General features: G+C 47.5%; 1 protein-coding gene across 3 annotated transcripts; it reads right to left on the reverse strand.

Annotated features, from left to right (window-relative positions):
* Positions 1-26,907: 26,907 nt before the first annotated feature.
* LOC125523688 (uncharacterized) lies at positions 26,908-38,469 on the reverse strand. Of its 3 annotated transcripts, XM_087535527.1 has the most exons (4): positions 37,652-38,469; positions 28,732-29,228; positions 27,670-27,937; positions 26,908-27,557 (listed from the first exon to the last, which is right to left on the reverse strand). In XM_087535527.1, the coding sequence occupies exons 1-4, from the start codon at positions 37,929-37,931 to the stop codon at positions 27,358-27,360; spliced, it is 1,245 nt and encodes a 414-aa protein (XP_087391653.1). In that variant the 5' UTR covers positions 37,932-38,469; the 3' UTR covers positions 26,908-27,357. The 3 variants fall into 3 exon arrangements, with proteins under 3 accessions (XP_087391653.1, XP_087391654.1, XP_087391655.1); XM_087535528.1 differs by lacking the exon at positions 26,908-27,557 and having other exon boundaries at positions 27,603-27,937; XM_087535529.1 differs by lacking the exon at positions 26,908-27,557 and having other exon boundaries at positions 27,603-27,937; positions 28,956-29,228; positions 37,652-38,455.
* Positions 38,470-72,089: the final 33,620 nt, after the last annotated feature.

Genomic DNA, 72,089 nt, shown 5'->3' on the forward strand with positions numbered 1-72,089 from the left:
TCCTCCCACGAAACCCTAAAATCCCTCTCCGCCGCCGCCGGACGTGTCCGGACGAGCCGGACAACATCCGGATCTCACCGCCGCCACCCAGCGCCCGCCACGTGTCCGCCTCCCACTGGCCGCCGCCGCCGCCCCACATCGTCACGCCGCCAGCCCGCGAAGCCCGGGGCGGGCCCTCCCCGGCTCGCATCGCCCCGCCGCCGCCTACCGCCAGCCGCCGCCCTCCTCTTCGCGCCTGGCCGCCCGAGGCGCCGGAGCCGCCGCGCGCCGCTTGCCCCGGCTAGCCGCCGCCCGAGCCGCCGCAGGAGGCCGCCACCCGAGCCGCCGCAGGAGCCCGCCGCCTCGCTCCTAGCTACGGCCGCCGCGGGGCCCTGCGCCGGCCGCCGCCGACCCCGCCGTCCGGCAGCCCCTCGCCGGCGCCGACGTCCTCCTCGCTGGAGCCCTGCAACCTCGCCGGAGAGCTTTGGTGAACAGTGCCGCCACCGCCTCGGTTTCCGTGCAACCCTAGATCTGGGGTTGTTTTTTCTCCAAGTCATTAAATTTTCAGCCCAAGTTGCTCTGTTCGAGGCTCCGTAACTTTGCATCCGTAGCTCCAATTTGGGCATATAGCCTATCAAAATGTTCTCTTCGACGAGTACATCATTTCATTCCATTGCATCATTTTCATTCGAGTGCATCTTGATGCCCAAAATGCTGCTAGAAGGAGGCTTCGTGAGTTAATTGTCAGATCTGCTAGTTCATCTTAGACTTTTGTCATTTTTGCCCTGATTATTGTGTGCATGCTATGCCTGTGAGTCCTGCATATGTTTTGTTAAGGATTTTATCTTCTTTCCAGAGGTGCAACCCATGCATTTTTAGGATGTGCGTGGTGACTTGTGCAAGCTTGCAAAGTGAGGCACCCGGTAAATCAGTTTTCAGGGACTTAGTAGTTTTCACTAAGTCTGGGATTATTTAGTTCATGATGCCATATGTTCAGCTTGTTTCCTAGTGATCCGTGCCTCTTTTGAGGATGTTCAGTAAAGGAGTTTTGTTAATCATGTTATGATCTATCCATCCATGGCTTTGTTTGCAATTATGGAGCAACCTAGCTTGACTCAATCAAGCTCTACTTTTGCTTCATGGTGAGTCTGGGCAGATCGTCAACTAGTTTGCGACTTTGCCGATGTTATTGTAATTGATCCGTGCATGCTATGCCATTGTTCTTACCATGTGTGGCTTGTATTTTGTGTCTTCTTTTTGGGTGTATGCTTGTCTTACCATGACTTGCACCGTGGTGAGTGCATCGAGCTCGTTTACATGCCTTCGTGAGTTATATTTCAGCATGTCTCAGTTTTCACTAAGTCTGAAAACTAATTGTGTTTTAGCTATGTTCGTGTGCCCGTGAGCATATTTTGTGAACCCTTTTGGCCCCAGGTCACTTTGGGTCTTTTGTTAAGCTTGTTGAGTAGCTCCATGCCATGTTCTTACTTGTCTTAATCAGGTCATGTATCATGTTGTTTTTCTGCTCTGAAGAGGGCTTCGTGATCTGAAAGTTCAAACAAGTGTTAATTTCACTAAGTCTAGAATCTGTTTTGCATTTGCGTTTTTGTCATGCTTGTTTGAACCTCATAATAGATGAATTGGCCGTGGCTCAGTGCTAGTCTTTTGTTAAGCATCTTGTGTGCATCCCTGCCATGTATTTTGTTGTCATGTATGGTGGCTGTAGGATGTTCATTTCATTGCATTTAGATGCCTACTTGCTGTAAATCGCAAACCGGTGTCATTTTTGAAACGCTTGCCATTTCCAAACCGTAACTCCGATTCCGGCGTTCTTTATACCGTTTTCAAGCGATTTCATCTCATATTTCTAGTGGCACCCTTGGAATTCCATGTTGAGGCCAGGTTCATACTTTTTCTATCATATCTTGCATTTTGCATCCCGCATCGCATCCCGCATAGCATATCATCATTTCATCATATTGCTTGGTCCTGCACGTGGTTGATTGTATCCTTCTTGCTTGTTTGTCTTGTTGGGTAGAGCCGGGAGACGAGTTCGCTACCGAGGAGCCCGTTAAGTTTGCTTGTGAGGATCCAGTCAACTCTGACAACTGTGCAGGCAAGATGATCATACCCTCGAAATCACTACTATCTTTGCTATGCTAGTTTGCTCGCTCTTTGCTATGCCAATGCTATGATGCCTACCTTTTGCTTGTCAGCCTCCCAATTGCCATGTCAAACCTCTAACCCACCTTGTCCTAGCAAACCGTTGATTGGCTATGTTACCGCTTTGCTGAGCCCCTCTTATAGCGTTGCTAGTTGCAGGTGAAGATTGGAGGTTGTTCCTTGTTGGAACACCTTTCATTTACTTGTTGGGATATCATTATATTGCTATTTTATCTTAATGCATCTATATACTTGGTAAAGGGTGGAAGGCTCGGTCTCTCGCCTAGTGTTTTGTTCCACTCTTGCCGCCCTAGTTTCCGTCATATCGGTGTTATGTTCCCGGATTTTGCGTTCCTTACGTGGTTGGGTTATAATGGGAACCCCTTGATATTTCGCCTTGATTAAAGCTTTTCCAGCAATGCCCAACATTGGTTTTACCGTTCGCCACCTAGCCCTTTTCTTTCCATTGGGTTCTGCAGACTCAAGGGTCATCTTATTTTTAACCCCCCCCCCGGGCCAGTGCTCCTCTGAGTGTTGGTCCAACCGAGCGATGTCCGGGGCTACCAGGGGCAACTGTGGGCTGGCCTACCCGACGTCTTGCTCATCTGAGTGTGCCCTGAGAAAGAGATATGTGCAGCTCCTATCGGGATTTGTCGGCACATTCGGGCGGTGTTGCTGGTCTTGTTTTAACCTGTCGAAGTGTCTTGAGTTACCGAGATACCGAGTCTAACCGGAACGTCTTGGGAGGAGGTCTATTCCTTCGTTGACCGTGAGAGCTTGCCATGGGCTAAGTTGGGACTCCCCTGCAGGGATTGAACTTTCGAAAGCCGTGCCCGCGGTTATGGCCGGATGGGAATTTGTTAATGTCCGGTTGTAGATAACTTGAACCTTAATTAACTAAACTGAACCAATTGAGTGTGTTGCCGTGATGGCCTCTTCTCGGAGGGGTCCGGGAAGGGGACACGGTGTTGGAGTAATGTTTGCGCAGGTTGTTCCTCTAGTTTCTCGCTCGCGCTTTGCCTCCTCTTCTCGCCCTCTTTGGCGAATAAGTTAGCCACCATATATGCTAGTCGCTTGCTGCAGCTCCACATATATTTGCCGTACCCTTCCTATAAGCTTAAATAGTCTTGATCGCGAGGGTGCGAGATTGCTGAGTCCCTGTGGCTCACAGATTACTATTACACCAGATGCAGGTCTAGGTGATTCTGCTCCAGGTGACGAGTACGAGCTCAAGTGGGAGTTCGACGAAGACTCTCAACGATACTACGTTTCCTTTCCCGATGATCAGTAGTGGTGCCCAGTTGGGGGTGATTGGGACCGTGTCGCATGTTGGGTTTTCTTCTATTTTGGCGCCGTAGTCGGGCCATGAGTGTTTTGGATGATGTAATGTTATTTATGTTCTTGATTGACGTGGCGAGTGTAAGCCGACTATGTTCTCCCCTTTATTATTCATATTACATGGGATGTTGTGAAAATTGCCTAACTTGCGACATATGCCTTCAATGCGATTATGTCTCTAAGTCGTGCCTCGACACGTGGTAGCTATAGTCGCATCGAGGGTGTTACAGCAGCGCCTTGCCTTCCTCCTTGCGCTCCACTACAATGATTGTGCTGACTACCCGGCTGGTGGCGGCGATGTACAGGAGCATAGGTTCCTTGGGAGTCGGAGCCTCCACGACAGGCGGAGTAGTCAACATCTTCTTCAACTGGTGAAAAGCTTCATCTGTCTTATGGTTCCACTCGAAAAAAGTGGTCTTGTTCATGTGTTGGTATAAAGGGAGAGCTTTCTCGCCCAGCCGACTGATGAATCGGCTGATGGACGCTAAGTAGCCGGCGAATTCTGCACATCCAGCAGTCGGCTGGGTACCTCCATTCTCTCGATAGCCTTGATTTTTATTGGGTTGCATTCTATGCCGCATTCAGAGACCAGGAAACCTAGCAGCTGGCCGCCTAGTACTCCGAAGACACACTTCTCGGGGTAGAGCTTGATCTGGAACCGGTGCAGGTTCTCAAAGGTCTCCTTGAGGTCTTCCAGCAGTGTTCCACGCTTTTCCGTTTTCACCACTACGTCGTCCACGTAGACGTGGGCGTTCCTGCCGAGCTGCTTGAGGAGACACTTCTGCATGCAACGCTGAAAGGTGGCACCGGCATTCCTCAAGCCGAACGTCATGGTGAGGTAGCAGAATGCTCCAAACGGCGTGATGAAGGCGGTCTTCAATCTGTCAGCCAGGTTCAGCTTGATCTGGTGATACCCTGAGTATGTATCCAAGAAACTCAACAGCTCGCATCTGGCTGTGGAGCCTATCACCTGATCGATTCTTGGTAGAGCAAATGGGTCCTTGGGGCAGGCCTTGTTGAGGCTCGTGTAGTCAATACACATTCGCCACTGCTTGTTCTTCTTTAGTACCAGGACCGGATTTGCCAGCCAGTCCGGAAAGAAAACTTCCATAATGAAGTCGGCTGCTAGGAGTCGGGCTATCTCTTCTCCGACAACTCTTCTCTTCTCTTCTGATAAGCGGCCCAGGGGCGGCCTAACCGGCTTTGCATCAGATCGGACATGTAACTTGTGCTCGGCGAAATCCGTCGGTACACCTGGCATGTCTTTGGGGGACCATGCGAAGATGTCCCGATTCTCACGGAGGAAACCGACGAGCTCACCTTCCTATTTGCTGTCGAGGTTTGCACCTACGACGGCGTACCTCTCTGGGTGCTGCGGATCCAAGGGTATCTACTTTGTCTCTTTTGCCGGCTTGAACGAACCCTCAGCCTCCGACTCTTTTGGGCTGGGCGATACCTCAGGCTGCTTGCCGGCCATCGCCACAACTCGCTCAAGGAGCCGCTTCTCAGCCGTGATTACCAGGGACTCGGCCAGCCGACTACTCTCAGCTACGCAAGCAGACGACTTCCGGTAGTCGCCTGCCATAGTCAGAATTCCCCTGGAACTGGGCATCTTCATCTTGAGGTAAGCGTAGTGGGGGACCACCATGAACTTGGCCAAGGCGGGTCGGCCAAGTAGCGCATAGTATGGGCTCTCAAGGTCCACCACCTCAAACCAAACAGACTCTCTTCAGAAGTGATCTTTGTCCCCAAAGAGGACGTCCATCAGGATCTTGCCGATCGGCGAGCAGGAAAGCCCAGGTACAATGCCGTGGAACACTGTCCGGCTGCTCTGAAGCTGTCTTTGCTTGATTCCTAACTTCTCCATGGTATCCTTGTACAGGATATTGATGCTGCTGCCCCCGTCTATCAGAACTCGCGAGAAACGCGCGGCCCGTTTGTCCGTAGCAAAGGTGGCATCCAGGACCAAGGCGTAGGAGCCCGGACTCGGCATCACTTCTGGGTGGTCAGCCCTGCTCCAGCTGATGGGCTTCTCAGACCAGTGAATGAACTCTGGCGTCTCTGACGCTACTGCGTTCACCTCTTGTCGCTGCAGCAACCTGCTGCGTCGATCGTCAGCCATACTGGTGAACACCACGTAGGCTCCGTGTTCTTCAGGGTATTCGTCTTGTACTGCGCCGACTGGCCTAACTGCCGGCTGCTGGGGCGGAGGCGGCTGCCCAGCAGGCGGGGGTAGTAGGAGGTCGTCTACCTTGGCGATCCTAGTGAGCCAGTGGCACTTCCGGGTGGTGTGATTCAACGGCTTTGCGCCGCTGTGGAACTTGGAAGGTCCATCCAAGGTCTGCTCATAGGAGAAGGCTGGAAACCAGTTAGGCTTGCCACCTTTCAGTCGCCTGGGCAGAGGCTGCTCTTCTGGCTACTGGGCTTCAACGGTCGCGACCTGCCGGCTGCTGGAAGCCGGCTGCGGGGCCTTGCGCTTGTTGTCGCCCTGCTCTTGTCGCCGGCCGGCGTCTGCCGCCGGAGTTCTTGGAGCTTGAGGAGCCACTTTTCCAGTTGTGCTGATTTGAATTTCTGCCTTCATGGAAGACTCGGCCGTGGTGTACTTGTCCACTATGGTCAGCAGCTCGTCGAGGGTTTCTGGCTCATCGCAGAGGAGCTTGTGCTTGAGGAGGGTGCCTTCTCGGCACCCGGCTGTGAACTACTCGATGGCTTGCACCTCGTGCACGCCCTCGCAGGAGTTCCGGAGCTCAGCCAAACGCATGAGGTAGTCGCGAGTCGACTCTTCAGGACCTTGCACGCACAAGGAGAGCTGACGAGGCTTGGGAGGATGCTTGTATGTGCTGGTGAAGTTGCGGATGAACGCTTCGGTGAAGTCGACCCAGCTGTTGATGCTGCGGGGCTTTAGGCTGTTCAGCCATGTCCGGGTCGTGCCCTGGAGCATGAGCGGAACATACTTTACGGCGACACGCTTGTTGCCGTTTGCTATGCTGACAGCCGTGGAGTAGTCGACTAGCCAGTCTTCCGGCTTCACGGAGCCGGTATACTTGGGCGTGTCTCTTGGGAGCGTGAACCCTCTGGGAAAGGGCTCGTCCCGAATGCGGGGCCCGAAACAAGGCGGACCCAGCTCGTCTTCTTCTTCCAGCACTAGGGACTAGTGAAGTCGGCCGATCCGGTGGCGGGCGTCATTCTCTCCAACTCCCTCTCGGCGGCTAAGGCGGTCACCGAGAGTCGGATGGTCAACAGGCGGCGGGGAGACTCGCCTCTCCTTACAGGGAGGGGGAGGCGGACAGGCGTCCCGTCGTTCCACTGCTCTCGGGCGGCCATCTCGGTCGCACTCTATGGTAATGCGAGTCCGACTGTGGCTGACAGCCGGCTCCTTGTCCTTTCTTCCTCGGGCGCCGCCAGTTGGCGTCCAAGACATCGCGCCTTGATCTCGGTGCGGGTCGTCGTTTGGCCGCTGCGGCGCCTCCGTGCGGCAGCCGGCCTCGTTCTGCGCGGCGACCGCACCGAGGAGCCGCTGGACTCGCTCCATCATGAGGCGGCGTTCTTCGCCCTCGAAATTTTCCAGCTCATCCGCCGCTGCCTGGGCAGCTCGGATGTTCTCCGCTGGTGTAGTGTACACGGGGCGGCTAGCCCCAAACAGGCTGGCGATGGCTACGCCGCGCTGCTGGACCGCGCCAAGGCGGTTGGGCCCTGCCGGGGCCGGCGAGCCGCCAACGGCGCGATCCATCTCCCGCTGGTAAGCTTCTGACAAGCGTCTCATGCTAGCCAGCTTCTTCGCGCCTTCAAGGGGCTGAAGGCGGCGCGCTTCTAACGTCTCTGCGTCAGCATCTTCCGGAATGGGCGCAGTTAGGTCTTGCAGCGCCGTGCCGAGAGAGTCGGGCGCTCCTCCTCCAGGGAACTCGTCATGACTGATGACTAGCACCTCAGTGACGGTGCTTCTGTCGCTCTCTGCGTGGGGAAGAGGTTCGTCGTAGACCACCACGTTGGTGGGGAATGCGTCGAGCGACACGGTGTCGGAGTCGACCAGCATCGGGTCGGTGGAGCCTACAGACTCCAAGTCTATGGCAGGCCTGCCGGAAATGTGGAGTTGATCGAGGAGGCCCGCGAGGAGGTTCTCGGGGCCGCCCGTGCCTGCGTCGGACGCAGGTTCATCAGAGAGGCAGACCTCGCCGACAAGTTCGGCCAAGGAGCTAGCTGCGCAGGTGATCTCAACGCTGCGTAGCACGTCGATGCAAACTTCGTCTGGCGTGCCTGGCTGGCTGCGCTCGCCAGGGAGGAAAAGGGTTCCCGTCTAGAACAGATCTCCGGACGGCGGTGCACCAGGCCCCACGGTGGGCGCCAAATGTCGGGGGTTTGGTGCGACATATCCCAACGGATGGCTTATCATGGTGGGGGCGAGTAGAACGTCGCCGGTGCCTGGAAACGGGATGAGGCGAAGACATGCACGCCGGCGAATCTTACCCAGCTTCAGGGCTCTCCGGGGAGATAATACCCCTACTGCTGCTCTGCGGGGTCTCCACATGATCACTATGGCCAAGTGTTTACACGGTTGCTCCTTGAGCTGTTTCGTAGAGGTAGGAGAGGGCAAGGCTAGCTCTCTCCTTCTATCTGGTATGGTCTAGAGCTACCGGGTTCCAACCCTTTGCATGGGTGCCCTGGGGGGTTTATATAGGATTACCCCCAGGGGTACGATGGTAATTCGACTAGGCGCGGGCCCAGCAGTCAGTGCCTCTGGCCTCCGACTTCTCCGCCGACTGTTGGGGCCCGCCGACTGGTGGGCCCCGCCGACTGGTCTGGTACGGAGCCGACAGGCCGCGTCCGCCGCGGGCAGGTGTTGCCGGCCGCTGATTACTGTAGCCGTGCTTCTGATGATGCGGGCGTGGTCATGGGGTCATGGCAACAGTCCCGCCGCCTGGCGGGCGATCACTATTGCCACTCCCCATCACATCTTGATTAATGGTGCATGGGGCCCAGGGGAGGGCTCGGCCGACTCCTGACGGATCCGACTGGCGGTCCTCTCGCCGTCTCCTAGGGTCTCACTGACTGGTGAGACCTGCTGCCCCTGGGCTGTACAGACAAGTTGTCGTGGGCGCAGGACTCGGTACTGTGGTGCTGATGTCAAGGCCGGCTGGGAACAGTGCCACGCCGCACAGAGATATTCCCAGGTACGGCGTGCTGTGGCCATGCCTGCCCTTGGTAAGGGGCGGGAGTGGGCTTCACTGTAGCCACGCCCCTGCCCCGTCCCATTCGATGAGGTCATGGGTTTGTTGGAGTCGCCGGCCGACTCCCCAAAGCCGGCTTCTCTGGAAGTCGTCCCTGGGACTCGGCCGTGAGCGGGCAGTCGGCCGCCCTGCCGTCGACTCCTCAGGAGGCGGCTCTTCGCCCTGGGGTCTTGAGGGGCGTAGCCTGCCCCAATGTCTTGAAAGGTTATGGGACTCGGGTTGGCCTACCCATGGCCCATTACTCCGACAAGCTTCTTGGCGGCGAAGTACACACCATAGCACATCTTCTGGTAGTGTGGGTAGTTCTGCTTCGAGGCGGATAATACTTCGCTTAAATAATACACCGGCCTCTAGACTAGCTGAGCTCGGCCTTCTTCTGGGCGCTGGACCACGATAACTGTGCTGACCACCCGGCTAGTGGCGGCAATGTAAAGGAGCATGGGCTCTTTCTCAGTCAGTGCCGCCAAGACAGGCGGCGTGGCAACATCTTCTTTAGCTCGTGGAAAGCTTGGTCTGCTTGGTCGTTCCACTCGAAGTGAGTGGACGTCTTCATTAGTCGGTAGAGGGGGAGAGGTTTCTCTCCGAGCCGGCTGATGAAGCGGTTCAGTGAAGCCAAGCATCCGGTGAACTTCTGGACATCTCGTAGCTTGGTGGGAATCTCCATTCTCTCTATGGTCTTGATCTTCACTGGGTTGCATTCGATGCCGCGTTCGGAGACCAGGAAGCCTAGAAGCTGGCCGGCTGGTACTCCGAACACGCATTTCTCGGGGTTGAGCTTGATCTGAAACCGGCGCAAGTTTTCAAATATCTCTCTGAGGTCTTCCAGCAAGGTGCCGCGCTTCTCCGTCTTCACCACAATATCGTCTACATAGACGTGGGCATTTCTGCCGAGCTGCTTGAGGAGGCATTTCTGCATGCAACGCTGAAAAGTGGCACCGGCATTTCTCAAGCCGAATGTCATAGTCAGGTAGCAGAAAGCTCCGAATGGTGTGATGAAGGCGGTCTTCAGGCGGTCAGCTGGATCCAACTTTATATGGTGGTAGCCTGAGTAAGCATCCAAGAAGCTCAACAGCTCGCATCCGGCTGTGGAGTCTATTACTTGATCAATCCTTGGCAGGGCGAAGGGATCTTTGGGGCAGGCCTTGTTGAGGCTAGTGTAGTCTATACACATGCGCCACTTGTTATTTTTCTTCAGCATGAGGACCGGGTTGGCGAGCCACTCTGGAAAGAAAACCTCCATAATGAAGCCAACTGCCAGAAGTCGGGCTATCTCTTCTCCTACAATCCTTCTCTTCTCTTCCGATAGTCGGCGGAGGGGCTGTTTGACTGGTTTTGCACCTTCTCGGACGTGTAGCTTGTGCTCGGCGAATTCCTTCGGAAAACCCGACATGTCCTTGGGGGACCATGCGAAGATGTCCCGATTCTCAGGAGGAAATCGACGAGCTCGCCTTCCTATTTGCTGTCCAGGTTTGCCCCGATGGTGGCAAACCTTTCTGGGTGCTCCAGGTCCAGAGGTATCTTCTTTGTTTCTTTGGCCGGTTGGAAAGAACCTTGGGCATCACACTCCTTGGGGTCCGGGGACAGGGCCGGCTGCTTGCTGGCCATGGCCACAGCTCGATCCAACATCTTCTTCTCTTCAGCAATCACGAGGGACTCGGCCAGCCGGCTACTAGCTGCCGCACACTCGGAGGATTTCTTGTAGTCTCCGGCTATGGTGATGATGCCCTTGGAACTCGGTATCTTCATCTTGAGGTAGGCATAGTGGGGTACGGCCACGAACTTGGCCAGAGCAGGCCGGCCAAGAAACGCGTGGTAAGCGCTCTCCAGATCCACTACCTCAAAACATACTGCCTCTCGGTGGAAATGATCCTTGTCCCCAAAGAGGACATCTATCTTGATCTTGCCGATTGGGGAGCAGGATAGGCCGGGTACGATGCCATGGAACACAGTCCGACTGGGCATGAGCTGCTTCGTCTTGATGCTCAGCTTCTCCATGGTGTCACGGTACAGTATGTTGATGCTGCTCCCGCCATCTATCAGCACGCGGGAGAAACGGGCAGCTCGCCTTTATGTTGCGAGGGTGGCGTCCAAGACCAATGCCTAAGAGCCGGGAGACGGCATCACCTCTGGATGATCGGCCCGGCTCCAGCTGATAGGCCTTTCTAACTAGTGAATGAACTCGGGGTTGTTGGAGGCAACTGCGTTGACTTCTTGGTGCTGTCGGCACCGGCTACGCTGATCTTCTGGTTGGCTCATAAAGATGACGTAGGCGGCATGTTCGTCGGGGAACTCGTCTTGAACAGCCCCGACTACTGGTCGAGCGGCTGACTGCTGAGGGGCCGGATGCAGCTGACCAGCCGGCGGAGGCGGCACTATCCCCTCGCCTTTGGAGATTCACGTGAGCCAGTGGCATTTCCGGGTCGTGTGGTTTGAAGGCTTCGCGCCGCTGTGGAACTTGCAGGGGGCATCAAGTGCTTGCTCGTAGGAGAAAGCCGGCTGCCAAGCCGGCCTGCTGCCTTTCTACTTCTTGGGCGTGGGCCGCCCTTCGGGTTGTTCGTCTTCGACTGTGGCCACCTGCCGACTGGCGGAAGGCGGAATGGGTGCCTTGCGCTTGTGGTCGTTCTGGTACGGGCGTCGGCTGGAGTCTCCTGCCAGCGTCTTGGGACTCGGAGCGAGCACCTTCCCGAAGGCGTCTACTCGGAGCTCGGTCTTCATTGAGGAATCGGCCGTGGCGTATTTATCATCTATGACCAGCAGCTCGTCGAGGGTAGTCGGCTCGTCGCAGAGGAGTCGGTGCTTGAGGAGGGTGCCTTCTCGGCACCCGGCGGTGAAGTACTCTATAGCTTGAACCTCGTGCACCCCTTCGCAGGAATTGCGGAGCTCGGCCCAACGCCTGAGGTAGTCGCGAGTTGATTCGTTGGGCCCTTGGACACACAAGGAGAGCTGCCGGGGCTTGGGTGCCTGCTTGTAGGTGCTGGTGAAGTTACGGATGAAGACTTCTGTGAAGTCTAGCCAGCTGTTGACGCTGTAAGGCTTGAGGCTATTGAGCCAGGTGCGTGTCGTGCCTTGAAGCATGAGGGGGACATACTTCACGGCAACACGCCTGTTACCGTTCGCTATGCGAACCGCTGTGGAGTAGTCGATCAACCAATCTTCCGGCTTCACGGAGCCGTTGTACTTGGGCGTGTCTCTTGGGAACGAGAACCCTTTGGGGAAGGGCTCATCGCGGATGTGGGGGCCGAAGCAAGGCGGGCCGACATCATTTTCTTATTCCAGAACCAGGGATCGCGCTAGGCGGTCGATCACATGGCGGGCGTCATTCTCACCGTCTCCTTCGCAGCGGCCCAGTCGGCCGCTGAGAGTCGGATGCATGATAGGCAGCGGAGTAGGATATCTCTCTCCACGAGGCGGAGGAGGAGGCGGGTCGCCTCGCCGCTCCACAGCTCGAGGGCGGCCTTCTGCGTCACACTCGATGGAGATTCGAGTCCGGCTGCGGCTGGCAGCCGGCTCCTTTTCTTTCCTTGCGCGGGTGTTGCCCGCAGTCGGCATTCGGGACATCGCACCGTGCTCTCGGCGTGGGGGAGGACTTTCGGCGCGGACACCGGCTTCATGCCGCTGTGTGGCCGCGTCGATAAGCTGCTGGATGCATCTGGTCATGTAGGGGAGCTCGTCGGGCCCCAGTCCATTCAGCTCGTCTGCGGCCGCCTGGGCGGCGCGTAAGTTCTCGAGAGGCGTGGCATAGACTGGGCGGTCTGCTACCAGCATGTCGGCGATAGCCGCGCCACGTTTCTTGATGACGCTGACGCGGCTCGGCCCGTCGAGAAGCGGCGTGCCGAAAGCGGCATGGTCGACTTCGCGCTGGTGAGCCTCGGCGAGGCGTCTCATGGAAGCTAGCTTCTGGCCCTCCGCAACGAGGGCGAGGCGACGCGCCTCCAGTGTCTTGGCGTCGGCGTCGGCCAGGATGGGGGTGGACAAGTCGTGCAGTGCCGTCTGCAGGGCTCGTTGGCGTTTTCGCCAGAGGCGGCGCCGTGGCTGATGACCAGTACCTCGGTGATGGCGCTGCCGCTGCTGTCGGCTCAAGGAAGAGGGTCGTTGATGATTACTACGTTGGTGGGGAAGGCGTCAAGCGACGCCGTGTCAGAGTTGACAAGCATCGGGTCGGTGGAGCCAACCGACTCCAAGTCCGCGGCAAGCTCACCGGAGACGTGGAGTTGGTCGAGGAGACTGACGAGGTGGCTCTCGGGGCAGCCTGTGCCTGGGTCGGACGCGGGCTCGGCGGAGATGCGAGCCTCTCCAAGAAGATCAGCGAGGCAGCTCGCCGCGTAGGCGTCGGCGACGCCTTGCAGCACGTCGGGGCAAGCGCCGTTGGGCGAGCCGGGCTGGCTACGCTCGCTGGGAAGGAAGAGGGTTCCCGTCCAGAAAAGGTCTCCGGACGATGGTGCACCTGGCCCCATGGTGGGCGCCAAATGTCGGGTGGTTGGTGCTACATATGCCAATGGGTGGCTTATCATTGTGGGAGCCAACAAAACGTCGCCGGTGCCTGGAAACGGGATAAGGCGAAGACATGCACGCCGGCGGATCTTACCCAGCTTCGGGGCTCTCCGTGGAGATAACACCCCTACTGCTGCTCTGCGGGGTCTCCGCATGGTCACTAGATCGACAAGTAGCTACAAGAGGCTCCTTGAGCTGTTCGGTGAGAGGGAGAAGAAGGGCAAGGCTAGCTTACTTCTCCTCTCGATGTGGTGTCTAAAACTCCTCAAAAAGATCTCCCCTTGCATGGGCGCCCTGGGGGTTTATATAGGCCTACCCCCTAGGCGTACAATGGTAATCCAGCTGGGCGTGGGCCCTAGTTGTCTGCGTCTACGCCCGCTGGCTTCTTCGCCGGCCGATGGGGCCCACCGCTTGAGGGTCTTGTCGGGGGCTAGTTACTGTTGCCTCGCCTCTGGTGACGAGGGCTCTGTCGTGGTCAGCATGGCTACGGTGCCGCCACCGGGCGGCTTTATCGCTGTAGCCTTACATTGTCTTGTCTTCTTAATGAGGCGCCTCCCTCGAGGGAGGGAACTAGCCGGCTATTGGGAGTCGGCCACACCCCAGGCCGACTGTGGGAGGCCTGGCCGCCTTTGGGTGTCTCCTTGACGGATGGGGCCCGCCACCCACGGGTCGTACTGACAGCTCGTCGTGGGTGACATCATGGTCAATATGCCAACAGTGCCGTGCCGGATGGGTGATGGCCGCCCCGTACGACGCACTGTGTCCATGCGCGTCCCGTATTTCGAGGGTGGCAGGCTTCACTGTAGCCACGCCCCGTCTCATCGCCGTTATGTGGGTGCGGACTCTGAGGGCACGATCTTGGCCGCCTACTGGGGGGCCGGCTTCTTGGAGTCGGCCTTCTCGTGGCCGGCTTCTTGGAGCCGGCCCTCTCGTGGTTTTCTTCATGAGGATTTTAGTGCTGGGCCGCCTTCGCGCAGCCGGCCTGAGAGGTAGCCAGCTGGGGGAAGGCGGCCCCATGCCTTGGATGCTTGGAGGCTTGTTCCGCCTATAATTTTTCTAGAGAGCCAAGGGGAGCTGGCTAGGCTACCCGTGGTCATTTACTCCGACAAGATGTGTCTTTTTTGTAGTGAAATCCTAGTATGCACCGCGGTAGATGATGCAGTCATTAGGGCATGCATGTATCTTCTGCACCTCCAATCCTAGAGGGCATACGACCTTCTTTGCTGCGTACGTACTGTCAGGCAAGTCTTTATCCTTTGGAACCTTCTTCTTCAATATTTTCAGTAGCTTCTCAAATCCTTTGTCAAGCACAACATTCTCTGCCTTCCACTGCAGCAATTCTAGTACGGTACCGAGCTTTATGTTGCCATCTTCGCAATTGGGGTACAACCCTTTTTTGTGATCCTCTAACATGCGATCGAACTCTAGCTTCTCCTTTTGACTTTCGCACTGTGTCCTTGCATCAACAATGACCCGGCGGAGATCATCATCATCAGGCACATCGTCTGGTTCCTCTTGATCTTCAGCAACTTCCGTCGTTGCAGCATCACGGTATTCAGGGGGCACATAGTTGTCATCATCCTCTTCTTCTTCGCTGTCTTCCATCATAACCCCTATTTCGCCGTGCTTCGTCCAAACATTATAGTGTGGCATGAAACCCTTATAAAGCAGGTGGGTGTGAAGGATTTTCCGGTTCGAGTAAGACTTCGTATTCCCACATATAGGGCATGGACAACACATAAAACCATTCTGCTTGTTTGCCTCAGCCACTTCGAGAAAATTATGCAGGCCCTTAATGTACTCGGTGGTGTGTCTGTCATCGTACATCCATTGCCGGTTCATCTGCGTGCATTCTATATAATTATGTGTGTCAAAAGTAAGAAAATTAGACAAGTATCTATCTAAAGTAAGAATTGTTTTTCTTTCAGAAAGAAGATAAGAACAAGAGGCTCACCACAGTGGTGTCAGCGACGAGATCAACGCGGACGATCGACGACAGTGAATACGGGGACGAGACGTGACGGACCGCTAAACCTATGCAAATCTCAGGGAAAATGGAGCTTGGAGGCTGAGCTTCGAGAGGAGAAAACTTAACTAGCGTTTCTCGGGCATTTCATCGAACATCTCATGTGCATAGGAGGTGAGCTAGAGCACCCAAATGCCCTCCCCTCGCTGGAAAAACAACATAGCAGTGTGGAGTGCTCTGCTCGCCGGTGAGGGGGTATATATAGGCAACTCATTTGTCCCGGTTCGTGGCTGGAACTGGGATTAAAGGCCCCCTTCTGTCCCGGTTCTAGGCACGAACCGGGACCAATGGCTGTGGGCCAGGAGCGAGGCCCATTGGCCCCGGTTCGTGCCTAAAACCGGGACAAATGGGTCCACATAAACCGGGACAAATGCCTCCCGAGGCCCGGCCGGGCCCCTGGGCGCACGAACCGGGACATATGCCCCCCATGGGTCCCGGTTCTTGACTGAACCAAGACTAATGGGCTTGGCAGGCTCCAACCAAAGCCCTGTTTTCTACTAGTGTTAATTGGAGGAGACGTTCCCGTCGACTACGAGGCATGCGTGCGATCATAGGCGGTGAGTGTACGTGGGCATCTCAGATTGTACATGCTCACAAAAAAAGGAGTTGTTGACTCGTTAAAGTGACATACACTTTGAGAAACAAACGGTGTAGAAAGTAAAAGAAGAATCAAAACTGATGTTAGTTATTTTCGCGAGATTTATACACCTCTCCCTCTCTCATTTTGGTGCTCGCAGTCACCATCGTCCTATCTCTTCGAGATCGCCATACTCTCTTCTCGGTCATGTGCGGGGTGGACTCGAGTTGCACGCTGGCAACATCAACTGAGGACCGAGGTGATGTCCGGTTTGATCTCCGCCGAGCAGGGTCCATGACTACAACCACGACACAAGCAGGACCTCGCCGTTGATTGCACCAATCAATGTTGACGAGGATATGAAGGATGGAGCTGGAAATGGACTCCAGACGGAAGGATCTCTGGGGTGGATGAGCCGAGAATTGACAAAAGAGCAAACCAAAAGGACTGCCTACTCAGGGTTGAACCTCTCGGGTCTGATAGGATATGGATGGGAGTCACCACTCAATGTAACCAGGGAATCTGTCATATATAAGGAAGACCTAGGGATATCCAAAACCCTAAGGCAACCAAATGAGAAGACCCACCATCTTCCACATGCCTCCACGAGATAAGGAGAAACATCACCAGAATGAGGGCCGGGCGGGGAGACCTTATCCCATGTCAATGGCGACACCATCATCTCGCCACCACCAAACATAGACCTACCTAATGCCCCAAGAGACAGAAAGTACGACTCCCATTGATAGGTCGAGGCTCACCGCAGACTCCCACAGGCAGAGCCGACGGAGAAGGAGGAGGCCAACGATATACCACTGGAGGAGGATGACAACGATGGAGAAACCCTAGATCACCTTTGGAGCTGGGGCTGCATCCCATGGAAACTATTGCCCTAACTTGCATTGCTAAGGGTTAAGGTACCCCCTAAGTTACCCCTTTTTGCAAATGGAATCAGAGAATTCTAGTATGTCGGTTGCTTCAAATGTGCGAGGAGTTAGCAATATCAGTCTAAATAGACAATATACACATCACTCGTTGAACATCAATTTCTCTCTCGGAAAGTGTGGGAAGGAGAAAAGGAAGCTAATTCTAATTGGTCCAAGGTTTAGAACGCAACATCACTTCAATGGGGAGAGAAATACTTCCAAGGTTTGGCATACTTCTCTCGCATTCCTCGCATCTGATGCTTCCCTTCATCTTGGGCATTTCTTGACTCAGACATTGTTAGTTTCAATCTGGAAGTGCCCTGCAGGGGTGATGCCACCGTGCATGACATTCTGCTGCACTGGGTCAGGCTGCGCATCCCCATCATTTTGGCTACCCTCACGCACACCTTGGAAATTATCTTCTCCGGCTTCGTGGAGGAGTTGTTGGCTAGGGCTAGGGTTGTCCTCCAAGCCGTTCTGCATCGAACGGGGATCCTCTTCGACACTATTATCCATGGCGCTTTCCATGTCGGTATTTCTCGGCCTGGTGCATTTGGCATAAACCAACTATTGACACCAGATTTTGGCATGGTCACGAATCAGGGTTCGTATGCAAAAGTTAGAGGCAACACTTCGCGGGCCGGCCCTGAGTGAGAAAGTATTCGGCCTTTTCCGGCTGAATGAAACCTTGTCGGGGTAAAACCTTGCCGATGTGAGGGCTTACCGATGTGGAAAGCTTGCCGGCGTGGAAAGCTTGCCGGCGAAGAAGCTTGCCGGTGTGAAATCTTGCCAAGGGAGAAACCTTGCCGAAGAGGAACTCTTGCCGGGGTAGAAACCTTGCCGAGGAGGAACTCTTGCCGGGGTAGAAACCTTGCCGAGCTAGGGAGAACCCTTGCCGGTGTAAAAACCTTGCCGGGGTCAAACCTTGTCGGTGCGGAAAGCTTACCCGGGTGGAAGGCCTGCCGGGGTGGAGGTTGTGATAGTCAATCCGACCAGAAGCTGAAGATGGGCTCAAATGCTTATCTAGATGGACTCAAATGGAGAAGTGATCTACATGAAAGAGTTCCGTATTATTGATATGTACATCTTTGAAATTTGGGTCATCGCCGTCCGATTTCATCTCGAAGGCCGAAACTATGCTCGAAGTACCAAGATCTTATATTCAAAGTACAGTTTAGCCGATTAAGCCCCCAAGACGACATCAAATGAAAAAATGATCTACACGGGTTGTCTTCGTCTCGTCGAAACGATTGATTTTGATATAAAAATCGTTCAAATCCGAGTTCGTATGCAAAAGTTAGAGCAATCGGAGTGCAGCCCTGTCACGAGGCGAGATGTGGCGCGCCCCACCAGACACATGTCTGACGGGTAGCGTGAGGAGATAGCCTGTGTTGCAAGACCGATCTGACCCTCAAGATGATGTGTGATCAAAAAACCTTCAACATGAAAGTTGTTCGTCTCGTCGAAACGGTCAAGATTGCTTTTGGGCTTGTTTTCATCCGAGATCGTTTACCACCGCAAAAAGGACCCGCAAGGTGCAGCCAGTTTAAACCGAACAGTTTTGGAAAGTTCGGATAAACCCAGTCTGAATTTGACTAGGGTTTTGGACGTGAATTGATGTAATTTTCTTGTAAGGAAAGCCTAGATAAATTCTTTGCTTGTACGGGAAGTCCAGCCGCCTCTTATATATGTTGGGGGTGACGGCCGATTGAAACAACACACAATCGAACAAACACATCTACTACTTTTTCGTGTTCATCTACTTTTTATCTCTCCTTTGTATCTTTCTTCTTGTTCTTCGCTAGTTCTTCATGCTGGAGGGCTGCGGATCCACGAGGCTCTAGGGGCGAGCAAATCGACCTGGAGCAGCCCATAGCCGCCGCGAGCGCTGACGGGGTCCCTCCCGGGCAAACGGGGCTTCGGGTCTACAAAAGCATCTGTCGGCTGTCCTGCGTATCGCACTGCCGGTCAGATCTCCTTCGACGCGAGCTGCGGTGTATCATCCCCGGCGTCGAGGGTACACGGTGACGTGTTCGTGTGCGAACACACTTTTTGGCGACTCCGCTGGGGATGAAGCTTTGAACAGTCTCCAGCTTGTTCTTGCTACGAAGGGGCGTCATCAAGCGGCTGCAATCTACAACGGTAACATGTATCATCAATCTCCTTACATAGATGCAAATAGCCATTATGTTGATGTTGCTCGATCTTTCAATGGACAAGTCATGTCGGCTAGCCCTAATGAGCAAAGGCCGACTAGTTATTCCGTTGGAGAAACTTGGAATTTACAGAATCGTGACATCCAACTTATGAATATGAACATTCATGCATCAGCAACATCTTTCAATATGCCGGTGAACAACACGGTTTGTTCGAGTGATCAATGTATGACACCTCATGTACAGGAGGGCGTCTTACAGTTTTATCCATCGGCAGCCAACTCGCGATATGCGGGTTTATCCCCAAACATGCCGATGAATGAGGCAATCGGCCATGCTTCCATTAGCTATTTGGCCGGTTATCCTCAGTCATCATATAATACACCTCATGATATTAATTGTTCAACATCATATGCAACTAAAAGTATTCATGACTCGGCTCACTTGTATGGCCGAGTGAATGGAGATTCTAAAGAAGTGTATGTGTCTAATATTGCAGGAGATGAGGTGACTTTGGCTGCGTTAAAAAGCTTAGCGCAAAATAAGAAGATTACCGCTCTTTGCCTTGAGCAACATGATAAAGGTTTGGTTCCTGATTATGAGACAATAAAAGCTAGAGTTTTGCAAGAAGATGAATCTTTGCCAATTGATAAAATTGGCGAGCAAAAATATGGTTTTACAACAATGCATATGCCTTCACCTAGTACTACATCATATTATACACCCCCTACACTATTGCAAAATTTCGGCAACACCCGTGTGTCATTGCCGAAAGAATCTAAAAACATTGGGGGGCAATCATATCCAGAGTGGGCTGAAATTGAGAAAAAACTTAAAGCCAACTTTGCCGTTCGCCGCCAGAAACAAATAGAAAAAGAATTGGCTTAGATAAAAGAAGCATTGCCAATTGGTAGTATCAATGAAAAGAAGGATGATTCGGAACTTGAAAGTGCTTTGGTTGAAAAAGCCAAATCAAGTAGTATATATTACGAATCCATCAAATCCAAAGAGGCAAGCATTATTGAGAAAGGGCATGGCAAGCATAGCAAAACAACCATGTTTGATTTTTCTGAAGTTAATGGAACCTACTTCCTGCCCTATGAGTTTCGTGCCATAGAAATTGACAAGCTTCAAGGACAAGAGCAAGTAGCCGAACAAAGATCGATTGACGGAGATCTTCAAATTGTATCATCAATCTCCTTACGTAGATGCAAATAGCCATTATGTTGATGTTGCTAGATCTTTCAATGGACAAGTCATGTCGGCTAGCCCTAATGAGCTATATGCGGGTTTATCCCCAAACATGACACCTCATGTACAGGAGGGCGTCTTGCAGTTTTATCCATCGGCAGCCAACTCGCAATATGCGGGTTTATCCCCAAACATGCCGATGAATGAGGCAATCGGCCATGCTTCCATTAGCTATTTGGCCGGTTATCCTCAGTCAACATATAATACACCTCATGATATTAATTGTTCAGCATCATATGCAACTAAAAGTATTCATGACTCGGCTGACTTGTATGGCCGAGTGAATGGAGATTCTAAAGGAGTGTATGTGTCTAATATTGCAGGAGATGAGGTGACTTTGGCTGCGTTAAAAAGCTTAGCGCAAAATAAGAAGATTACCGCTCTTTGCCTTGAGCAACATGATAAAGGTTTGGTTCCTGATTATGAGGCAATAAAAGCTAGAGTTTTGCAAGAAGATGAATCTTTGCCAATTGATAAAATTGGCGAGCAAAAATATGGTTTTACAACAATGCATACGCCTTCACCTAGTACTACAACATATTATACACCCCCTACACTATTGCAAAATTTCGGCAACACCCGTGTGTCATTGCCGAAAGAATCTAAAAACATTGGGGGGCAATCATATCCAGAGTGGGCTGAAATTGAGAAAAAACTTAAAGCCAACTTTGCCGTTCGCCGCCAGAAACAAATAGAAAAAGAATTGGCTTAGATAAAAGAAGCATTGCCAATTGGTAGTACCAATGAAAAGAAGGATGATTCGGAACTTGAAAGTGCTTCGGTTGAAAAAGCCGAATCAAGTAGTATATATTACGAATCCATCAAATCCAAAGAGGCAAGCATTATTGAGAAAGGGCATGGCAAGCATAGCAAAACAACCATGTTTGATTTTTCTGAAGTTAATGGAACCTACTTCCTGCCCTATGAGTTTCGTGCCATAGAAATTGACAAGCTTCAAGGACAAGAGCAAGTAGCCGAACAAAGTTCGATTGACGGAGATCTTCAAATTGTATCATCAATCTCCTTACGTAGATGCAAATAGCCATTATGTTGATGTTGCTAGATCTTTCAATGGACAAGTCATGTCGGCTAGCCCTAATGAGCTATATGTGGGTTTATCCCCAAACATGACACCTCATGTACAGGAGGGCGTCTTGCAGTTTTATCCATCGGCAGCCAACTCGCAATATGCGGGTTTATCCCCAGACATGCCGATGAATGAGGCAATCGGCCATGCTTCCATTAGCTATTTGGCCGGTTATCCTCAGTCATCATATAATACACCTCATGATATTAATTGTTCAGCATCATATGCAACTAAAAGTATTCATGACTTGGCTGACTTGTATGGCCGAGTGAATGGAGATTCTATAGGAGTGTATGTGTCTAATATTGTAGGAGATGAGGTGACTTTGGCTGCGTTAAAAAGCTTAGCGAAAAATAAGAAGATTGCCGCTCTTTGCCTTGAGCAACATGATAAAGGTTTGGTTCCTGATTATGAGGCAATAAAAGCTAGGGTTTTGAAAAAAGATGAAGTGTTACCGATTGATCAAATTGGCACGAGAAAATATTCAACAACACTGCACATGCCTTCACCTATCATTGCAGCATGTTATACACCCCCTATACAAGCGCAAAATTTCGGCAACATCAATTCATTGCCGAAAGATCCTAAAAGTATTGGGGGGCAAGCCGATCCAAGTAGGGTTGAGTTTAAAGAAAAATATCTGGCCCAAGTGCACAAGATCAAGCCAAAGCTCACAGGGAATAGAGTCAATGAATTTACTACACCTACCCTTGAGGAATTACCAGCAGAATATCGACAGGCCTACGAAGCACTCAAGAAGAAGCGTGGAGAGGGATATTTGCAAGAATACGTCAAGTGCCTTCCTCCATGTAGCAACCATGTTCGCCCTTCTACACTGTTGAGGCAAGATAAAAAAGAAGCTTTGCAAGCAAACCAGCAAAAAAGATTCACTCGGCTAATACGTTGGATTCGGTTGAAACCGGATTGAGCAACGGGATGTTTAAGGCCGAGTACGTTGCATTGTGCCAGCCGAGTGCATCGTTCCAGATGAGTGCATCACCAGCTAAAGCCAAGTGCATCAAGCCAACTATTGCCTCGTGTACCAAAATAGAAGATGCAAGCTTGGCTGAGCAAAGGAATGACAAACGCAACAAATTGGTTGTGCTCGATTTTTCTGGATGTAAGGGAGCTTACATGCTACCTTATGAGTTTCGTGCTAAAGATATTGATGAGCATCAAGAACACAGTAATATGGCTGAACACAGTTCGGTTAACGATGAACATCAAGACCAAGAAAATGCGGCCGAGCAAAGTTCAGCTGACAAAGAGCGTCCGAGTGAAATCCACTCGGGCAATCCGACTGAAATATACTCGGGCAATTCGAGTGAAATATACTCGGGCAATCTGAGTGATGATGCACCAGATCCATAAAAAGAGGAAGAGGCATTGGAGAATTATTCAGAAGTGGAGCAATGTATTGTTCCAGTGGTGAAACCATCTTCTCCTTCCAACGTCTTCACAAAGGTACACCTAGCAGATAGTTTACTCAATTTTCGATTCGGTCAAAATCATATTGTTGATGCACCTATTAGTAAGATTCTAATTAATTTTGAAAGACCAATTGAAATGAGTAATCTATTTGTTAGGAAGGATCTTGTCACTAATCATGATAGTCAACACATGGTATCATTCATAGAGGCTAATAGTGACAACTTATCAAAACCAAAGTTGTTCTTGTCATGCCAACTGAACTTTGTATTCATATGGACAACTTTGTTTGTTTCATGCCTGGCTAACATTTGGACTCGTATGAGACGTATATTCTGTAATTATTTTGGTTGCAGAAACATAAAGCCAGGTCCAAAGTCCTTCAAAGCCGATTCAAAAGAATCAGGAAAAGAGGATGAAAATCAATGCATAGCCGAGTCGGATGACGCTAAGCCAGCACTGTCGGTTGTTTTGTTTCAGAGCTAGTATCACAATATCAGTTAATGGATGAGAAGTGTACCTTCAGTCGGGGCATAGTTGATCACATCGTTGGTGCATCGTCAACTAATCCTATTATAATTGATCATGATGTCGAGCCATCACGACAAGAAAAAATGCAATGTTTGTTTGAAGAGAATATCGAAGACAACAACGTGATTCATCAAGCCGCACAATCGAGACAAATTGAAGTTTGTTGAGGCACGATCATATGAACAATCGGATCAGATTGGTTTTGATGGCGATCAAATGTGGACTCGGCTATCGCAAGCTGATTCACCTAAAGGTCAACAGGTACACACCAATGATGATGGGGTCAAGACTTCGAGCAAGGATATGGTTAAAAAGTGCATCAACAGCAATCTTGAAGATGGGAATTACACCAAAGCTACAATGGTGACCTCTAGCACTGGGGGGCAACAAGAAAATTCAAAGACCGATGCACGCACAGTTAAAGAAAGCAAAGGCAATGGTAAGCACAAAGGTAAAAGGCCGAAAGTCACTTTCACGCAGTTATTAGAAAAATATCAGAAGATAAGTGAGGCAAAGAGTGCTTATCAGCCGAGTGGAGCAAAAGCATCGAAGTCACCCCCGAGGCATAAATCTGAAGACTTGGATTGGCAAAGGAAGATGTTAAGCAAGCAGACTTCATATCCTGCTTTTGGGCCGCTAATGCCAATGTCGTGGATGCCTCCCTATACTCATGTAAATCCATATCCATCATGGGACACGTATGATACAAGGGCAAATTATCCATCTTATTTTAGACCATCTCACCAATATTATGCAGCTCCGAGAAGATCAGTATCTGAACAATCACATGTTAAAGACCATTTCAATCATAAGGAATCGGTCCAGAGTTCAAGGATGAAGAAAGAGGTGGTCAAGCAAGTTTACCGTGTTAAAAGAGATGGCCGTAAGAGTGCAACTTCATATTTGATCTCAAATAAAAAAGAGTCAATTAAAGTGTTAACATTGGCTACTAAAGGCAATAAGACAAAGCAACCAATTATTGAGAGTCAAAGTGCCAAATCTGAAGAAAAGAAGTTGAGAGTGCATAAGGCCAAAAAGGAACTGCCATTGGTCAAAACAGAATTACAGCCGAGATGCCCACTCAGCTTAACGTATTGGCAAAAGAAGGAATTACAAAATCTTAGTGCACAAGAGCTGAGACAGAAGAACATGGCATGGGTTCCCAAGAGGATCATTCATAACAAAAATGATGTGCATGCTTCTATTGCAACAAGTACAATACAAGTGAAGAAAGAGAAGAATGGAAGCAACAAACAATTAAGCCAAAGAGGTGGATCACAACATCAAAATCTTCGGTTAGCACATCATCCATTTTCTTCAACAATGCCATTGATGCCTTTGCCATGGAATTCATCCACCGGTATGATCAGTTACCCTCCATGGACTTATTTTGATCCATGGACGCAACATAATTTTCTATATCATGACAGAGTATTACCAAATCACTATACATTTGGTTAGTTACATTTTTGTTGCTAATACAAAGGGGCCGAAATATCTTATTGCTATTTCATTTGTTTATTTCGGCTATACATACCTTGGTGGGTGAATACTACATGGACCTCATTGTAATGGCCGATATTTATCCATCGCCCTAATAATATATTTAAGAATGGCCGGTGTGGTATTCTAACATCGTCCTTAGTTTGAGATAAGTGCTTGCAAAGGAATTTGTCAAATTGATGCCATTGAAGATATTATGCATAGACCAATTCACCAAAATTGCAAAGTGAACTTATGTTTTGATTGGGTGTGCTTTGGCTTATTAGTATTTAGAATTTATGTAAGGCCAAATCATGGTTGATTTTATTATTGAGCATCATATTGACATCATGCATAATATTGATTTCATCTTGATCTCCCTAGAACCATGGAGATTATATATTAATGGTTAAATTTGTAGCAATGGCCAAGGTGTTGGTTTTGTTTATATATATATCCTTATGGTGCTATTTTGTGAAGCCTCATGCCGCTTAAAATATTTTTGCACAATGATCAAAACCGAATATGCATTGTCATTCGGATTGGAGCTTTGCCTTGCTATAGGTGCTATACATATTGAGGCTTCCGGTGATTCGTTACTAGTAGTGCAAAAAATATCCAATGGTTATCAATGTTTTGACGAATCATTTTTAGTTTATCTTGAGGTATGTCTAGATGTAAAATTTACCATGGGTTGTTTTAAGATTCTTCATATATCTGGACATGATAATTGGAGAGAGTTGTCATAGCAAGCATTTTGCTACCATGTTGGTCATGGTGTATTGCACATCTATCAATAGACGATGCTTATTCTTGCCAACATAGGTAAGGCCGAATTGGAGTCCACAGCTTCAGCCACTAATGAAATTTTTATGCAGGCGAAAGTAAGGATTGGAGAAAGTTTATTGTTGATTGTCTACAAAATCCTAGCAAAAGGGTGAACAATATGGTTCGGAGGATGACATTGAGATACATATCTATGGAACTTTATCACCGGATTGTTAATGAAGCTGAGAAGGTTTCACCCAAGTTTGCATCAGAAAGTTCACACAAGACATGGCCGATATATGATTATCGCCCTTAGCACAAACATGGTCGATACCTGATTATCGTCCTGAGGAAAATAAATGGCCGATGGAGTGTTGACATCGTCCTTAGAACAAACACAATACAAGTTATTTTTCGGCACACAAGCTTTGCCGAAAAACAGGGGGGCATGTGTTGACACCAGATTTTGGCATGGTCACGAATCAGGGTTCGTATGCAAAAGTTAGAGGCAACACTTCGCGGGCCGGCCCTAAGTGAGAAAGTATTCGGCCTTTGCCGGCTGAATGAAACCTTGCCGGGGTAAAACCTTGCCGATGTGAGGGCTTACCGATATGGAAAGCTTGTCGGTGGAGAAACTTGCCGGCGTGGAAAGCTTGCCGGCGAAGAAGCTTGCCGGTGTGAAATCTTGCCGAGGGAGAAACCTTGCCGAAGAGCAACTCTTGCTGGGGTAGAAACCTTGCCGAGGAGGAACTCTTGCCGGGGTAGAAACCTTGCCGAGCTAGGGAGAACCCTTGCCGGTGTAAAAACCTTGCCGGGGTGAAACCTTGTCGGTGCGGAAAGCTTACCCGGGTGGAAGGCCTGCCGGGGTGGAGGTTGTGATAGTCAATCCGACCAGAAGCTGAAGATGGGCTCAAATGCTTATCTAGATGGACTCAAATGGAGAAGTGATCTACATGAAAGAGTTCCGTATTATTGATATAAACATCTTTGAAATATGGGTCATCGCCGTCTCATTTCATCTCGAAGGCCGAAACTATGCTCGAAGTACCAAGATCTTATATTCAAAGTACAGTTTAGCCGATTAAGCCCCCAAGACGACCTCAAATGAAAAAATGATCTACACGGGTTGTCTTCGTCTCGTCGAAACGATCGATTTTGATATAAAAATCGTTCAAATCCGAGTTCGTATGCAAAAGTTAGAGCAATCGGAGTGCAGCCCTGTCACGAAGCGAGATGTGGCGCGCCCCACCAGACACATGTCTGACGGGTAGCGCGAGGAGATAGCCTGTGTTGCGAGTCCGATCTGACCCTCAAGATGATTTCTGATCAAAAAACCTTCAACATGAAAGTTGTTCGTCTCGTCGAAGCAGTCAAGATTGCTTTTGGGCTTGTTTTCATCCGAGATCGTTTACCACCGCAAAAAGGACCCGCAAGGTGCAGCCAGTTTAAACCGAACAGTTTTGGAAAGTTCGGATAAAACCAGTCTGAATTTGACTAGGGTTTTGGACGTGAATTGATGTAATTTTCTTGTAAGGAAAGCCTAGATAAATTCTTTGCTTGTACGGGAAGTCCAGCCGCCTCTTATATATGTTGGGGGTGACGGCCGATTGAAACAACACACAATCGAACAAACACATCTACTACTTTTTCGTGTTCATCTACTTTTTATCTCTCCTTTGTATCTTTTTTCTCGTTCTTCACTAGTTCTTCATGCTGGAGGGCTGCGGATCCACGAGGCTCTAGGGGCGAGCGAATCGACCTGGAGCAGCCCATAGCCGCCGCGAGCCTTGATGGGGTCCCTCCCGGGCAAACGGGGCTTCGGGTCTACAAAAGCATCTGTCGGCTGTCCTGCGTATCGCGCTGCCGGTCAGATAGGATATACGGTGACGTGTTCGTGTGCGAACACCAACCTCACAATGGCTATCAGTATCATGATAGTTGAAATGGATCCAGTGATGACGAAGAGCCCCGAGAAGTTTTGCAAAGTGAGAGGTGCAGAACCCAAGGACGGAGCCTCTCTATGGTTAATATGGATGACAAGCTTGATGTGTCGCTCTGTATCAGAATCAGCACTACAAAGCACCATATTACCACGACAATTTTTGACAAGGGGCTTCTAATAATTTGACCTGTGCATGGAACAACCAAAAGAATATGTTATCTTACAACTATGGTAAGAAACTAATGAAAATACTGAAAATGCATCAAATATTGTAAGGAGTTACAGGTTGAAGTGCTGACCATGAGAAAACGTCAAAGTAGAGAAAACAAAGTAGAGGGCAGTGCTACATTGTCTCAAACTTGATCCTTGGTACTCCGGATTTCTGGGTAGTTCAATCATCCACACAACAATGCCAGTATAGAAGAAAAAGATAATGGTTGCAAACCAAAGATTCCTACTTAGTGGCTTTACAAATGTCCAGCTGATTGTATATGGTTCATCCTTGACGAGCACAATCATAGACGCACCAGACTGTGCGTATGGCACATCGCCCACTCCCAAATTCATCTGTTTATCCCAAAGAAATTTAGCAAAGGTTAGAAGAGTACTCTCCCCATTCCTAAATAGAAGACTTTTGATCTAGTTTGTTGTCCCAAAATTTCAGATTTTTTCGATTTTTGTTTGTACCTTTTTCAAGTGTACTGTTCATGTGGGTGTAGGTGCACCCGGAAGTAGAAAGTCCAGTCTCTTCCAATAGAGAAAGGTGTGGCTGCTCCCGGGTGCAGGTGCACCCGCTTGAACAGTACACATGAAAAAAATATAAAACATGAAAGAAAAAATCTGAATTTTTTTGACATCAAACTAGATCAACAGATTTAGCTTTCTGCAAAATTTCATGACCAAATAACATTTGAGGAGCCCTCAGCAAAAAAAAAAACAAAATCACTCCTCAAAAATGAACAAAACTTTGAACACAGATTTGTTTTTTTTGCCGAGGGCTCCTCGAATGTTATTTGGTCACGAAATTTTGCAAGCAACTAAAACTTTTGATCTAGTTTGTTGTCCCAAAATTTCAGATTTTTTCGATTTTGGTTTGTACCTTTTTCAAGTGTACTGTTCATGTGGGTGTAGGTGCACTCGGGAGTAGAAAATCCAGTCTCATTCCAATACAGACTACATACGAAGCAAAATGAGTGAATCTACACTCTAAAATGTGCCTATATACGTCCGTATGTAGTCCATATTGAAATATCTAAAAGGTTTTATATTTAGAAACTGAGGGAGTATTTAGGTACAATAGACTAAATGTTAAAAATAATACTCGTGATGATGAGATGCAAGTGTGTAGGAGTAAGCCTCACCCTGGGAGACACGCTGCATACAAGCTCATCATAGTGCTCACCACTAAGCAACGTTGTGGAAGAGGCTCGTCGTTTCCGATAGGATGGGTGAGGATCTCGGAGACGGTTATAGAGCGGACTAGAAACTGGCCTCACCATATCTTTAACAGTATTGTACATGCTGATGTTTTGTTTCTCGAGAATAGGATAAATAACATTCGCAAAATCTTTCAGCATCACCTGACCTTCGTGATCTTGTCTTGAATTTCTTGTATCCAGTTTCATGCCGTCTATTTTCTCGGTTCTTGGATGAAGAAACATCATGGTGTCATTTAATCCAAGTGTAAGGCCCGCGGAATCGTTTACAGGATCTTCTTGCCAGAAGGCATCACTGCCGTAGAAGGAGAGCGCCAGAATGTTGTTGTGGTCGGCCAGGTGTGGGATGTGATCTGCATTGTTCAGCATCTGAAGGCCCCAGATGATGGCTTGCACTTGGGCATTCTTGATCAGGTCCTCGGCTGCGAAGCTCAAATGAATCACAAAATAAGCCAAGCAAATTGCATGACCCGGAAGCAATTAGGGAATTAGCCAACAAAATCGGCCAGAGTGTTGCATTGTTCCAAGTGAGGTACAGATGCTACAGGTGTGTGGTACACTCGGTTGACGGTCTGAGACTCTTCCCAACGCAGACTGTCGGACCACGGATAAATGCTCAGATTCAGTGTGAGAGACACGATCAAGGGACATGTTCTGCATATAGTTGTTATCAGGGGGGTTTGCGAAAATGTGCATCAAGTTCCACCCGATGATTCAGGCTGACTTTTGTACACACTAACCTCCGTTTCTATACGAAAAGGCTAAAAATCTGAAGGCCATCGACATTATGAGGAATAGAGGACAGTCAGCAGATGACCGTTATCATATTGCTTGGGGTTTTACTACCTGTAGATTGGAACATTGTTATATAGAAGCAAATAAAGTTGTTTACGAACTTGCTAGGTTAGATAGTTTCCCTGCCCGGTGATTGGCTTGAGGAGCCTTTGAGTGAAATTGTATCCATCCTCATTAACGATGTAACTGCTATTTTAATGAATGTGTACATGTTTTCAGAAAACAAATCTGACGTTAGATTAGACATGGCAAATCAAACATTTTTTATGACAATTTATATTGGCGAGAGGATGGCAAATTTAGTTTGCAAGCATGGCAATTTCCTGGCGAAAAATGTACAGAGGCGGATTTCTCATACTCGCCAACTAAACTTGCCATCCTTCACGAAAAAAATTCCATAAAAAATGTTCGTTTTGTCATGTCTAAAAATCCGACATTCGCCGGATATCCTAGTCCTTTCTGGAGTATATTGCAGTATTCCCCACTGGGTGGGCATTCGGTTTTAGCCAAAAATCTGGGTCGGGTAATTCGGGTTTTCAGAACTAATACCGATTTCTTTTTCAAAAAAGAGAAACGCGAAAAATCGGGTACCTGAAATTTCTGGTTCAGGTTAGGTCCCGAATAGCCCGAATTAGCACAACAAGAGAAATGGCAGCAGCCTGTGGGATAGGAGGGTGGGTTACGGCCGGTGCAGTCCCGCCCCTTACTTCAGTGGCAGTTGCCGGCCGTGGCATGTGATGGCGGCAGCCGGTGGGAGACTGGGTGTCGGCCTCGTTGCAGGCGTTGGTGGTGAACCTTGCGCGCACCGCAGATGGTGGCGGCGGGGTACAGGGAGGCGAATGTGGTGGCCCGTCGGAGGCTCTGGTGGTGGCCGGCACCCAGGGAGGCGAAAGTGGTGGCCAGGTAAGGGGCTAGTGGTGGCCAGGTCGGGATGTGGCTTGGTGACTGGTGCTAGCCAGTGAGGCAGAGGCCAAATCCTAGAGGAAAGAGGCACTAGTGCCTGGTGGTGCGTCCGTTGGAGGGAGAGAGAGAGAGACTGGCGGCGCCATCTCAATATGTACCATGATGCGCGTAGTATGGTATGCGTACTGGTTCGAGGGAGAGAGAGAGAGAGACTGGTGCAGCGACGCCATCTCAATGTACGTGTAGTATGGTATGCTTAAATAGAGCTAATGACATCTGATCATCAAAATGTCCGGACACTTTTAGGTTTTCAACATGGATTATCACATTGGGCCGCATGTCTCAAAACCCGCATCCCGGCCCCAAACCGGCGGAGCTACGGGGGAGTCCGGTTGTTTGCCACGTCGGTCTCCGACAATTTGGACCCATCCCCAAACCTACCTCTAACCGTCCAACACTACAACCCTCCACCCATTCATACCGGACCGTGACCGGCCATCTGCCTACCCACATTCACGCGACACAGTGACCGAGAACCCTACCCTGAATGTCCGCATTTACGTCTTCGTCACTCCGCCTATCCAGACTATTTCAAGCCAACCGACCACACCCAAAACCCTACATCTAAGCCCCTTCTCCCACCGCTTGAGCCATCGTCTGCCATGCGATCAACCCTAGCTCGCATCTGCATCTGGCAATGGTTAGTTCCGCGACTTCGTGGTTCAAGCAGCTGTTCCCGGGGTATCACTCCAAAATCGTGGTGAAGGATTGTGTCGTGGACACTGACGTCATGCCCGCATTGAGATGGCCAACCTCTGAGCTCTCCATTGCCGAGTTCGAAGGAGAAGGATGTTAGAATAAATCCGAGGTATACCGTCAATCTACCGAGGACCAAGCAATCACACCAGCATGACACCGAGATTTGTTAATGAGGTTCACCATCATGGCTACGTCCCCGGGGCCTGACTACGGGCGCTCCTCCCCATGACCACTCTACAATACCGCACCCCGGCCGCCCGGGCGCCGGCACACGCCGCCGGCTCCCCCGCGTGCCCGTGCTATTATGTTGGCATAAATTACATCGTGTGTCTACCCCTGATATATATGAGAGGCCTAGGATACAAGTGTCCTATTAGGACACAACTCCTACCCTGTCTACACACAATCCAAACCAAGTCCAACTGTAACCTACCTTGTACAATAATATTCGACATAATTCTAACAAACTCCACCTTGGCGAATATTCTTCACCACCTTGATTTCGTAGGTGCGTCGAACCTCCATGTACATTGGACTTGAGATACACCATGATCACCGCTGCTACTCCCAGACTCCATGTGACTCCACGTGCAACTGTAGTCCCTTCTCGTCTTCATCACAGTCAACACTCGAGCAAAAATTAAGTTCCTTGTTACTCTACTTTGTGCTCCCAACTTCCGGAGTATCCGCTCAACGCCATCACACACTGATCATTAATCTGCGTGAAAATGAACAACTCACATATTGGGTGTCACATATAAGAGTTACCTGAACTCAACATCACCGCTCTTTCATGACCGTCTGTCTGAAACTTGAAGGAATTTCACCGTCGCCCTGTGTCACTTTGAGTCAAATTCACAGTTGTCTCATCCTTTTTTTTCCCGGATAGTCTCTGACATGTCCCATAGCTATAGCACTCCGCCTCCTTCTGCCTTGTCATCCGCACTTCGCCATGTGCATTGAAGATCACAGAATATACGGCCATGTACTCTCTCAGCTTTTGACAATTTCAAACCCTCCGCCACTTTCTCAGATTCTCCATGGTCAACTCCTGTCCATCTTCCGGCACCGATAGACCCAGTCACCAACTTGAATCCGGTACTCGTCAACACTCCTTCAGCACCCCCTGCACACTTTGTCTAACAACATATCTGACCACCGGTGCCCTGGCCTGTCGCTGTGTCCCGTGCTTACCGCACGCCTCGCCGCTATCACCGCTCGAGCCTCTGTTGTCCTGGTCGAGTCTCCCGGGCCGCGAACCCACAACACTCAAACCCCTACTGCAGAGAACCACCGATCATCACCGACCGATGCCGAGTATCACGTCTCCATCAGACCACTGATACCCAGTCCGATGCACGTGTCTCTCGCTATCCTGCCGAAATAGGCTTCGACTCTCCGAATTCTTACGCCGTAGCCCCTCCATCAGCTCAGAGTGAAGTCATCCGTCTGACTCCAGCTCCACCTTCAACATGACTCCATGGTGGTTGTACATGCCACCCTCCCGCGCCCTGTCGACTCCAAACTTTCATGTGCACCGTCTTGAGTCAACCCTACGCAATAGTCTGTCGAAGCCGCACAAGCCCTCAAGCCTGCACCATGTGTTTCCACGCCCCAGAAGTCGGCCACCATCAGCATCATGCTCCTATGTCGTCGTCGCTGAAATCACCGCCGTCTTCTGCTTTGACCGACATCCCCGTCGATCCGTCAGACAGTCCAGTCCGACCCAGCCGTGTATGTTCGACTGCAACCATGCTCCATTCTGCGTCGTCTCCACCCCGCACATCTGTGCATTGATTAACGCCCTGCGTATGCATGATCCTGCCACGACACGTTTCAGACTCCCCCAAGCCTTATACACATGTCGCCAACCTGCCAACCTTACGGTAAAATCCCGTGCGCAATTTGCAACACTTCCAAAAGAAAAACTGGACTTCATGGTAGTCTCCATGGGTACACCAAGCATATCACCATAAACTCCCAACACTCCTTTTCTTTAATCATGTTGCATCCCAAAGCCACGTACATACCTTAGTGTAGGTTCCTTTTTTCAAACAAATCTCACGTGCCTTCTTTTGGCTTTGCACGGCACCGCATGTCTCCAGACTGCTGCATCATACTGTCTCAGCCTCGCGCCTAGCTAGCTTCCGCTCGGCCTCCAGAACCTGCATCTGACCAAAGCGTCTAGCTACCTCGTCCCGTCGTCCGTGCGTTGCATGCCCTGGTGGCCGCCCCGCTGTCGAATCGATCTGGAACCTATCGATCCGCTGAGCCGCCGCCCCTGCACATATGCACATCAATTCCGGGATACATGCTCTGCGCTCAATGCCCGCGTCTGCCTGCATGCACCAGCCATCCAGCCGGCCTCGATCCGCATTGATCTGCCAGATTCCTTGCGCTCGCTACGCATGCATGCGTGACACGCCTGAACACCCACAACCCTCCAAGTCTCCAACCGCCCAGCGCCTTCCAGCCCACCAGCCAGAATTGCCGGCTTGGGCCTCGCCTTGGAGCCAGCTCTGGCTCACGCCACAGCCCACGCGCCGCACCGATTGATCCGACCCGGTGGAGTCCAGCTTCCGCACGTCATCCCGATCTCCTCGAGAACTTGCGCGATCCCGCCGTCGCCGTACGCCAGGTCGCTTGCTGCTCCTTCCGATTGCTTTTGATCCGATCTCGCCACGTCGCTCCCGTCGAATACCGCAGGAAAAATCTTCCGATCGATTAGCATAGCCTCGATATATATGATTATTCTGCACACCGTCTTCAATGCGACTTCCGAAGATCCATCCTCTAGATCAGCATCACGGCCTCTTCGAACCTTGCTCATGATACCACTTGTTAGAATAAATCCGAGGTATACCGTCAATCTACCGAGGACCAAGCAATCACACCAACATGACACCGAAATTTGTTAACGAGGTTCACTATCATGGCTATGTCCCCGGGGCCTGACTACGGGCGCTCCTTCCCATGACCACTCTACAATACCGCACCCCGGTCGCCCGGGCGCCGGCACACGCCGCCGGCTCCCCCGTGTGCCCGTGCTATTATGTTGGCATATGTTACATCGTGTGTCTACCCCTGATATATATGAGAGGCCTAGGATACAAGTGTCCTATTAGGACACAAATCCTACCCTGTCAACACACAGTCCAAACCAAGTCCAATTGTAACCTACCTTGTACAATAATATTCGACATAATTCTAACAAAGGAGAAGGAGATGGAGGAGGACGAGAGCTACCCCATGGCCATGGTGGAGGTCGCAGAGGAGGAGGTTCCCGTAGAGGAGGAGGTGATCGCCGCACTACTCGCGATGGGGTTCACACTATTGTAGGCGGATAAACAATACAACCTGGTCCGCTTGGTGGAGTACCGCGTGACACTGATTCAAATCGAGGAGAAGCACACCCTTGCAACCCTCACATAGGAGCTCCTCGCGAGCGGGGCCTCAATGACAACCAGGCAGTGCTCGTGTCCGAGCCACCGAACCATCGAGTGCGAGCACTGCCAAGTCCGCATCAACGACCTTCGACAGGAATGGCTTTTCGAGGACCAGGAGGCTGAGGAGGAGGAGGAGTAGGAGGAGGAGGAGGAGGAGGTGTCGGAGCAGCACGATGACGATGGCAATAAGAGCACATGTCGTCAGCTCCGAATCGGTCACGTCAGCCACCAACGACGATGATGACAGAGCGCCCGACACGAGGCTCATTGGTCTCACCTTCGGCAGGACGGAACATTTCATTTTACTCGTTTTATTAGTTATTAGGGATTTGTTAGGGAACGTAGTAATTTCAAAAAATTCCTACGCACATGCAAGATCATGGTGATGCACAACAACGAGAGGGGAGAGTGTGTCCATGTACCCTCATAGACCGAAAGCGAAAGCGTTAGCAGAACGCGGTTGATGTAGTCGTACGTCTTCACGATCCGACTGATCAAGTACCGAATGCACGACACCTCCGAGTTCTGCACACGTTCAACTCGATGACGTCCCTTGAACTCCGATCTAGCCGAGTGTTGAGGGAGAGTTTCGTCAGCACGACGGGGTGGTGACGATGATGATGTTCTACCGACGCAGGGCTTCGCCTAAGGACCGCTACGATATGATCGAGGTGGATTATGGTGGAGGGAGGCACCGCACACGGCTAAGAGATCAATGATCAATTGTTGTGTCTATGGGGTGCCCCCTGGCCACGTATATAAAGGAGTGGAGGAGGGGAGGGGCCGGCCCTCTCTATGGCGCACCCTAGGGGAGTCCTACTCCCACCGGGACTAGGATTCCCTCTTTCCTAGTAGAACTAGGATCCCTTCCAAGTAGTAGGAGTAGGAGAGAAGTTAAGGGAAGGGAAAAGGAGAAGGAAGGAAGGGGGTGCCCCCCTCCCTAGTCCAATTCGGACCAGCCCATGGGGAGGGGTGCGGCCATCCTTTGAGGCCTTTCTCTCCTTTCCCGTATGGCCCATTAAGGCCCAATACGAATTCCCATAACTCCCAGGTACTCCCGAAAAATATCCAAATCACTCGGAACCTTTCCGATGTCCGAATATAGTCGTCCAATATATCGATCTTTACGTCTCGATCATTTCGAGACTCCTCGTCATGTCCCCGATCTCATCCGGGACTCCGAACTCCTTCGGTACATCAAAACACATAAACTCATAATATAACCGTCATCGTAGCGTTAAGCGTGCGGACCCTACGGGTTCGAGAACTATGTAGACATGACCGAGACACATCTCCGGTCAATAACCAATAGCGGAACCTGGATGCTCATATTGGCTCCTACATATTCTACGAAGATCTTTATCGGTCAGACCGCATAACAACATACGTTGTTCCCTTTGTCATCGGTATGTTACTTGCCCGAGATTCGATCGTAGGGATCTCAATACCTAGTTCAATCTCGTTACCGGCAAGTCTCTTTACTCGTTCCGTAATACATCATCTCGCAACTAACTCATTAGTTCAATGCTTGCAAGGCTTAGGTGATGTGCATTACCGAGAGGGCCCAGAGATACCTCTCCGACAATCGGAGTGACAAATCCTAATCTCGAAATACGCCAACCCAACAAGTACCTTCGGAGACACCTGTAGAGCACCTTTATAATCACCCAGTTACGTTGTGATGTTTGGTAGCACACAAAGTGTTCCTCCAGTAAACGGGAGTTGCGTAATCTCATAGTCATAGGAACATGTATAAGTCATGAAGAAAGCAATAGCAACAAACTAAATGATCAAGTGCTAAGGTAACGGAATGGGTCAAGTCAATCACATCATTCTCCTAATGATGTGATCCCGTTAATCAAATGACAACTCATGTCTATGGTTAGGAAACATAACCATCTTTGATCAACGAGCTAGTCAAGTAGAGGCATACTAGTGACACTCTGTTTGTCTATGTATTCACACATGTATTATGTTTCCGGTCAATACAATTCTAGCATGAATAATAAACATTTATCATGATATAAGGAAATAAATAATAACTTTATTATTGCCTCTAGGGCAAATTTCTTTTAGGATTTTCTATGTAATAAGTAATTCGAAAATCAATAAAATCGATGTTCTCTTAAATTTGATGACTCCGAATTGATGGCCTTTGCCTGGCCGGCTGTCCACAGACACATATGGACGTGTTCGCGAATATTTACAACCAAAATTTTGATGATCCGTGTTGGAGATGCCCTTAACCAAACCCTTGTATCTTCGGGTGAACAAACTGGACAGTGCCCGGACAAGAGAAAGAGAAAAAGAGAGCACACCCAATTGGATCTCTCACTTTATCCATATATGTTTGGCTTGTACGCAAACCCTCCAACCCAGTCCATATGCGAGGAGAATATTGGGGCGTGCGGGCAGCCCACCACATCGGATGTGGCTCACCCAGACCACTTTAAATCTTTCTTTTCTCTCACTCCCTTCAACCCCACTAAATTATATGTATGTGATCGAACAATTGGGAAAGATGGCTGTGCACATGGACTAAGCAGACACGCCCCGAACATTATCGCGTGGATTTATGAGGGGTCAGATTAGTCTAGTCCGGTTGGAGATGCTCGAAACTGGTTAAGGTCTCCTTATGGTCCATATGAATTGAAATATAGTAAGAAGTGAGATGACATATATCTCAATTATTATAGAAAAAAAATGTCATTTGATGTATAGGATAAGAATTTCTTCATTGAGTGTAGGCTAATGTCTTTTTTCTTTTAAAATGTGAAGAATTGATTCTTGTTATTCCATGTAAAATATAACTTCATTCCTACAAACCAAACGATTTTAAAGGAATTTTTTCTTTGAAATGCTATCCTACAGAATTCCTGCAAAACCAAAAGAGGCCTAAGGGGTGTTGTAGAGTAATAAAAAGCTGCTTCACCGTTAATTACCAGCGTGTGCTGCGGCGACGGCCTCTCCGCGGGAATCCTTCGCTCGCAGGTCCGCCCAGTTGGCGCAGCTTGGTTGCTTCAGGTAGAACGCATCCAGGACCTCCACGGAATTGCAGGTCAGGCTCCTGCTCCCCACGCCGAACCGCACCGGCGCAGGCGCCGTCGCCTCCCGCGCCACCGCGGCGGCAGCTGGCGGCGCACTGTCGACGGCGATGCTCCAAAGCGTGAGCAAAGAGAGGAACACGAGCAGGCGGCTTGTCGCCGGCGACTCCATGGCCATGCGCGAGGCTAAGAACTCATTGGTGCTGCTTAGCAGGGTGTACTAAATAACTTGTTCATCAGTTGGTTTATGTAGGTCGATACGTGACAAATATATACACTGACCCGTCTGCTCGTGGTCTCCATGCCCATACGCCGGATGGCCACACGGCCTGGTGTGGCCAAATTTCCCGGAAACTTCGGAGAGTAAGCACGATGACTTTCGAGTCTTCGCTTGGTACGTGCTCTTGGAAATTCCGCTTGGTGGCTGTGCGCATCAGGGCACGCACAATCACTCTTCTAGTCTTGGATGGCTGGAGGCTGTCAATTTCGCTTGGTGGCCGTCGCGTCGGATGAGGCGATAAGGAGGCGGTGGGTGGGACGACGGCGAGGTAGACTTGGAAGGTGAGGTGGACGGAGCTGTGGGGTTGGTCAATGACTAAAAGCGAATTCAGATTCTCTTCTCGCCCCTTTTCTTCGTGCAACCCCTCCTTCTTTCTCTCTCTACTTTCTTTCTCTGCAACAGTACAAGTGTAGAACACTACAGCAAGAACTCAAGAGCTGGCTGGCACTCGAGGGGGGAGAGAGAGAGGGACGGAGATCAAGAGCTATGCAAGCTGAAAGAAGGCGGCCACCATGAGAGAGAAAAAGGGAGAGGGACGGGAGAAGAAGGCTGAGGAAATGACCAAACCAAACCGCTCCTCTCCCTGCGTTATCTGCTTCCTTGCGTTAGGGCCCAAAACGAAGAAAAATCCTGACCAAATGAGGAGTTGAGCCTTCTTCCTTTCTGTCCTTCTTGTAACTATTTTAGATGATAATTAAGTATAACAAATTGCAACACGGCCTTACTAAGTTGGCTAAATGATGTTTTTCTTAAGTTGATCTAATTTTGCTAGTCATATTTTTGCTTGGCATCCACACAATAGTTGTAATTGCACACATAATTTTTTATTTGAATTTTCAACGGCGGGAGAGGTTCCCCACCGGAATCTTGTATTCAAAGGTCCAAAGACCAGAGAAAATGTTACAACCGAGCAGCAAAGCACACCCACAGAGAGAGAGACACACATGGGGCCCACTACCGGAATAACTGCCTATGCCGACGGCCTAGGGGAAGCCGTAGGCATAGAAAAGCCGTCGGCATATCTCCGTCTATGCCGATGGCAGCTGTAGGCATATCACCGTCAACGCTGATGGCAGCCGTCGGTATATATAGGCCGTCGGCACATATGTGGGCCTGCCGACCCGGCTCAGACGGCAGGCCAATGCCGTCAGATCTATGCCGATGGCCCTGACGGCAGGCAGTCGACATAGATATTATATGTTTTCTTTCTACAGTGGGTGCCATGTGGCACACTATGCCGATGGCCTTGCCGTAAGCATATATATTATCTGTTTCAAAGTTTTTATTTGAATTTTTGTGAAGTTAAAATTTGATTAATTTGAATCCGATTTATCTCTACTTAACATAAATAAATTATATATCGTTTTGGAATAGAATTTTCATAGATTATGAATATCCAATATGTTTTTGTTTTTCCAGTATATTAGAAATGTGACCTCGTGTACTTTTGCATATAGGTCCTTATACTTTGTTAAAAGCATAGCTAATTGATACTTGCATTGATTTTGACAAATTTTAAATCGTTTTTATCAGAATCTTAAAATGATTCAGTTGCTATACTATATTTCAAATTTGAATAAACTAAAAATGCGTTTGCTTCATATTTGCATAAAGCACCCTTTCGTTTTCACTTTTTGTATAATTTTCTTTCCTTGGCCATCTGAAGCGTTCCCACGGCGGCGTCGACCGAGGATCAAGGTGATGGCCGGTTTATCTCCGCCGAGCAGGGTCCACGACTACAACCACGGCACAAGCAGGACCTCGCCACTGATTGCACGAATCAATGTTGACAAGGACATGAATGATGGAGCTGGAAATGGACTCCAGAGGGAAGGATCTCTGGGATGGACCAGCTGAGAATCGGCAAAAGAGCAAACCAAAAGGACCGACTACTCAAGGGCTGAACCTCTCGGGTCTGAGACGATAGGGATATGAGTCACCACTCAATGTAACCAGGGAATCTATTGTATATAAGGAAGACCCAGGGACATCCAAAACCCTAAGGCAACCAAAGGTGAAGACACAGCATCTTCCACACGCCTCCATGAGATACGGAGAAACGTCACCGAACACTACTAGAGAAAAGGCTATAGGTAGACGGTTAGCAGTAGCGCTGGGTGGGAGCCCCATGCTACTGTTAACTAGCAGCAGTGTGGGCCCGCAACTGGCGCTACATGTAATACTTAGTAGTAGCACGGGCCCAAGGCACGAGCGCTGCTACTAAGTGGGCCACAAGGCTACCCCCGGTTCTATCCTTAGTAGCAGTGTGGGCTAGGTAACCTGCGCTACAACTAACACTGGTACGCGTTGGTCCTAAACAAACGGTTTTTAACCCCTTTCCGCGACGGCATTTGAAACCGTCGCCAAGTGAGTGTGGGCGATAGGGGGGTCCTTCCCACACGATCCAAAAACCATCGGGGATATGCCCTCCTGGCACACACGCTTGGCAAAATGAGGTCGTGTGCGACCGGCGAGCGCTTAAATACGGAAATACGTACAGTGGAGTTAAAAATATACAATTATACGGCAAAATTGTTTCCGGTTGCAAGTACATCCCACACAGTCAGTCACCGCTAAACATTTTCGTTCGTATGTACATCCCACACAGTCGCTCCATGGAAAATGTTTCCGTTCACAGGTACATCACACACAATTTTTCCCATTAAATCATTTGCGTTATTGAATGTATCACACACGGTCCGTAGAAGAAACTATGTGGCAAATGCTTTTCATCACACACAGTTTTTATGTGGTAAACGTTTGCGCTAGGTGACCTAACGCAAACAGTTTTCAAGAGAAAGTCGTGTGTGATTGTTCATTGATCCAACACGGTTTATTCCTAGAAACTATGTGTGTTGCCTGAGGTCATCGCCCACGGTATTTTTTCGACAACTGTTTGCAATAGCAAAACCCAATTAGCAGGCTAATTCGCCATTAGTAGGCTAATTTCCCTATTATTAATAATCCATTTATTAATCTAATTGACATTCATATTAAGCACATAATATATTTCATTTCCATATTAAGGAAGGAGAATTTCATAATTGATAATACATCAGAGTACAACATGATATAACTTCAGCACTCAGCTACTCCATTACACAACTGCATCAGCATCAAGTTTCACATGCAACATGTAGAACCTTTCAAAATTAGCATCATAGACGATGTATAGACATATGCATCTCATCTGGAAAACTGCTGAAGCGGAAGGCGAATATTGAGCCTTCATTCATGTTGAAGGTCTTTGCAACTTTAGGCCAGTGCTTGTGGATGATTAACCGTCCGTCCTTCGTCCTCTTCAGGAACACTTCAATATTAAACCGTGGGTGTTGTATGAAAACCTTCCTCGCCTCCTAACCATAGAGGTGGGTTGAGATGTAATCATCAGTGAACTGCTTTGGAAGGGCCTGAAAACAAGGATGTGCATAAATATCTTCTCTATATTAGAAATGGGGCAAATGAATAAAAAAAGGCAAGGTATAATAGTTAGTACCATCTTGTAATGAACTGATGTCTTCTTCACTGCGCAGACAAAGATCTTGTTGTTTTTTGTCGCTAATTTATTTATCCTAACAATCTTTCTGAGTTTCTTGATTTGATTGATATTCATGGACAACTCATTTCCCCATATACAAAAAGGGTCGAACAGTGGGTCAAAACCTCTGACAGCAGGACCTACATGTGCAAGACCAAATTGTTAAAAACCAAAATATTAGAATGGTTGCTGCAATTGCACAATAATGTGCTATTAGACAAAGGACCATGCATGTGCTAACCTCGATTGTAAACCTCAGTGTTTCCCATTGTTTCCCTGCAACACATATAAGGTAGTTATTCATCAGGTTAAGTATTTACTACAACCAAATTTAATTTATTCCTCACATGATATACAATAACAGAATGCACCCACCACTATTGAACACCGCATTGCAGAATTGAACCAAATAGTTAACTAAACACCACAACACAAATGAACTAAACGTTAACTGAGCACCACATTGCATAATGTATAACCAAACCAAGCATGCTTGACAACTTGGAAATATAGCAATTGTATTCGTTTGTCATGTATTTTTTAAAGATAAATTCGATTTATTTCTCACATGGAAGACAATACAAAATTGTAGCCTGAAGAATTGAACATCACATTTGCAGAATTGAACCAAATAGTTAACTGAAGACGACAACTAATTAACAAGACAGTTAATAAGTGAGCACCACACTGCACGACATATAAAACATATACACTAGAGCAACAAATTGTATGGTAAAATTAGATAGGACAATTCACTAGAATTTGTGAAGGAAATGCAAGAGCAGCACACGCGACGGGTAAACCGAGCATGCTTAACCGGCGTAGCTAGCAAATGTCAAGGTGCTCCTCCAAGATCTGGGGGTCGGCATGAATGACCGCCATCGCGACCTCATCCGTGCGTGCGGCCGCGATTTGCTTCTCCGCTGCCAAATGCTCCTTGAGATCCTGGCTATACTACGTGCACCATGCCTTAGGGCTGCACTTATTTGGTGGAGGGCTCGGTGATTTGGGTGGAAGGTATCGCGCTCGCGCTGGCGGTTGGGGCATGTGGGATGTGGAAGGAGCAGAAGGATGGGGGTCGGGTGTGGATTACCTGCCTGGATAGACGAGGCCCAGCGGCGTGAAGGAGGGTCGCCGACGAGGAGGCGGCGCTGCAAGCAAGGACTGAAGGTTCCAACTTGGAAAGGAAGGAAGAAACGGGGGAAATGTGGCTTTTGGTAAGGGGGAGGGGACGGGGATGTAGATATTTATGCAGAAGCCGAAAATTTGGAATCACTTCAGCCAAAAAACTGGCGCGCAAAGTGTCATCAGACACGGTCCCTTATTCAGAACTGTGTACGATATGTGAACATCACAAACGATTCAAATAGCTTAACCCGTGTGTGATGAGTTTGAACGTCAAAAATTTTGGTTCGAATTTCCATGGTTATAGTGGTCATCCACGTCATTGCATAATTTGGGTACACAAAGGAGAGTAACTTCTTAATCGAGCAAGTTCAGCAATTAAACAGAGCTAGCTGACCTAAACATTACTCTAACAAATTAAAGACCGACGCCCTTAATTAAAAAAAACAAAAATTACTACTACAGCTGGTGCTCATCGATCTCCGCCGCCGCCTCCATGTCCAGCTCGCGCCCGACAATCTCCTGGGGAAGGGGCTCCATGGCATCCATCGCACCATACTCGACAAGCATCTCGCCATCAGCGTCCGCCATCTCTTTGGAAAAGGCCGCCATGAGCTGGGTGTGGGCGGATGAGATCTGGGCTTGGGCGGGCTCCGTCCTCGCAAGGTATGCGACAGAGGAACAGATGGCCGCTCGAACGGTCTCGACAATTGCCAGCTCTTCGGCTGTGGGTTACCGACCATTGTCGGAGAAGCTTCGTTCGATTTGTGCGGTGACCGCCAGGAGCTGGGCATGGGCGGCCTCGACATGGTCGTGGGCGGCCTCCATCAGGGCTAAGGCCGCCGCTGTGGATTGGACAGCTGATGTGCTGCTCACGCCAGTTGTTATCCCCGAGCCAGATGTTGCTGCCGCCACCTGAGAAGCAACAGCGGCCGTTTGGGCTGCCATGGCTGCCCGGTCGCAGATTACGGCCGCACTCATGCACCTTGTTAGCACGCGCATGGCAGCTATAGTCGCACTCTCGCCGGAGTGGGCCACCGAAGTGGCCCTCATGACGCGGGTCCACGTGCCCATCTTTCACCGGCGACGATTGAACAGTGAAATGATATTTGAGGAGCGAGCTAGTGTGCTTGAGACGCCGGCTGTGGACTATAGCCGACACACCTTCTCGCGTAAGCCATAGGCGTACTATACACCAACGGTGGTCCAAGATATTTTGTACTACGTCTCACACGATTGGTGATAATAATTTGCGTGGGATCTACTTGATTTGAATTACAAAATGGGGCCACAGCGGCAATGGACGCTGTTTGAATTGTTAGACCTTTTATTTGCAGTGAACATGCAACTATATGTGTGTCGTAAAAGAATTGGAATTATTCAGGGTTCGTTTGAACATTTAATACATTAAATTGGTTTTCTAGCCATTTCAGGTGCATAATTCAAAATTAAACAACATGCACATGCTCCGGTGCACCAACATGGGTTGTAAAATCATATATGTGTCCATGGGTTTATGCTTATCTCCCATGCTAGAAATGGGGATGAAATTCGAACACCACAACACCATGGCTCTCCGGCAAACGTCGACATACTTGCTTTTGCAATTCTAGTAAATCCAAAACTCGTTTGAAACTCATGAAACTTGGCATGCTATCATGGAGCGGCATCAACATGCCATGGTAAAATATTTGTCCCATTTCGGGCAGGTTTTGGTATATGCTTCTCACAAATCAGAGCTTCTCACAACAAGCATGATGGTTTCGGTAGGGAACGTCCCACCTCTGAGGATGAAATGATATCCATTGCCTTTTATTGCTTTCAAAAAATTTCTCGTGTCAACATAGAACAATAGGAGTGTTGTGTCATTTTTTGTGATTGTTTGGGGTTCGTTTGGACATTTTTATGCATTAATTGAGTTTTCAATGCATTTATGTGCATAATTCAAATTTGAAGTACATGCACATGCTCCAGTGCATATAAATTGGTTGAAAAATCAAATTTGTGTACTTGGGTACATGCGTAGGTCCCATGCAAGAAATGGGAATGAATTTCAAACACCAAGGCATCGTTGATTACCGACAAAACATTGAGATGCCTGGTTTTTAAATTCTAGTAAATCCAAAACTCGTCTGAAATTCATGAAACTTGGCATGCTATCATGGAGCGGCATCAACATGCTGTGGTAAATTTTTTGTCCCATTTGGGGCAGGTTTGGTTATATGCTTCTCACAAATCAGAGATTCTCACAACAAGCATGATGGTTTCGGTAGGGAACGTCCCACCTTTGGGGGCGAAACGATATCCATTGCCTCTTATTGCATCCAAATTTTTTCTCGTGTCAACACAACAGGAGTGTTGTGTGAATTTTTGTGATTTTTCGGGGTTCGTTTGGACATTTTTATGCATTAACTGAGTTTTCAATGTATTTATGTGCATAATTCAAATTTGAACTACATGCATGTGCTCCAGTGCATATAAATTGGTTGAAAAATCAAATATGTGTCCTTGGGTGCATGCTTAGGTCCCATGCAAGAAATGTGAATGAATTTCAAACACCAGGCCACCGTTGATTGCTGGCAAAACATTGAGATTCCTGGTTTTTAAATTCTAGTAAATCCAAAACTTGTATGAAATTCATGAAACTTGGCATGCTATCATGGAGCGGCATCAACATGCCATGGTAAATTTTTTGTCCCATTTGGGGCAGGTTTGGGGTATATGCTTCTCACAAATCGAAGCTTCTCACAACAAGCATGATGGGTTTTGGTAGGGAACGTCCCACCTTTGGGGACGAAACGATATCCATTGCCTCTTACCGCTTTCAATTTTTTTATCGTGTCAACATAGAACAACAGTAGTGTTGTGTGAATTTATGTGATTTTTCGGGGTTCGTTTGGCATTTTTATGCATTAATTGAGTTTTCAATGCATTTATGTGCGTAATTCAAATTTGAATTACATGCACATGCTCCAGTGCATATAAATTGGTCGAACAATCAAATATGTGTCCTTGGGTGCATGCTTAGGTCCCATGCAAGAAATGGGAATGAATTTCAAATACCAGGGTTCCGTTGATTGCCGGCAAAACATTGAGATGCCTAGTTTTTAAATTCTAGTAAATCCAAAACTTGTCTAAAATTCATGAAACTTGGCATGCTATCATGGAGCGGCATCAACTGTTGGGGAACGTTGCAGAAAACAAAAATTTTCCTACGGTTTCACCAAGATCCATCTATGAGTTCATCTAGCAACGAGTGATCGGATGCATCTACATACCTTTGTAGATCACGCGCGGAAGCGTTCAAAGAACGGGGATGAGGAAGTCGTACTCGATGTGATCCAAATCATCGGAGATCCTAGCGCCGAACGGACGGCACCTCCGCGTTCAACACACGTACGGTCAGCGTAACGTCTCCTTCTTCTTGATCCAGCAAAGGGAAAGGAGAGGTTGAGGAAGATGGCTCCAGCAGCAGCACGACGGCGTGGTGGTGATGGAGCTGCAGTACTCCGGCAGGGCTTCGCCAAGCTCTATGGAGGAGGAGGAGGAGGTGTTGGAGAGGGAGAGGGAGGCACCAAAGGAAAAGGTAAGAGGTCCTCCATCCCTCCCACTATATATAGGGGGCCTAGGGGGGGGCGCCGGCCCTAGGAGATGCAATCTCCTAGGGGGGCGGCAGCCAAGGGGTGGGGGGCTTGCCCCCCAAGCAAGGGGGCGCCCCCTTTAGGGTTTCCCCACCCTAGGCGCATGGGCCCTAGGGGAAGTGGCGCCCCAGCCCACTTTGGGCTGAATCCCTTCCCACTTCAGCCCATGGGGCCCTCCGGGATAGGTGGCCCCACCCGGTGGACCCCCGGGACCCTTCCGGTGGTCCCGGTACAATACCGGTGACCCCGAAACTTGCCCCGATGGCCGAAATAGCACTTCCTATAATTCTTTACCTCCGGACCATTCCGGAACTCCTCGTGACATCCGGGATCTCATCCGGGACTCCGAACAACATTCGGGTTACTGCATATACATATCCCTACAACCCTAGCGTCACCTAACCTTAAGTGTGTAGACCCTAAGGGTTCGGGAGACATGCAGACATGACCGAGATTGCTCTCCGGTCAATAACCAACAGCGGGATCTGGATACCCATGTTGGCTCCCACATGCTCCTCGATGATCTCATCGGATGAACCACGATGTCGAGGATTCAAGCAACCCCGTATACAATTCCCTTTGTCAATCGGTATGTTACTTGCCCGAGATTCGATCGTCGGTATCCCAATACCTCGTTCAATCTCGTTATCAGCAAGTCACTTTACTCATACGGTAATGCATGATCCCGTGACCAGACACTTGGTCACTTTGAGCTCATAATGATGATGCATTACCGAGTGGGTCCAGTGATACCTCTCCGTCATACGGAGTGACAAATCCCAGTCTTGATCCGTGTCAACCCAACAGACACTTTCGGAGATACCCGTAGTATACCTTTATAGTCACCCAGTTACGTTGTGACGTTTGGTATACCCAAAGCACTCCTACGGTATCCGGGAGTTACACGATCTCATGGTCTAAGGAAAGGATACTTGACATTGGAAAACTCTAGCAAACGAACTATACGATCTTGTGCTATGTTTAGGATTGGGTCTTGTCCATCACATCATTCTCCTAATGATGTGATATCGTTATCAATAACATCCAATGTCCATAGTCAGGAAACCATGACTATCTGTTGATCAACGAGCTAGTCAACTAGAGGCTTACTAGGGACATGTTGGTGTCTATTATTCACACATGTATTACGATTTCCGGATAACACAATTATAGCATGAATAAAGACAACTATCATGAACAAGGAAATATAATAATAATGCTTTTATTATTGCCTCTAGGGCATATTTCCAACAGTCTCCCACTTGCACTAGAGTCAATAATCTAGTTACATTGTGATGAATCGAACACCCATGGAATTCTGGTGTTGATCATGTTTTGCTCTAGGGAGAGGTTTAGTCAACAGATCTGCTACATTCAGGTCCGTATGTACTTTACAAATATCTATGTCTCCATCTTGAACATTTTCACGAATGGAGTTGAAGGGACGCTTGATGTGCCTGGTCTTCTTGTGAAACCTGGGCTCCTTGGCAAGTGTAATAGCTCCAGTGTTGTCATAGAAGAGTTTGATTGGCCCCGACGCATTGGGTATGACTCCTAGGTCGGTGATGAACTCCTTCACCCAAATTGCTTCATGTGCTGCTTCCGAGGCTGCCATGTACTCCGCTTCACATGTAGATCCCGCCACGACGCTCTACTTGCAACTGCACCAGCTTACTGCCCCACCATTCAAAATATACACGTATCTGGTTTGTGACTTAGAGTCATCCAGATCTGTGTCGAAGCTAGCGTCGACGTAACCCTTTACGACGAGCTCTTCGTCACCTCCATAAACGAGAAACATTTCCTTAGTCCTTTTCAGGTACTTCAGGATATTCTTGACCGCTGTCCAGTGTTCCTTGCCGGGATTACTTTGGTACCTTCCTACCAAACTTACGGCAAGGTTTACATCAGGTCTGGTACACAGCATGGCATACATAATAGAACCTATGGCTGAGGCATAGGGGATGACACTCATCTCTTCTATATCTTCTGCCATGGTCGGACATTGAGCTGAGCTCAATTTCACACCTTGCAACACAGGCAAGAACCCCTTCTTAGACTAATCCATATTGAACTTCTTCAATATCTTATCAGGGTATGTGCTTTGTGAAAGACCTATGAGGCGTCTTGATCTATCTCTATAGATCTTGATGCCTAATATATAAGCAGCTTCTCCAAGGTCCTTCATTGAAAAACTCTTATTCAAGTAGGCCTTAATGCTGTCCAAAAGCTCTATATCATTTCCCATCAAAAGTATGTCATCTACATATAATATGAGAAATGCTACAGAGCTCCCACTCACTTTCTTGTAAACGCAGGCTTCTCCATAAGTCTGCATAAACCTAAACGCTTTGATCATCTCATCAAAGCGAATGTTCCAACTCCGAGATGCTTGCACCAGCCCATAAATCAAGCGTTGGAGCTTGCACACCTTGTCAGCATTCTTAGGATCGACAAAACCTTCTGGCTGCATCATATACAATTCTTCCTTAAGGAAACCATTAAGGAATGCCGTTTTGACGTCCATTTGCCATATCTCATAATCATAGTATGTGGCAATTGCTAACATAATTCGTACGGACTTCAGCTTCACTACCGGTGAGAAAGTCTCATCGTAGTCAACCCCTTGAACTTGTCGATAACCCTTAGCGACAAGCAGAGCTTTATGGATGGTCACATTACCATCCGCGTCTGTCTTCTTCTTAAAGATCCGTTTATTTTCTATGGCTCGCCGATCATCGGGCAAGTCAGTCAAAGTCCATACTTCGTTTTCATACATGGATCCTATCTCGGATTTCATGGCTTCCAGCCATTTGTTGGAATCCGGGCCCGCCATCGCTTCTTCATAGTTCGAAGGTTCACTGTTGTCCAACAACATGATTTCCAAGACAGGGTTGCCGTACCACTCTAGTGCGGAACGTGTCCTTGTGGACCTACGAAGTTCAATAGCAACTTGATCTGAAGTTTCATGATCATCATCATTAACTTCCTCTCTAGTCGGTGCAGGCACCTCAGGAACATTTCCTTGAGTTGCGCCATTTTCCGGTTCAAGAGGTAATACTTCATCAAGTTCTACTTTCCTCCCACTTACTTCTTTCGAGAGAAACTCTTTCTCTAGAAAGGATCCATTCTTGGCAACGAAGATCTTGCCTTCGGATCTAAGGTAGAAGGTATACCCAATAGTTTCTTTAGGGTATCCTATGAAGACGCATTTTTCCGACTTGGGTTTGAGCTTTTCAGGTTGAAGTTTCTTGACATAAGCATCGCATCCCCAAACTTTTAGAAACGACAGCTTAGGTTTCTTCCCAAACCATAATTCATACGGTATTCCCAAACTTTTAGAAACCGTAATGCATGATCCCGTGACCAGACACTTGGTCACTTTGAGCTCATAATGATGATGCATTACCGAGTGGGCCCAGTGATACCTCTCCGTCATACGGAGTGACAAATCCCAGTCTTGATCCGTGTCAACCCAACAGACACTTTCGGAGATACCCGTAGTATACCTTTATAGTCACCCAGTTACGTTGTGACGTTTGGTATACCCAAAGCACTCCTACGGTATCCGGGAGTTACACGATCTCATGGTCTAAGGAAAGGATACTTGACATTGGAAAACTCTAGCAAACGAACTATACGATCTTGTGCTATGTTTAGGATTGGGTCTTGTCCATCACATCATTCTCCTAATGATGTGATCTCGTTATCAATAACATCCAATGTCCATAGTCAGGAAACCATGACTATCTGTTGATCAACGAGCTAGTCAACTAGAGGCTTACTAGGGACATGTTGGTGTCTATTATTCACACATGTATTACGATTTCCGGATAACACAATTATAGCATGAATAAAGATAATTATCATGAACAAGGAAATATAATAATAATGCTTTTATTATTGCCTCTAGGGCATATTTCCAACATCAACATGCCGTGGTAAAATTTTTGTCCCATTTGGGGGATGTTTTGGTATATGCTTCTCACACACCAGAGCTTCTCACAACAAGTATGATGGTTTTCGGTAGGGAACGTCCCACCTTTGGGACGAACCAATATCCATTGCCTCTTATTGCTTTCAAAAAATTTCTCGTGTCAACATAGAACAACATGAGTGTTGTGTGAATTTTTGTGATTTTTCGGGGTTCGTTTGGACATTTTTATGCATTAACTGAGTTTTCAATGTATTTATGTGCATAATTCAAATTTGAACTACATGCATATGCTCCAGTGCATATAAATTGGTTGGAAAATCAAATCTGTGTCCTTGGGTGCATGCTTAGGTCCCATGCAAGAAATGGGAATGAATTTCAAACACGAGGGCACCGTTGATTGCCGGCAAAACATTGAGATGCCTGGTTTTTAAATTCTAGTAAATTCAAAAATCGTCTGATATTCATGAAACTTGGCATGCTATCATGGAATGGCACCCGACATGATGTGGTATTTTTCGTGTCCATTTTGAGAGAAGGCACACTCGAATAATGACAGCCAACAAAGACATTTTGAAAAAATAGCTGCCACATTAATATCTCAAACATTTGTATAATGCAAATCATGTGCGTTCTGTTAACCATTCACGTGACACCACGTGTCTTGGTTTTAATAGCTGTAGGTGGTGTCATGCGGACAGCTGCTTGACCTTGACTGAACGGGAGGCGGGCGAGTGCAGTCCGGTGCGCAGGCTGACCGAGAGGAGTGCAAGCTGTCCTCGAATGCGCAGGCTCACCGGGAAGCGTGCGAATTGTACGCTGCGCAGGCTCATTGGGAAGCGAGCCCTTTGACTTCGATGGCCTCCTACCTTCCTCTCCGTGCGCGCCCCCCTCAGCGGCATGGGACGCCGCCGTCGAAGGCTACCTCTCAGCGCCGCCAGCTGCCGTCCTCCCGCCCCCTCCCATCGACCCTGGGATGACATGATGCAAAGTGAGAGCATGATTTGTGTATCTCTTCAACGCAAACGGTTCTTTTGGATGACCCGTGTGCAACCACGTACAAACAAATTGGTGCGATTTGGATCTGTCATATTGGGTATGTTACCATTTGTCAAACTGCAAAGATTGACATTTGTTGATCTAGTAACATTGCCATTTGTCAACCTTGTAACACTGCGATTTGTCAAAATATGAAACTAAAAATCACTAGCAGTATCTAATTTTGGCAACTAAAATTCAGTAATTAAGCATAGATTTTATTCATAGATTAAGCATTCGTTCTTAATTTATACAAACAGTTCAACTCGACAGCTGAACCGACCAAACTTTTCCCCAATTGTTGCCAACCACGTACTGAAATAGCTAGTTCAACTATATATATACGCGCTCGCCGCTCAGTAAGAGGCGGAGGAGGAGCCTACCGACGAGCTGGGCAACCGCAATACGGCGCCTGTCGCTGTTGCAGCTTCAGTGACACTCACCTCGAACGCCCTCTGCCGCTCCAGACGACCCCTCTCGAAGCGGTGGTTCTCCTCGTAGATCTCCTGATTCCTCGCCTCTAAGGCGGCGTGTGCCGCGGCCACGACGGCGGTAAGGCTCTTTGCGTGCTCGACGAGGCGCTCCTCCTCCACCCACAGAAACTCGGTGTAGCACACAAGGTCGCTGACGCACGAGCGGGCATCCACCTCCGCCTCCCGCCTTCAGGCGGCGATGGCGGAGCGGGTGATGACCCCGATAGTCGACGGTGGGCTGGCGGCCACGGCGGCCGCCGATGAGGTGGCGGCCACGACCACCACCTCCCGCCTTAGTGGTGGAGCGGGTGATGGCCATGGTGGCCGGCAGTGGGGTGTCGGCCACGAAGCGGCCGGCAACAGCTGCCGACGAGCACCGGCGGCAGAGCGTGTGGTGGGTGTTCCACGCACACCCAATAGAGACACCACGTGCACTACAGTACGCCGGGGACTACGCCGCCGCCGCGGTGTAGCCTCCCAGCTAGAGCTGTCCTCTGATGATGGCGGAGTGGCAGAGCGACGATGGCGGACCGGTGCCATTGGCGATTGTGGGAGAAGCAGACGAGATAAGCTACAGGAAGGGAGCGGGAAATGCGACACAGGACTCGCCAGCCATGGCATTGGGATTTTAGGGGATTTCATCGAGTCGGGCCGGAAGCTTGCGCGGGAACCTGCGAGGTTGCGTGGGAACGGGCTCACCGACGATTTATTGGCACCACCGTTTGGCCGAAAGAACGCCCCCGCGCGCTGCGCAAGGTTGCGCTGTAAGCCGTCTGCGGTAGCGGGGTGACAAGACGTGCGAGAGGAGGACGAAAGGCCACATACACATATGGTTAATAAAAAAACATTTGCGATTTAATTACCTACTATACCCCCGTCCTAGTTTATAAGTATGATTTAACTAATAAAATATGAATGCATGTCGCCAAAGATTATATAGTTGGATTCGTATTTGAACATAGTTTCCAATTATATAATTTTTATAACATGCATTAACATTTTGTTGGTTCAATTTGAGGGCAAAGTATGACACAAAATATAAAGGGGACTATAGACTAGACGGAGGTGGTAGCACACGACCGCTCTCTACACAGCGATGCAACTGTCGGCCGACTTGTAGGCGACCATTTCCTGCGTGTTCAACTGCTCTATGCATGTGGTTGCTTGCGGTTGAGGCGGTTGTGGAGCGCTCTGCTCACGTCCCGCCACACGCGCTCTGCTCTCGCGTTCCCCCGGGTGCTCTGTCCTTGTCCCTCCACGCGCACTGCCAGTGTTTGCGGCCGGCGCATGATCACACACGTTCGTGTGCGTGCGGTTGTGCCAGGCGCGGCGCGACAATGTAGTTACCCGCTGCAAAAACTGCCATGCGGACGCGCAGCGAATCCACGCTGCCCGGTCCCCTTTTATTCCTGCGGCCATTTACCTTCATCTCTGGTCTCACACGACACAATAAGCACACCCACGAGCACACATACAGAGAGGACATCTAGCGGTTCTAATGGCATTCCCCGTGGCTCCAATGGCGCTCCCAGCGGCCGACGACGACAACGGCGGGCAGTTCACCATGCAACACGTCGTGGACACCCACGTGAGGGGGAAGGCTCTCTCGGTGGTGTACACGAACGATCCGGTCTCGGTGGAGAGATCCATCCAAACTATGGAGTAGTTCTTTGCCGAGGACAAGTACCAAGTGGTCAGCTTCGACCTCGAGTACACCATGGGTCGTGCCGGGCATGATCAGAAGGTTGCCGTCGCACAGTTGTGCGTGTGATATGACGTCCTCGTCTACCACTACAACCTTGCCACAAGGCCTTGCGAGCATTTCTCCAGGTTTATCAACAGCTCCAACTACAGTTTCGCTACGGTCGACACCACCAATGATCTAAAAGCTCTCAAGGTTTCGTGCTTGAAATGCCCGAATCTTGTCAACATCCAATGCCACTACAAGGTCTGGGGCAGCGATAAAAACAAACTGAACTCCCTAGTTGACCTCGCCTCTGCCATCATCGACCCCTACTACGCGAAGATGAAGGAAGAGAGCAATAAGGACAGGAACGCCTGGCACAGTGTGTGGCATAAGAGACTGGATGAACAACATGTCAAGTATGCGGCCATGGACGCGTACACAAGCTACGAGATGTATAGGAGGATCGTTGACATGAGGAACTGTCTTCTTCCTGACCCAGACGAGGGATCGAGCCACATAGCAGTGGCGGGAGCGTCACAAGAAGTAGATGACTAGACGATCGTTTCTCCTACTTTAGAATGCATGCAATTCTTTATTGAGGTGTGTGAGAATGATCTGTATAGTCACTTATGTAATTGGATGTTTATTTCAGTTATATATATACATGTTATTCTACTATAGATAGAGCAATTCACATGGCTTATTAGCAGCAATCGTCTGTGTTATTATTGGTCTTCGCACACATTTCTGATTATGGACCTGTTTGCCCCGTATCACACAGATCTTGTTTAGTTGAACCGTTTCCATTGTGTTGCCTAATCATACACAGTTTATCCCAGTGAACCGTATGTTGTATATCGCACACGCCTTCATCTGGCTGCCCATTTCTTTTGTTCCTCCTCATCCCAAATAATTAATTGAGCTGAACCGTATGCCTTGAATTGCACACGCAACTAAATTCTGAACCGTGTTTGATGCATCTGTCATCGCAAACGTTTTGCACATTTTTGACGGTTTTTACACCACCGTTTGCGATTATGGCATCACACACACTTTATTTGAAGGGTCTCTAATCGTAGTGTTGCTTTTGGACCATCCTGCAGTAGTGTAACTTGTTAGCTGTAGTGCCGGGTTCACGGTCCACGCTGCTACTAAAACTGCACGTGCGCAGGTGGTGGGCCCAACTTAGCAGTAGCGTCGGGCGCCCGACCCACGCTACTGCTAAGCCCACCTTATCCCCTACTACTGACCCCGGTTGGCTTGTTCATTTCCTCTCCCTCACCACACTCACTCCTCTCCCTCTTGCCTCCCTCCTCCGGCGCGCCACCGTTGCTCGCCGCCGTCGCCCGCGCGACATCGCCACCAACGTAGCTCCTCCTACTTCCCTCTCTTCTCCCTCCCTCCTTCCTCCCCGCTCCTCCCTCCCTCCTCCCTTCCTCCCTTCTCTCTCTGTTCTTGTAGAATGTATGTTTTAGAATGTAAACATTGTAGAATGTAGGTAATTTGAATGTAGGAAATTTTAGGTCTTTTGAATAGAAATTTTAGTTTCCATATTATAGTTTGTATTTTACTATATTTAGTTGATAGAATTTTAAAAATGTCCTGTACTTGTTATATTGTGAAATTAGGGCATTTTTCTATGGTTAAGAAGTGACAGTAGGTAAAAAAATCAGGGCATTTTTCTAGGGTTTAGGAAACAAATTGCAGACAGTAGAAATTTTTATTTGGAATCAAATTGAATATTCTCATAGGTTGCTATTTACTAGCCATTTGAATATTTGGATAGCATATCAAGCATAACTCACATAGTTATTTTATTTGTGTGAAGGGAAGATCACATACATGCCGCTTGACGAAACCCAGAAGATCATCGGCATCCTCGATAGTTGTCTAGTGAGTAAATTAAGATGGTCTATTTGTTACTATGATATGTGGAGTGGTTTTGTGTAGTACTAGAATGTGTATGTGCTTGCCCAAGTGCTGTCTTGGCTTCTATTGTTTGCAGCGAAACTCCGAGTGGCCTATGTTTTACTGGAATGTTGATTAATTCCCGTTCCGGCGAATTTCAGGCGCTCGATATGCCCTGTTTTAGCAAAGGTCATGCTGGAATTTTCCGTGGATTTCAGCATGACTTGTGCTATAAAGTAGGAAATATCGACTGCCCATGATTTGCTGGAACAGGAATTAAATGAGATTCTGGCAAACCATAGGTCATTTTTTATGTCATTACTTGATATATGTAATGAGTTGACTGTCATTCTGTCGGGCTCCTTGTGTGGCTTTGGTCCGCTCTTAAAGGAAGGATGCCAACTATTGTCATGGGGGTTGCTTACTTTCCTTCTTCTCGTGATATACCTTGGTAATGCACGAGAGGAGGAGGGGAAGCGGCCATCACCGACGATCGAAATATCTATGAGGGAGTGTCCACCATATACTATCAAAATATGAGAGAGGAAGAATCCCGACTATTGTCGTGGTGGTCGCTTCTTCTTCATTCGAAGGTGCTAGACATTTTGTTGTAACACTATAGGAATTAGGAACTTTGCCGTCAGCCATGGCGGATGGCAAAGTCACACATGGCGGACGGCAAAGACCTTTGTCGTCAGCTAGCTGACGGCAACATGTCCGGCTGAATAGGCTACGGCAAAGGCTTCTTTGCTGTCGGTTGGCGGACGGCTCTTTGTCGTCCGCATGCTCATGACAAAGAGCCTGGACCGCGCACGTGCCAGCTTAGGTCCGTTAAGGGGTTAACGGCATTCATTGCCGTCGACTGGCGGACGGCAAGATACAAAGGTCTTTGCCGTCACCGGCTGACGACACATTGCACCGAACAATTGCCGTCTGCCGGCGGATGGCTAAGCATGCCACGTGGCAGCACCTGGCACTACTAGGAAAAGGGCTACTAATGGCGCACCAGTTTTGCCTACTAATGGCGCATCACTGGTGCACCATTAGTATCACGCCACTAGTATTTTTTACTAATGGCGCACCACTGGTGCGCCATTAGTATAGGCCACGGTGCGCCATTAGTATTTTTGAATTTTGAAGGTGGGAAAATAGTAGTGGCGCACCGTCTAACCCCGATCGTGCGCCATTGCTATTTTTGAATTTTGAATTTGGATCTGGATCGTGATTTTTTTGCCCATTTTTTGCTCGTTTTTTTGCTCGTTTTTTGGCACGATATTATTTCAAATTTTGTTCTTGTTTTTGGATCTTGTACGTTCTTTTGCCGGAGAGGAGTTCGCCGGAGAGGAGGAGGAGGAGGTCAACGGAGAGGCACTCGCCTACATCGCCGGAGAGGAGGAGGAGGTCACCGGAGAGGAGTTCACCGAAGCATCGGAGAGGAGGAAGGAGAAACCATGAGGGAATGGGAGGAGAGGAGGGAGGAGGAGCTCACCGGAGAGGAGGGAGGAGAAACCGTGAGGGGAGGAGAGGGGAGGAGAGGAGAGCAAGGAGGAGGAGGTCGCCGGAGAGGAGGAGGAGGTCGCCGGAGAGGAGGAGGGTAGTATGGTGGAGGAGAGAAGGGAAGATGGAGTGGAGGAGAGGAGGAGATGGAGTGGAGGAGAGGTGGAGTGGAGGAGGTGCGCCCAGCCATATATACGACATAGTAATGGCGCACCATGGGCAGGTGCGCCATTACTAACTTTTTTTTATTTTTTTTATTTTTTTTGAATTTTGAAGGCGGGAAGATACTAATGGCGCACCATGGGCAGGTGCGCCATTAGTAACTTTTTTTATTTTTTTGACTTATTTTGAATTTTGAAGGCGGGAAGATACTATTGGCGCACCATGGGCAGGTGCGCCATTAGTAAGTTTGAATTTTTTTGCCTCTCCAGATCTTAAAAGTCCCGTATCTTTTTTTCTGTTAGGTTTTTGAGGATTTTGAAAATGTTTAACGGGGTTCCCCCAGTTAAATTCGGATGTAACTTTTCGAGTAGATGATTTTTCATATAAAAAACTTTTTCATCCGAGTTCGTACGCAAAAGTTATGCCCATTTTTACAAATTCTCGAGAGATTTTGCAAAAAAGTCAAAAATTCATGTTTGTAAATTTTGCTAACAACTAGACCACATATCACATGGGAATCTTATTTTCTTTTTTTTTGACATTTCTATCATTTTCTTTTATTTTTTTTAAAACTGAAAAGGCGGTCCACTGGGGGTGCATTCGGGCGAATGTTTGGGCCAAGTTACTAATGGCGCACCGTGGCATGGTGCGCCACAACTAGTAATGGCACACCACTCCCACGGTGCGCCATTAGTAGTTTTGAAAAAAATAATTTTTTTACTAATGGCGCACCGTGGACGTGGTGCGCCATTAGTATTTGCACACTAATGGCGCACCAACACATGGTGCGCCATTAGTATATAGTAATGGCGCACCACATGTCTGGTGCGCCATTAGTGTCAATTCCATCTATAGCCCTTTTCCTAGTAGTGTGGAGGGCTGGCCTATTTGGTAGCTTTGCCGTCAGCTGGCAGACGGCAAATATTCGACGTTCTTTGTCGTCCGCAAGCTGACGGCAAATATTCGACGTTCTTTGTCATCCGCTCGCGGACGGCAAAGCATCCAAATAGGCAGCTTACTGTCCCAGGTTGAACAGGTAGCTAACACGTGGCATTTTTGCCGTCCGCTAGCTGGTGGCAAAGCTCTTTGCCGTCCGCCAGCTGATGGCAAAGCGTCTATATAGCCCCTGTTTTTTCTTGAAACTATTCAATACTTTCGACAAGCATACCAACACATATACATACCAAATCATATCCCTGCCATATGGGTATGATCATCCAACACATATACATAGCAAATGGTTTCATCCAACACATATACATAGCCAACATATCCAACAACAAGCATACAATGGTTTCATCCATACATACATATATAGGTAGCAAGTTTGACATTGTCCATCGTACAAAATCAAAACAAGAGGGAAGCATAAAGAGAAGAGTATACTCCATCAACGCAAGCTTCCTCATCTAAAGCAAATCTGCAAATTGGGAAAGAAGCAAGTTAGAAGAAGAAGACTATCTAGAAAAAGAAGAAGAAGAAGAAGAATAGGAAGGAAAGGAAGAAGAAGAAGATTTTTTCTTCTCTTTGTTTTTCTAAGTGTAGGTCATTTTAGAGCTAAGCTAGGAAAATAGGTCATTTTGGAGCTTACTAAGGTTATTATGTCATTTTCGAGGAAAGTAAGGTAAGTCTATATCATTTTGGAGGTAACAAAGATTATCATGACATTTTTTGAGGAAAGAAAGCGAAGTATAGCTCATTTTTTGTCTAACTTAGGTAGTTATTCCATTTAGGAGGAAAGTAAGCTAAATATGCATTTGTTAAGAAAAATACTAGAGAAAACTTACCCTCATCACAATAAATGCAATGAAGATCGCAACTAAGGTAAAGATTGATCCAACGGCATAATGATACCAAGCCTCATTATCAATGGCATATTTTCTAATCTTCTTAATCTTCAGGCGCATTCCATCCATCTTCAAGCGGATTGCATTCATCTTCATCTTGTGATCATCGATGACATCGACAACATACAACTCGAATGTCATCTTCTCTTCTTCAATTCTTTTACTTTTTTCTTTCAAATACTCATTTTCTTTTTCAACTAAATTTAACTTCTCGACAAGAGGGTCGGTTTCAAATTCCGGTTCACATATCTCCTAGATTAAAATATCTCTATGTCAACTTGATGGCCATAATTTTCATAAATGAGAAATGCAACAGATAGTTATGAAAGAGAATTTACCACATCTGAATCATAAAGTGGGTGAGGACCGACGGGGATGGACATCAAGACCATGGCACTATGTATAAGAAAAAATCATACAAAGTAAGAAAAATATAGAAGTAACTATAGAAATCAAGTACAACATTAAAAATTGAATACCTGGTCATAATCTGGTTCAATAAATGCTTCGGGATCAATAAATGCATCATCATCATCACTATCAGTAATGACGAGCTCATCATCATCATCATTAATAAATGCATCATCATCATGTGGAAGTCCACCTCTACGTAATCTGTCAAGAATTGACAGGTCATCCGCAACAATAACCTCTTCTAGTTCTGGCTCTTCTTGTTCCGACCAAGGGGTCAAGTCGGGTTCACTGTCGCTGTGTACTTCGATATTCTGGGGTGAAGTAGAGCGGTTCTTGAAATGTTTTTTTGGAAAGACGCGTTTCTTGGAAGAATTCTCCTTCATATGTGTCTGGGTTAATGTGAGGTGCATAATCATCTTCATAGGGGGGAGGCGGTCTAACACGTGGCGGCACTTCATAAGCGACATCCCAACCTTTGAGATTAGGATCACTTTGACAGGTCCACGGTAGATAGAAAACTTGGGTTGCCTGTTGAGCCATAATATAGACACCAGGAACATCCAAATGGGTGCTTTGATTGATTTCCACTAGGCCTATATGTTCATGAGTCCTTCTAGTCTCCTTTGGTTGGAACCGATAACATTTGAAGACTACGACGTTTGGTGGGTTTGCACCATAGAATTGAAGTTCATAAATTGCTTCAACTCTTCCATATTAGTCGGTATCTCCTTTGCCGACAGCAGAGACACAACAATTTGTAGACTTTCGGTCGGCCATAGATAGCTCTTTGCCATATGTACGAAAGCGATACCCATTGATGTCGTATTTCTCAAATGAATGGATCGTATAGTCACAACCATTAGTGACTTGTCTCAATTTGACGTCCATAAGCTTTTGATTAGCCTACAAGTTTAATACGAAAGGGATTATTGCATTAGCCACAAATTAGACGAAGAAATGAAATTGTCTAATGGAAATTACCGTTTGTTTGAACCAAGAGATGAAACCGGGATAGCTGCGCCCATGCTTTGCCAGAAGCTCATACTCTTCGACGGAATCCTTTTGGATCACCGCTCCATACAAGAATATGCCGACGTATCGACTCTATCAAATTTATCTGGGAATAAGAGTAGTTCAATGGAATTAGAAGTTGCGAAACAATGTACCGAGAACTTACTCGGTGTATGGCCGCACTTCTGTTAGGTTGGTGAAGATATACAACGAAATGACCTTCCATTCTTTGAAATCCAACGTTAAGGAATTAGAACCACTGGGTGGTGCAAGATCCCCTTTGAATAGGCTGAGGTTGGATCCACCCTTTTTAGGTTCGTCAACATTGTACCGAGGCTTCGGATTATGCAAATGACGATTTTTGGCTTCGTAGTGTGTTGTCACGAAGTTTGCCGCCTCCTCAGTAATGAATGCCCTAGCCATCGATGCTTCAATTCTACGTTTATTTTTACATTTTGCTTGTAGCGTCTTCTGCATCCTCTCAATGGCGTAGCACCAACGATTTTGCACAGCCCCCCCAATCTTGCCTCGGTTGGGAGATGCAAAATCAAGTGCTGCATTGGATTAAAGAAGCCCGTCGGAAAGATCTTCTCTAACTTGCAGATCAACTCCGGCACAAACTCTTCCATTTCTTCTAGTAGGCCAGGTGATAGTTCTTTCGCACAAAGACACGGAGGAAATAGCTCATCTCTGCTAGTACTAGCCATTCATCCTCAGGGATGAAGCCACGCAACATCACCGACATTACCCGCTCAATCCATATGTGCCAATCATGACTCTTGAGACCAAATATCTTCAATTTATCAAAACTCGCTCCCCTCTTTAGATTCGCTGCATACCCATCGGGGAACATCAACTGCTGTTGCACCCACAAGATAATTTCCCCCATAGCTGGCCTTCCAAGATTGAACTATGCCTTTGTCTTCGTCTAGTTCTGCTTTCCTTTCGGTTCTTTCATGTTTTGTAATGGCCTATCACATAGCGCCTCCAGATCGACTCTAGCCTTAGTATTATCCTTTGACTTCCCATCTATGCCAAACAATGTACCAAAAACTGCCTCGACGATATTCTTCTCAGTGCGCATCATGTCGATGTTGTGTGGGCAAAGGAGGTCTTTGAAGTAAGGCAGATCCCACAAGCATGTCTCGTGAGTCCATGCGTATTTCGAATTATACCACTTGAAATACCCTAGACGCTCTGGATCTGGCTCGAGAGCGTTTAACTGATCTAGTGTCTCTTGGCCTGTCAACGCAGGTGGTGCAGAGTTTTTGACAACTCTACCTCTGATGAAGTTCTTCTTGTCTTTCCTGAACTTATAGCTAGGATGCAGGAACGGTCTATGCATGTTGAAGCAAGAAAACTTGTGACTCGCCTAAAGCCAACAAAACTCAAGAGCCCCCTTGCATGTGGGGCATGGGAACCTTCCATGCACACACCAGCCAATGAATAGCACATACGCCGGCAAGTCATGCGTCGAGTACATGTACCAGACACGCATTATGAAGTTCTGTTTGCTAAAGGCGTCGTATGTCTTGAACCCATTATCCCAGGCTTATTGCAATTCGTCCTTCAGCGGCTGCACGTACACATTCATATTCTTCCCCATAGTTGGGCCCTGGAATTATCAACATCAGGAAAATATTCTTTCTTTGCATAATCTGTCCGGGGGGGAGATTGAGTGGAAAGACAAATACGGGCCAACAACTGTATTGGGCTATCGTCAGACCAAACACACTGAACCCATCCGTGCTGAGGCCGACTCGAGGATGCCTCGGATCTGCCGCTTTGTCATCATGTAATGCATTAAAGCTCTTCCATGCTTCACCGTCCGATGTGTGCACCATCATTAGCTTCCCATCTACATCTAGTTGGGTTCTTTTGCCCGTTTTGTGCCATGTCATCTGTCTTGCCGTCTCTTTGACCATGAAAAGACGTTGAAGTCTTGGTACGATTGGCATATACCGAAGAACATTAATGGGGATTTTGGTCTGCGTCTTCTCACCCATACCGTGTCTACCACAACATACCTGGATGACTTGTAAATGGGACAATAGTTCAACTCTGCATACTGAAGCCTAAATAAGACACATCCTTTCTCACATGCATGTATCTTCTCATAGGGCATCTTAAGAGATAGAGAATTTTGTCTGACTGGTACAGGTTTGCAGTTAGTACATGGCCTTTGGGTAGAAAAGGTCCAAATATTGTCATAATTGCGTCATAGCATTCTTTGCCCAAGTTGTATTGAGCCTTCAGAGCCATTATTTGTGAGATGGCATCCAACTAACAAAGCTCGGTGTGCTCATGGAGAGGATGTTTTAAAGACTCCAACATTTCATTGAAGGCCTTTGCAGGTTCCTCCATATCATCATCCGAGTCCCGAGCATCATCAAAGTTTTGCATCCCGGTACCATGCTCGTCGGTGCGACGACGAAGCACCTCAGCTCTAGCATGTTAGGCAGACTCACCATGAAATGTCCACACCGTATAATATGGCGTAAAACCCCACCTCTGCATGTGTTTGCCCATTTCATCCTCTGTCCTCTTGTGCCAATTGTTGCACCCGGCGCAGGGGCACCATGTTACCCTCTGGCCATTTGAAAATGCGGCTCTTAGAAACCCCTTGGTTTTTGCTAACCATTCAGTGGTCATGTCTTTCTGACTAGTGTGACCGGTGTACATCCACGCACGATCAGTCATCTTTCCTAGCTAATGGACACATACGAAATATATATATAAATCAGCATGTATATATTCATCAGTTAAAGGAGTTTGTCAATTTTATTAGGTCAATGCAACCTAGACGCTAATAGGTAAAGATAGGTCCTAATCCCACCCGAGTATGTGTAGATTGGGTTCGTTTTCCCATGCTCTGCTCCGGATCCGATGCAAAATTTCGGCAACACCTCCCCGCTGTTCTCCTGATACACGTCTCGGCAATAAGCAGAGAGGATGTGTACCCGGAGAACAACAGGAAGGCACTGACGAAATTCTGCATCGGATCTGGAGCAGAGCATATGGGAAAACAAACCCAATCTACACATACTTGGGCTGTCCATGGATAACGTTGGACAATTCGAAAGAATCACGGTTATAAATATGCAAATGCATGCATATTTGTAGATGTAACCCTTTCGAACGGGAGACGCATAGTGATCACGCATACTGATGATTGAAGACACCTATAGCTAGCAAGTTTCATCGGCACGAAGACCGAAACAGAGCAAATAAAGGGGGGGAGGAGATGTCATTTGTGCTAACCCACGAACGCAGGGGCGGAGCTCGTCGAACACTAGACCCTCGCAGCGACGAAAAAACTGCACATTTAAATCGAAAGATGGGTTTCATAGCAATATTGTTTTTTCCGTCAACCTAACTAAATATTTACAACAGGACGAGCGGGTTAGGGGTTCCTCGGCGTCGATAGAATCCTAAATAGCAACTACCATCGGTGCAAGGTACATGAGGCGGTCAGCGTTGAACACTAGATCCACGTCCCACAAGTGACGCCGGCGCCCGGCGTCCCGCAACAATAGTTCTGGTGGCCGATGACGGTCGAACACCTTGGCAAATTTGTCTGGCAGCCTCTGCGATGAGGATTAAAGCCAACTTTTGAAATTTCAAACAACCAAACCGACATGAGTCAGTTTGGGTGTTTCAAGTTTCAACACTTAGCTTTCAATCGTCATCTCTGAGGCTGCCAGACAAATTCGCAATGGTATTCGACCGCCATCGACGCCGAGAACTATTGCTGCGGGACACAGGACCCCTGTGTCACTTGTGGGACATGTATGTAGTACTCGACACCGATGGCCACATGTACCTCGCACCGACGATACTTGCTATTTAGGGTACCATCGACACGGAGGAACCCCGTAACCCGCTCGTCCCCGGGTAAACTAAATTAGCATGCATTCAATAAGCAAAACTACATCATCTCTTGCGTCCGTACGTCGTCGAATATTATCACTAATACATCTCAAATAGTATCGCTAATACAGCTAGAACCGCAGCGAACGACGGGTATCGGCGCGGGCCGTGGACACCCAAAGAGAAGGAACCATCACAGGATCATAGCTCCAATGCGACCCCTGAAGAACCTTCCAGGTATTGTCCAACCTGCCCTCCAACGCAACCATGTATTGACGGATGTGCTCATCCTCCTCGCTGACATGGTGACGTACCACCTCTGAGGTGTCCGAAAGCCTCGGCACCGCCACTGGTGAAGGAAATATGCCCTAGAGGCAATAATAAAGTTATTGTTTATTTCCTTATTTCATGACAAATGTTTATTATTCATGCTAGAATTGTATTAACCGGAAACATAATACATGTGTGAATACATAGACAAACATAGTGTCACTAGTATGCCTCTACTTGACTAGCTCATTGATCAAAGATGGTTAAGTTTCCTAACCATAGACATGAGTTGTTATTTGATCTATGGGATCACATCATTAGGAGAATGATGTGATTGACTTGACCCATTCCATTAGCTTAGCACGTGATCGTTTGTTTACTACTATTGCTTTCTTCATGACTTATACATGTTCTTATGACTATGAGATTATGCAACTCCCGAATACCGGAGGAACACTTTGTGTGCTACCAAACGTCACAACATAACTACGTGATTATAAAGGTGCACTACAGGTGTCCCTGATGGTACTTGTTGAGTTGGCATAGATCAAGATTATGATTTGTCACTCCGATTGTCGGAGAGGTATCTCTGGGGCCCTCTCGGTAATGCACATCACCTAAGCCTTGCAAGCATTGCAACTAATGAGTTAGTTGCGAGATGATGTATTACGGAACGAGTAAAGAGACTTGCCGGTAACGAGATTGAACTAGGTATTGAGATACCGACGATCAAATCTCGGGCAAGTAACATACCGATGACAAAGGAATAAAAATAAATTGGGTTGCCTCCCAACAAGTGCTATCGTTTAATGCCCCTAGCTAGGCATAAAAGCGAGGATAGATCTAAGTATTGCTATCTTTGGTAGGCAACCCATAAGTGGCTTTCATGATAATTTCATATGGCAATTTTATTTTCTTTATTGGAAAGTGTTCCATGCCCTTTTTTAATGGAAATTGAAATCTAATATTCCCTTCCTTTATATCAATAATCGCACCAACCGTTCTAAGGAAGGTCTACCAAGAATAATAGGGCAAGAAGGATTGCAATCTATATCAAGAACAATGAAATCTACGGGCTCATAATTCCTATTTGCAACAATAAGAACATCATTAATTCTTCCCATAGGTTTCTTAATAGTGGAATCCGCAAGATGCAAGTTTAGAGAGCAATCATCAAAATTACGGAAATCTAGTAAATCACACAAAGTCTTGGGAATAGTAGAGACACTAGCACCCAAATCACACAAAGCATAAAACTCATGATCTTTAATTTTAATTTTAATAGTTGGTTCCCACTCATCATAGAGTTTTCTAGGGATAGAAACTTTCAACTCAAGTTTTTCTTCATAAGATTGCATCAAGGCATCAACAATATGTTCAGTGAAGGCTTTATTTTGACTATAAGCATGTGGAGAATTTAGCACGGATTGCAACAAGGAAATACAATCAATTAAAGAGCAACTTTCATAATTAAATTCCTTGAAATACAATATAGTGGGTTTAGCAACATCTAGATTTTTATTTCTTTCAATCCCACAATCATCAACTTCATTATTAAGATCTAAATACTCTGAATTTTTAGAACGCCTTGTAGGTAAAGGAAGATCATATTCAGTTTCATCAAGATTCATATTGCAAAACAAAGATTTAATAGGTGACACATCAATAACTTTTAGATCTTCGTCTTGATTTTCATAGGAATTGGAGGAACACGCTTTAATAAAGGCATCTTTGGAAGCACGCATCCTAGCGGTTCTTTCCTTGCACTCATCAATGGAAATTCTCATGGCTTTGAGAGACTCATTGATATCATGCTTAGGAGGAATAGATCTAAGCTTTAAAGAATCAACCTCAAGAGAAATTCTATCAATGTTTCTAGCCAAATCATCAACTTTAAGAAATTCTCCTCAAGCAAAGCATTAAAATTCTTTTGTGAATTCATAAATTCTTTAACACTATTCTCAAATTCAGAGGGCATCTTATTATAACTTCCATAAGAGTTGTTGTAGGAATTCCCATAATTATTAGAAGGATTACTAGGATATGGCCTAGGATTAAAATTCCCTCTATAAGCGTTGTTACCAAAATTATTCCTACCAACAAAATTCACATCCATAGATTCATTGTTATTCTCAATCAAAGTAGACAAAGTCATATCATTAGGATCAGAAGAAACACTCTTAGTAACAAGTAATTTCATAAGTTCATCCATCTTTCCACTCAACACATTAATTTCTTCTATCGCATGCACTTTATTATTAGAAGATCTTTCAGTATGCCATTGAGAATAATTAACCATAATATTATCTAGGAGTTTAGTAGCATCTCCTAAAGTGATTTCCATAAAAGTGTCTCCCGCGGCCTAATCTAAAAGATTTCTAGAAGCAAAATTCAATCCGGCATAAAATTTTTGTATGATCATCCACAAATTCAAACCATGAGTAGGGCAATTACGTATCATTAATTTCATTCTCTCCCAAGCTTGTGCAACATGTTCATGATAAAGTTGTTTAAAGTTCATAATATCGTTTCTAAGAGAGATGATCTTAGCGGGAGGAAAATACTTAGAGATAAAAGCATCTTTGCACTTGTTCCATGAATCAATACTATTTTTAGGCAAAGACGAAAACCAAGCTTTAGCACGATCTCTAAGTGAAAAAGGAAATAGCTTCAATTTAACGACATCATTATTGACATACTTTTTCTTTTGCATATCACATAAATCAACGAAGCTATTCAGATGAGTAGCGGCATCTTCACTACGAAGGCCGACGAATTGATCTTTCATAACAAGATTCAACAAAGTAGTATTAATTTCACAAGATTCAGCATCGGTAAGAGGAGCAATCGGAGTGCTAAGGAAATCATTATTATTGGTATTGGTGAAGTCACACAATTTGGTAGTACCTGAGCCATCGCGACAAACAAGCAATCTAACACACAAGCAAACAAAAAGCAAGCAGGCAAAAAGAGGCAAATAGAGAGGGAGGATAGAGAGAGAGAGGGCGAATAAAACAGCAAGGATGAATTGGGGGGAGAGGAAAACGAGAGGCAAATGGAAAATAATGTAATGCGAGAGATAGGGATTGTGATGGGTACTTGGTATGTTGACTTTTTGCGTAGACTCCCCGGCAACGGCGCCAGAAATCCTTCTTGCTACGTCTTGAGCTTGCGTTGGTTTTCCCCGAAGAGGAAGGGATGATGCAGCAGAGTAGCGTAATTATTTCCCTCAGTTTTTGAGAACCAAGGTATCAATCCAGTAGGAGGCCACGCTCAAGTCCCTCATACCTGCACAAAGCGATAGCTACTCGCAACCAACGCGATTAGGGGTTGTCAATCCCTTCACGGTAACTTACGAGAGTGAGATCTGATAGATATAATATTTTTTGGTATTTTTGGTATAAAGATGCAAAGTAAAAGTAAAAGCAAAATAAAAAGCAAAGCAAGATTAAAGTGATGGAGATTGATATGATGAGAATAGACCCGGGGGCCATAGGTTTCACTAGTGGCTTCTCTCAAGAGCATAAGTATTCTACGGTGGGTGAACAAATTACTGTTGAGCAATTGACAGAATTGAGCATAGTTATGAGAATATCTAGGCATGATCATGTATATAGGCATCAGGTCCATGACAAGTAGATCGAAATGATTATGCATCTACTACTATTACTCCACTCATCGACCGCTATCCAGCATGCATCTAGAGTATTAAGTTAAAAACCGAGTAACGCCTTAAGCAAGATGACATGATGTAGAGAGATAAATTCATGCAATGTGAAATAAACCCCATCTTGTTATCCTCGATGGCAACGATGCAATACGTGCCTTGCTGCCCCTTCTGTCACTGGGTAAGGACACCACAAGATCGAACCCAAAGCTAAGCACTTCTCCCATGGCAAGAACTACCAATCTAGTTGGCCAAACCAAACGGATAATTCGAAGAGACTTGAAAAGATAACCAATCATACATAAAAGAATTCAGAGAAGATTCAAATATTATTCATAGATAGACTTGATCATAAACCCACAATTCATCGATCTCAACAAACACATCACAAAAAGAAGATTACATCAAATAGATCTCCACAATAGAGGGGGAGAACTTTGTATTGAGATTCAAAGAGAGAGAAGAAGCCATCTAGCTACTAACTATGGACCCGCAGGTCTGAGGTAAACTACTCACACTTCATCGGAGAGGCTATGATGATGTAGAAGCCCTCCGTGATGACGGCCTCCTCCCGGTGGAGCTCCGGAACAGGCCCCAAGATGGGATCTCGTGGATACAGAAAGTTGCGGCGGTGGAATTAGGTTTTTGGCTCATGTTTTGATCGTTTGGGGGTACTGTGTATATATAGGAGGAAGAAGTACGCCGGAGGAGCAACGAGGGGCCCACGAGGCAGGGGGCGCGCCCTAGGGGGGGCGCCCCCCACCCTCGTGACCACCTCTTTTGTTCCTTGGAGCAGGGCCCAAGTCTCCTGGATCACGTTCGATGAGAAAATCATGTTCCCGAAGATTTTATTCCGTTTGGACTCCGTTTGATATTTCGTTTCTTCGAAACACTGAAATAGGCAAAAAAACAGCAATTCTGGGCTGGGCCTCCGGTTAATAGGTTAGTCCCAAAAATAATATAAAAGTAGAAAATAAATCCCAATATAGTCCAAAACAGTAGATAATATAGCATGGAGCAATCAAAAATTATAGATACGTTGGAGACGTATCACAGGGAGGTACCAAAGTAATCCAGGAGTGGATCACTCGACAACGGTGAAGAACATCCTGAAGTACCCGAAAAGGACCAAGGATATGTTTCTCGTTTATGGAGGTGACAAAGAGCTCATCGTAAATGGTTACGTGGATGCAAGCTTTGACACTGATCCAGACGATTCTAAATTGCAAACCGGATACGTGTTTATATTAAGCAGTGGAGCTGTCAGTTGGAGCAGGTCTAAACAGAGCATCATGGCGGGATCTACATGTGAAGCGGAGTACATTGCTGCTTCGGAAGCAGCGAACGAAGGAGTCTGGATGAAGGATTTCATATCCGATCTAGGTGTCATACCTAGTGCATCGGGTCCAATGAAAATCTTTTGTGACAATACTGGTGCAATTGCCTTGGCAAAGGAATCCAGATTTCACAAGAGAACCAAGCACATCAAGAGACGCTTCAACTCCATCCGGGATCAAGTCCAGGTGGGAGACATAGAGATTTGTAAGATACACACGGATCTGAATGTTGCAGACCCATTGACTAAGCCTCTTCCACGAGCAAAACAGGATCAACACCAAGGCTCTATGGGTGTTAAAATCATTACTGTGTAATCTAGATTATTGACTCTAGTGCAAGTGGGATACTGATGGAAATATGCCCTAGAGGCAATAATAAAGCTATTATTTATTTCCTTATTTCATGATAAATGTTTATTATTCATGAATTGTATTAACTGGAAACATAATACAGGTGTGAATACATAGACAAACATAGTGTGACTAGTATGCCTCTACTTGACTAGCTCATTGATCAAAGATGGTTAAGTTTCCTAACCATAGACATGAGTTGTTATTTGATCTGTGGGATCACATCATTAGGAGAATGATGTGATTGACTTGACCCATTCCGTTAGCTTAGCACTTGATCGTTTGTTCACTGCTATTGCTTTCTTCATGACTTATACATGTTCTTATGACTATGAGATTATGCAACTCCCGAATACCAGAGGAACACTTTGTGTGCTACCAAATGTCACAACGTAACTGGTGATTATAAAGGTGCTCTACAGGTGTCTCCGATGGTACTTGTTGAGTTGGCATAGATCAAGATTAGGATTTGTCACTCCGATTGTCGGAGAGGTATCTCTGGGCCCTCTCAGTAATACACATCACTATAAGCCTTGCAAGCATGATAACTAATGAGTTAGTTACGGGATGATGTATTACGGAATGAGTAAAGAGACTTGCCGGTAACGAGATTGAACTAGGTATTGGGATACCGACGATCGAATCTCGAGCAAGTAACATACCGATGACAAAGAGAACAACATATAGTGTTGTGCGGTTTGACTGATAAAGTTCTTCGTAGAATATGTAGGAACCAATATGTGCATCCAGGTTCCACTATTGGTTATTGACCGGAGACGTGTCTCGGTCATGTCTACATAGTTCTCGAACCCGTAGGGTCCGCACGCTTAAAGTTCTGTGACGATCGGTTTTATGAGTTTATATGTTTTGATGTACCGAAGGTAGTCCGGAGTCCCGGATTTGATCACAAACATGACGAGGAGTCTCGAAATGGTCGAGACATAAAGATTGATATATTGTAAGCCTAAATTTGGACATCAGAATACTTTCGGGTGAAATCAGGATTTTACCGGAGTACCGGAGGGGTTACGGGAACCCCCCGGGGGCTCATGGGCCTTGTTGGGCCATAAGGGAAAGAGAGAGGGGCCGGTCTAGGACAGGCAGCGCGCCCCCTTCCCCCTGTCCGAATTGGACAAGGAGAAGGGGGGCGGCACCCCCCTTTCCTTCTCTTTCTCTCCCTGCCTTTCCCCCTCCTAGTAGGAGTAGGAAAGGAGGAATCCTACTCCTACTAGGAGGAGGATTCCTCCTCCTAGGCGCGTCAACAAGGGCCCGTGATACGTCCATTTTGCATCATGCTTTTATATCGATATTTATTGCATTATGGGCTGTTATTACACATTATGTCGTGATGACCCACAAGTATAGGGGATCTATCGTAGTCCTTTCGATAAGTAAGAGTGTCGAACCCAACGAGGAGCAGAAGGAAATGATAAGCGGTTTTCAGCAAGGTATTCTTTGCAAGTACTGAAATAAGTGGTAACAGATAGTTTTGTGATAGGATAGATTGTAACGAGCAACAAGTAACAAAAGTAAATAAATTGCAGCAAGGTGGCCCAATCCTTTTATATCAAAGGACAAGCCGGAACGAACTCTTATAATAGGAAAAGCGCTCCCGAGGACATATACGAATATCGTCAAGCTAGTTTTCATCACGTTCATATGATTCGCGTTCGATACTTTGATAATTTGATATGTGGGTGGACCGGTGCTTGGGTGCTGTTCTTACTTGAACAAGCATCCCACTTATGATTAACCTCTATTGCAAGCATGTGCAACTACAACAAAAGTATTAAGGTAAACCCAACCATAGCATGAAACATATGGATCCAAATCAGCCCCTTATGAAGCATCGCATAAACTAGGGTTTAAGCTTCTGTCACTCTAGCAACCCATCATCTACTTATTACTTCCCAATGCATTCCTCTAGGCCTAAATAATGGTGAAGTGTTATGTAGTCGACGTTCACATAACACCACTAGAGGCTAGACAACATACATCTTATCAAAATATCAAACGAATACCAAATTCACATGACTACTCATAGCAAGACTTCTCCCTTGTCCTCAGGAACGAACGTAATTACTCACAAAGCATATTCATGTTCATAATCAGAGGGGTAATAATATGCATATAGGATCTGAACATATGATCTTCCACCAATTAAACCAACTAGCATCAACTACAAAGAGTAATCAACACTACTAGCAACCTACTTGCACCAATCCCGGACTTTGAGACAAGAATTGGATACAAGAGATGAACTAGGGTTTGGAGATGAGATGGTGC

This window comes from Triticum urartu, chromosome 7A (assembly GCF_056163025.1).
Source record: "Triticum urartu cultivar PI428250 chromosome 7A, HENAU_Tu73, whole genome shotgun sequence".
NCBI classification, from domain to species: domain Eukaryota; kingdom Viridiplantae; phylum Streptophyta; class Magnoliopsida; order Poales; family Poaceae; genus Triticum; species Triticum urartu.

Bases quoted from the DNA above. Each gene is read 5' to 3' on its own strand.
- LOC125523688 (XM_087535527.1), bottom strand. From the start codon at position 37,931: ATGGCCATGGAGTCGCCGGCGACAAGCCGCCTGCTCGTGTTCCTCTCT. The intron at 29,229-37,651 runs GTAATTAACGGT...TGAGCTTCGCAG, and splicing joins CGTCGCCGCAGCACACGCTG to CCGAGGACCTGATCAAGAAT. The intron at 27,558-27,669 runs GTCAGCACTTCA...TTCCATGCACAG, and splicing joins TACTTTGACGTTTTCTCATG to GTCAAATTATTAGAAGCCCC.